Genomic DNA, 72,089 nt, shown 5'->3' on the forward strand with positions numbered 1-72,089 from the left:
CATAGACAGACATTTAGATACACGTTTTATCCATAGCTCTGTATGCTTGTGAGCCACCTCTCTGGAAAAACGTAGACTCTGTTTTAAATCCCATTTTGTTCTTAATTGACATTGAGCAGAATATCGAAATTGCTTCCTGAATTAGAAGCCACTTTAGTATATGAATTTAAAATATATCAAGTGAGCAACTCATTGCCATTGTTTTGTCAGGAACAGGTATGATAATACTTGCAGGGTTAGTACATTATTATTAGTAAATATATTTTCTTCTGTGTTTGTATGAAAATGAAAACATGTCCTCTCCATTTAACCATTTAAAAGAGCTATAAATCTAATTTTTGCATCGATTTTTTTTTTTCCTCCATTGAATGAGCTGGTATCTAGAGTTCTGACTTGCTGCATTCTGTAAAATGATTCCTCCTTCTCTTCCGAGGCATTTGTTTTGCAGAACATAAAGTAAATAGCGAATATAAATCTGATCCCTTTATTCTTTCTGAGTGAGAATATATTCTGCGTTCATAGACAAAAGTGATTAAAAAAAAAGAATTGCTAATATATTTCATTCTGGAAAACTATGAAGCGAAACCTAGGAAATACAAACAAAATAGTAATGTCTTTGAGTTTATTATTTATGCACAGAAAGAAAAAAATATCATATATATATATATATATATAATATATATATATATACATAATTGGCTGATTTGTTACGGGCATATTGTATATTGTTACTTCTGCACTCATATTATGTTGGTTTATACAAATCCTGGAGTTTCTCTTTTGTACAATATTATGATATTACTATTCTTGTTATTTTAGACACATTTCTTTTTTAACTACATATAATAAAAAAACATTTAAATTGGAGGACTAAGAAATCTGGCTTGGTTCGATCTGTTATTGACCTTAAAGTTTTTAAATCACTATTGTAACTTGATTATAAAGATATAAAACTAATGTATGACTTGTTCTTTTAGCCTTGACTGCGTGAGATTAATAACTCATTTTTAAACTTGTAATTTCAGTCTCTGTGGCAAGGGATCATTTCCATGGCAGATTTCCTGTCTTTTGCCCGTGTTTACTTTGGTAAATCACTGACTATAAATGGCTGCGGGTCCAGCTAGTGCTGTTGAAATTCCAATGAAATCAATTCGGTGTTTAGCAGTGTCATTACAATTGTCTTTTGTGGAATATCAGGTCCCTCTAACTCCTGTGAGTGCCATGAGATATTTACCATTCTTATCGTCCTATATTATCATTAAGATTACAAAAATGTAGAGAAGCAGATACAGTAGATTAATCTGGCAATCATTATAAGTGCCACTTGGAAATTTTTAACTTTTTTTGTGCAAGTGTCAACTTCTTGATATTTAAACAGTGATACGGACACTTGTTTAACATGCAAGCTGCGCCGTCTCTTGGCAACGCCATTCTTTTCTAGCCAAATGTTCCTGTTACGAGTCAAATTTATCAAATGAATCAATGTGGAGGTATTTAGCTCATCTCCAAATATTGGTACAATGCCTTGACCCCTTCTGTAGTTTATATAGGCGGCACAGGGTAACATTTGGTATCAGGATTATTTTGAAAGGACAGTGCTGGAAAATTGAATGAAAAAACGGCATTATTCCTTCAAATATTAAATCCATTCCCTGCAGAAATTTTCTGGTAATGATGTTTATATCCTAGCATATAATGGCCAAATAGTGGCCTAAAAGATAATCGTTTCTAATTACTATTTGACTTTTGCTTGTTTGTTTGTTTGTTTAACCGTGCCAGTGATGGCTCAGGGTACTTTATTGGTGACAAGATATTTGCAATACAGGTGAAAATAGGTAAAACATACGTTACACGCAAAAACTCTCACACACACAGTTATACCGTTCGCATTTCGGTGTGTTTACGTACTAAAACTACTTTTCTTCAAAAGAATTTTATAATGTTTTCCAAGTAGCTCGATGTAAACATTGCAACTTTTTCAGCTATGTATAAATATCGTTTTCAATTGCTATATGCTGTCTATATACCTTAATTTGGTATAAAATGACGGTCAACAAATACAAATGTATTATTCCAATGAGTTTGGGATTACTGGATATCATTCCATTTATAGTTATTCTCCAGGGACCAAAACTTAAGTCTTTTCATTTCTCCCGCACAAAGATATATTTTTTTTAATTTCCAGATCTTCCAGGAGCCGGCCACACACTGCAACGTTAGCCTTCTCGCTGCGATTAAGTCGCGGTAATATTTCGCGCGATTTACTGGTTCAGCTAGTGAACTCATTGCTGTGCTTAGCTGGTTAATGCGAAAGTGGGATTAAGGAAATTGGATTTTCCCTCTTTATTTGCTCTTATGCTGAATTCCTATTAATTCGTGCGGGTATTTGTTTATTATTTGAATTTTAGCAGCTATGAAAGTTTTAGCATTGATCTTTTGTTTTGGCGTCCATCATTAACATCATTAATACAAGCTATCAATAACCCTGTCGTTTGCAGCATAGCTTCATCATATTGATCCATTTGGCTATTCATCTCTGCCATGCAAGACATGGAATCATTTTCGCATTACAGTAGCTTGGATTTGCTTTTAATTCATATTTAAAGCTGCAACCAGCCCCGTGGAGCTCTCTGTACAAAGACTAGAGGCGCCTAATTAATAATAAGTCAGAAACTAAGGAAGGCATCAAGAGATAAATTATTAATACAGACATCTATGTCTCTTTCAATAATGCTACTTTAAGGTTTTTAACTTGGTGGGGCCACAATGTAATTGTACCGGCAAGTCTGCACTTTATTTCCTGAGAAGACACCATGTTCAGCAATACACACTCCTCTGTGCAAACTGGGGGCTATGGGGGGCAGATGGACAGCTAGACAGATGATACATAGAAATATATAATACATAGCTAATAGACTGCAGGTAGATGGATGGATACTGTAGTTGTTTGCGGACTGGCTCCATAGTAATGGCCAGGCATCCTACAATAAAGGGATCTGAGATTAACCTCTTCCCTGCCGATGGGGTCCACCCTTGTTGATCCCAGAGAAGTGTAAGGATTCCGGATTGGTATGTAGGTGATGTTAGTGAGCTAATGGGCAGATAGAAGGCAGAGATGCCGCACTCACATCGCTCGAGTGGCTCTTAACAAAAGTCTATTTTCCTCTCTCGCAAACCAGAAAGACACGAGCTCATCTGCAATATCGACCGCCCTGAGAACGCGAGCAGATGCGGTATTTACTAAAAGCCAACAAGTCACCGCTGGGCCTTTCCCTGCTACTATCTATCTGCTTCTGGCGCACACAATCGCTCACACTCGCACGTATGGCACTCTCATACTCACATAGGGGCGTATACTTGGGAAATCCTGAGAGTGTGGAAGTTTGACATAAGTGTGGTTATAGGTGTGAGCGTTACTATGACTTGTGTGATTACAAATGAGACAAAATGGGATATATATGATAAATGAGATTGCGAAGCTATGAGAATGCTATATGATAGTGCAAACAGCGTATGAAAGTGCGACGTATAAGCGCAGCTGTGCAACACTTCCCCTCACACTGGCACTTTCTCTGGCACACTGATTGTATTGTGTTTACAGTCACACTCGTATAGTGACACACTCACTTTCACAACCACACACAAACTCCGATTTTAAACGTTACAGTCATCACAATGATAGACAAAATTATCTGAGCAAATGTATATTTTACTTCATTAGACTCGTACTTGGGCAGGCACACTCACACATTGGAACACACTGACTCTCCCAGTCCCACAGGTGCTCCCAGCCGTACTCCCACTCACCCTTCCTCTCACTCACATCCCCCCCCCTGTCGTTGCTTTCCCCACTTTAAGCTTTTGTAAAGGGGCCTTTACCATCAAAAGCATAATGGACTATATAACATGTAAGTGTGGCTTTGTGCAATAAACATTCTGTTGTAAACGAGTGTGTAAATGATTCCAGGCCTTTGGTTTTATCCCCGTTATTACTGGAATTCTGAAGGGCAGATGTATTGTGTTTTGTAGAGGATCTAGTTTGGGAGAAGGCAGCAAGGGGAAAGAAATTGTGGGTAATGTGCTTGTGTCCAGCTGGCAGCTGCTGCCTTCACGCCTCACCTTTGACATGCTGGGTCTTAGAGAAGAGCAAAGCCCTCCATCCACTGACCAGTGCAAGCTGTCACCTCCAACACATGGACAGCCAGGGAGCCAGGGGGCGTAATCACCCGCCTACTGCCCCAGCAACTCTTTACACTGGCTGCTAATTAGACAGCTAATCAGCCCCCTCCCTTCCTTCCCTTTACAGCAAAAATGTATCAAACCAGCACAGCTTGCAGGGGGCTGTTCTTTCGTTGGTTGTACCAACTGCAATACAAATAACTGAAAGGCAGGTGTGTGGTTGTTTGATAGGGGGGCGGTTGCCTTGCTATACTCAAGTGGAATTACAGGTTTACATATGTTCTTCTATTACGGAATAAGAAACGTAAAGAGTAGACAGGCAGGTGGATAGATACAGAAGTAGTCAGTAGATATATAGACTTTTTAATAATGTTCTGCTAATGTTTGGGTGAGGACAGATGGAGCTACTAGTAGCAGCTACTTGTAGTGGCTACTAAAATAGACAATGTTGATAATTTACTGATTACAGTGTCCGCATGTGTTTTAGCAGAGGCAATTCTCAGTAGTGTCCATGGCAGGGTATTTTTTGGCGTTAAGTAGCTGTGAAAAAATAGCTGCTTTTAGTAGCTCTGTGTGTCTTCACCCTTTAAAAGAGCATTATGAAGAGATTAGATAGATAGATAGATAGATAGATAGATAGATGATAGATAGATAGATAGATAGATAGATAGATAGATGATAGATAGATAGATAGATAGATAGATAGATGATAGATAGATAGATGATAGATAGATAGATGATAAAGAGGAAAAATTGATATACAGTAGACAGATAAAAAAAGGCGGTGAGGCAGACAGAAAATGTGGTGAGCGGAAGTGTATACTTCTAAGTGTGTATATGTTTTAAACTATGAGACTATATATAGATATACAGCTATACAGAAGATGCATATCTCATATTAAATATTTGTGTGTGGGGGGTTGGTACCTGTGTGTGAAATCTAGTATAAGCCCCAACTAAATAACAAGTCATTGACTATTGTAATGGTCACTTGTGCCATACATTGGACCCCCACAAGCAAAGCAATGCTATCTATATGGGCAGGTTATTTTAGCCCTTTGCCCCCACTGCAGCCAAAGAAATACAGTTTGTGGATACGTGAAACTTGGCGATCGTGTCAGCCAGTATTCTTCATCAGAATGAAACAATTCCTCTTGCCCTGAACCCAGCTACAGAAGTGTGCCCTGAACTCCTTTTTGCATGTGATTATCAAATAAAGTCCTTAAGGAGATAACGATTATTCGGCTGAATATATGGTGGTTGCTACATTAACTGTGATTGATTTGGACTGATTTGCTTAAATGTGTTTTCTTCAAGGTTAAATTTAACACGTGTTTTTGTCCATCCGAAGTATGCTTGGCTTTTAGCCATCTAGGTTATCCACCGAGCACCCTCCTACCAGTAATTACATGTACATTAGGCAGCTACATCTCTTTGGAGAAAAAAATAAATAAAACGACATCCATTTTCTAATCAATATTTAGAAAAATATATTTTCACCTCTGCAGCACATGGATAGTCACGTAGTAAGGCTGGGGCAAATATAGTAAATAGTGGGAATAGTTTTCTTCGTTTTATTTCCAGTAACTCAAATCGTCACATCGGATTTATAAAAAAAACAGGCTGCGTTTTATTAGTTTAGATAGATAAATAGATAGTAGATAGGTAGGTAGATAGAAGACAATACTCGATGGCAACAGATGGGTTAAATCCCAGGAAATCAATCTCCCTGGTAGCTCAGCTTGGACAAAACGAAGCGACATTTTGGGTGATGTGTTCTTCTGTTGTGTCAGACAATAGGCACATCTGCCCAGCCTTTCATCAGAAATCCTACACTGGCTTCTCCTAACATCTGCCTGTGGTTGCCATTAGGCAACCCCAAATACACGAAAGTACACATGCGACTTAGTTGGAAAAAATAAAATATATCAGGGGAAGCCAGATTAACTTGCAGGGTCTGGCGTTTAAATTAGGAAGCAGTTGTTCTGAGTACACTGGGACGGAATCCTATCAATGCATGTTATGGAATAATTGTAGAGAAGCCTAAGAGCTGGCATGAAGGAGGCAATGTGGCCTAATTTGTTACACAAAAATCAGTACATTATTACCTCGGTGCCAGGGAGATGATGAGGAATACCCCGCAGTCAATATTAAAATTCAATTTGAGAAGTCTCATTCATTCATAGTGCATAGTCACCAAAGAGGAGGGACCTATAAATGCAATTACTACTCTAAGCGTGTCTACATGTGAATTACTAGGAGGGGGAAGGTTCCTTTATTATACCCACCTTGTGCTATAGGCATATACTATGTAACTGACTTTTCCTCTTTCAATATACCATTCAGTGCTACAAAACATATTCTCCTTCCCTATGGCATTACAAATGCATAAGGTCATCATACAAAACAATGCCAGTAATGTGGTGGATACTATTAGAAACTGTGCTGAAGGAAAGGGTTAACCATTGTTAGGGGTACGATCACTGCACCTTGCTAAATGTCAAGGAATCGCTTACAATAACAAAATCATTGAGCCCCCACAATGGATTCTTCATAGTTGTAAGGTGAAGTGAAAGGCACTGGGATAAAGGAGGACCTGGCTAATGTGCATTGTGCACACTGATCTCTCCCGGCTAGCTAGGTATGAGGCACATGGGAGCCTTCCTCTTTATCTGTTGTTCCCTGGCTGCGATTGCAGGGCAGCGTGATGGTAAATACAAACCCATGCAGTGATGTCACAAGAAGCTGTGTGGAGTTTTACACTCCGGAGCAGTGCGCATGCGCCGTGCAGCCGCGGCAGCTGCAGGGGCAGCTCTGTCACCGTACACATTGGAGCAGTGAGAGACATGGCAAGAGATGGCGAGTGCAACGAGCAGGCTCCAATCGTTGCTGCTGCTGCTGCTGCTCTGACAAAGGGGATCGGGCCTTCCAGTTGCATTTAGACAATACCATCGGCTACATCAGTAGGAATAAGATCTGGGAGCTTGAGCGGGATCCAATGCCCACAAGTGCCGGGACTTTTGCCCAGCAGCACGCCAGATAGATGTGCGCTTTACTCGCCTGTACGTTCCATCATGAACGCTCAGCTGACTATGGACGCGATTGGCGATCTGCACGGGATAAGCCATGAGTCGGTGCCAGGCACAGCTGATCTGATGGGCAGCAGCCCCCACCACAGGGGCTCAGTCACCCACCGGAGCAACCATCTGTCCGCTCACCCCAGGTCCATGGGCATGGCTTCCATTCTCGATGGAGGGGACTATCACCACCACCACCACCACCACCACAGACCCCCCGATCACGCATTAACGGGGCCACTGCACCCCACTATGACCATGGCTTGCGATACCCCTCCCGGGATGAGTATGAGCAGCACATACACCACGCTAACCCCTCTGCAGCCTTTACCCCCAATCTCTACAGTGTCGGACAAATTCCCCCATCACCATCATCACCATCACCCCCACCAGCGGATACCGGGCAATGTCAGTGGCAGCTTCACCCTAATGAGGGACGATAGGGGACTGGCGTCTATGAACAATCTTTACAGCCCCTACCACAAGGAGGTCACCGGCATGGGGCAGAGTCTGTCCCCGCTCTCGGGATCTGGTCTTGGGAGCATCCACGGTGCCCAGCAGGGGCTGCCCCACTATGCCCATCCCAGTGCCGCCATGCCCACCGAGAAAATGCTTACCCCGAATGGCTTTGAAGCCCACCATCCTGCCATGTTGACAAGGCACGGAGAGCAACATCTTACCCCTCCATCAGCTGGCATGGTGCCTATTAATGGGATACCCCATCACCCTCATGCCCATTTAAATGCCCAAAGCCACGGACAGATTCTGGCCTCCACCAGGGATCAAAATCCTCCTTCTGTGACTGGATCACAAATCAACAATGGAAGTAATTCAGGGCAAATGGAAGAAATCAATACCAAAGAAGTCGCTCAGAGAATCACAACCGAGCTAAAGCGCTATAGTATCCCCCAGGCGATCTTTGCCCAGCGGGTTCTGTGCCGCTCTCAAGGGACCCTGTCAGACCTGCTGAGGAACCCCAAGCCTTGGAGCAAGCTCAAGTCCGGCCGCGAAACCTTCCGAAGGATGTGGAAGTGGCTGCAGGAGCCCGAGTTCCAGAGAATGTCAGCTCTTAGGCTTGCAGGTGAGACACTCCTACCTTGCCTCCCCATACATACCCCAAATAATCCCCTACACCCCCAGACATGCACAGGCCCCCAAAATATCCGCACCATCTCTTTTCCAATGCACATTAACCCAAACCCCGGGGTATTATTGTGTTTTCTAGCAATGTCTCTGGCACCTCCCAAATATCTCCCCAACACTAAATATAGAATAACTAAACTTTCAACTGCAGTAAACGGTTGGTTGACTTAATCCCCTTCACTTCAGCCATCAAACATAGATTGCTCCTGCTAAATTCCATGAAAAATGACAGTTGTAATTATTTGTGTCTTGGAGCTGGAATTAGTTTTCTGCTCGCTACACAGTGTGCCAGTTCTCCATACCGATTTACTACATTTATGCAGTTTGATTATTTCTCTTGCCAAGAAGCCGCATTGCCCACAATAGCTTCAGGCCGCCCTTACCCCATGCTCCAGTGGTTGCAATTGCAAAGACTAATGGCAGGGACCCAGACCCACTAGACCTCCATAGCCCCCTTAAACTTGTTTGCCTCCCATTGTCTTTGTCAAACAATTAATATGGATGCATTGATACCTATCAGTCGATAAATCAATAGTTGGTGAGACGTCAGCTGAGAGGAGAGAATTTACCACTTCTCCAGACATCTACCTACAATGTGTTCTACATTTTAGGTATCGATTCAGGCATTTACTATACAGAACAAAAAACTGAATGGTGCCCTAATAGATTGTAGAAGCACAACGGTATCTAGAAGAGAGCTGCCATAGAGCTGTGGGTTTAATTGCAGTAGATTTTGCGTGTTTGTAACCCTTAATTGGCCGTAGTATCCAGCTGCTGATATAGGTGTTGGGTAGTAATGGGCCACATATGGGAAAGTTGGTCAAAGGGGGGTTGTGTCACAGCTTTTCTCCCTAGTGGTACTGGCACTGAGATGTACTATTCCTTGTTTCAGATTTTCTGGGCAATTCTTCTTTCTATCCTCCGTCTGCCAGCTGAGGGTTAATGCCTACATGCTTTGGTGTGTGTGTGAGTAGGTGTCCTGAGTTTGGTGCACAGGGGATGTATATCCCCATTTTTGTATATTTATTTCATTATGGAAATCCATCAGAGTGAGGGTTTGTTAATTAACTGTGGGTCTTCATTAATTCTTCCCTGGAGAATGCCAGGCAGTCAGTTGGATTTGCTGTCAGGTGCACTCATCTGTATTACAGACAAAAAGGGAAGGGCCAAACCTATCCTTCAGGGGGTTTATTGCACTGCCACCTCCCCTTTTTTGTTGTTGGATCTTTCCAGAGAGCTGGCATTTTATGTGTGGGGTGCAGCTATGCTATTGCTGGGGTCCCTGTGCGGGAGAGTTCTTTCATTGAGAGTGCTTTTATGTTGGGCAGGCAGGCACATCTGTACACTATTGTTCTATGACACGTGTGTGCACAGTATGGCAGATATACATGCTTTGGTGTAAAACGAATACAAAATTGCTATCAAGGCTGACCGTAACCATAGCGTTTATTTAATTATTCTTTATTAGTATCTCAGTGTATATGTGCATTGGTAAATAATATGATTGCGCTTAGGTGGGTGCAGAATGAAGTGAGAGTAGGAGAAGGAGAGGAGAGAAAGAAGGGTCGTGAGACTGAAGGAGCGATGAGAGATAAAGCTAATGAGAGAGAAGGAGAGGGACAGGGTGGGGAGGGTGGGGGTGGAGGACTGAGAACACTTTAATATGGCAAAATCAAAGCTGGGGGTGTCATACTGACAGCCCCAAATTCCCTTCCAGGTGACATTTGAGACTTCTTCGATTTGGAGTTTATTTTTACGACAATTTGGGCGACCTGATTCTCAACCCATTTACATGGATCGATAAGGGAAACGACCGCTTGAATGATAATGTGGGATACCCTTCTTGGCGTTATCTAAGCATTAAATCTGCCAATGCAGAGTGCTGATTGGGGGGGGGGGGAGTAAACCAAGTGCATACATATAGAGCGCACAATCCCACCCCTTGTTCAAATGACAGAGAGGCAAATAGCGCGCTGGGGGCGCACACAGGCAGTGCAGCTATGGTGCTGGGACTGGCACATACCCACATACCCGGGGCACCAAACAGCAGCAATGGCCTGTCATAATACAGGTTGGACAATAATATGGGATAGTGGCCTCTTCTGTAGTCTTTTCGTTTGTAGGAAACATACACAAGCTCACCCATACAGATAGAGCCCCTTTTATGAATCCATTCATCAGTCCAACTACAAATAATAGTTTAGTTATATATTGAATTCTATTATTTGATTAAACTGTGGCGTTTAACAGTGTAGGTACACGTGCAAATATATATATGTATGTATATATATATACACACACACACACATACATTATACATACTCAAGTTAAAAGGAAGAGACCAAGAAAGAAAAGTGAAAGTGAGTTTTTACAGGACATCCTGGGAACACTTTTTTCTATTCCCAGGTCAGAATGTGGAGCAGGAATATTGGATAAACTCCTTGCGCATTCAGAGAGGTAACTGCTTAGCACCAAGCACTGTACTTTCCCCTAAGTAACGCTACTCCCCATATGCGACAGTCGCACACTGGGGCAGCGGCAGCCAAATAAGTGGGACTGGGACCCTAATGTGTCACTGCTCTGTTGTTCCAGGTGTAACACTAGCACAAACCAACTCGTTCCCTTTCGGTCTAATTAGAAATATGTCAGGTTGATAACTGTAACAATCATTTGTATTCAGTTCCATTTATGAACAAGTTTATTCAGCAGCAGATTAAATCAAAATAATCACCTGACCGGATATTGATTTTGGGTTTCGACGGACAAGCAAGCTTTTCAGGTGCTAAATATCTATAATTATAATAGCAAGAAGATATTTTATATTTAGAATATATACATTTTATATATGTGATCTAACTATATATATAGAGAGAAAATATATATCAATTATATATTCGTAAAACGTATTCTTATTTGGCAAATAGAGTTGTGGAATGCGGGTTATTTTAAAGAAATAGACCAATATTTTAATATATTTACTTTCACCTTTAATTCCATTCACGTGTATTTCCAGCTATAGTATAATCCCCTTTCCCTGCTGCTGTGTTGCCCAGTTGTGTGTGGAAGTGTGTGCGACACTGCGCTATTAGCAGCACAGACTGCTCAGTAAATCCCGCGCTTTTTTAGTGCTGCAGAGCTACAGGCACTGATTGTACACTGGATGGCAACTCAATAATAACTCTCTTTATTTTACACAAAGTTTTATTGTATAAGTTAATATTTTTTGAATCAAAACTGCGCCCCGAGACTTGCAATATTCCATTTGTCTCTGGATTGTTACGTTCCGACGATCGGGATTTGCTGCTATAATCGTTTGTCGCCGCTGCCCATAGAATCCTTCTATTTTCTTCCCTTTTAGATACACTTTTATTTATATAGATAATATATTTTTTTCGTCCCATGGACATATATATTTTTCGGGCCTGTCTCCTGCACCTGAAGTCTTTAGGCCCCCGTGTATATTGCTTCGATATTACATATATTATTGCAAGAAACCTTTCGGTCTGTATATGTAATGGATTCTAAGCAATTATGGAACATCTACATTTTCGTTTTGTTTTCAAACGTACTCAGTATAAATGAATGGCAAGTTAGTGTAACTATGGTGCATATTAATGTCAGTGCCACAGATACAGCAGGGGCAGAGGGGCTGCTGGGGGCCCTGAGAGCAGACACACATATCCAGCAGGATTTCCCCTAAGGGGAACATGGTAGTCATGCCAAAGCAATGCATTATAGTTCCAAGGCACCACAGGTTACCCTGGCTGTAATATTTCCAGAAAGTTATATGTAAACCATGCAGCAGCAACCTAACTCCTAATAGGAAAAGAGCCATAGTTTAGGACAACCTTATGGGACCTTTATGTCCATGTTTTCTGCAAGAGACAATTATATTTGACACAGCTTCTTTTCCAGGTGGAATGGATATTATTTTATAAATATGTCTTTTAGGCCTTTTACACACATTTACAGTGGAATCACTGGGGCAAGCATACCTCAGTCAGTAAAAACTACTACTACTACTACTACTACTACTGCTGTTACTACTACTACTACTACTACTAATAATAATAATATATGAAATAATATTAGTGATTTGTAATGATTTTTTTGGGCGGTGGGGGTCTGGGTAATGTTTTGCAGATTCTAATGTCAACCCTATTAGCAGATAAAAGTTCTGGATTTGAATTATCCATATATCTACCCTTCTCAGTAATTGTGACACCCCCATGTACCTTATTAAAATAGAAACTGAGCAGAGGATTCTGGGAGCTGAGTACAGAGAATGACAATCTTTGCTTGAACTGGTGGACAATTTATAGATAGGTAGTGTGTGTCTGCCTAGAGGGCAAAAAAAAACTGTATGGTATTAGGATAAATGGCTAGTATAGTTTTATATTGATATTAATTGAATTCTAAATTCTGGCAATTTATAACAAATCCATCCAATATTATTTGCTGTAAAATTTAGCCACAAGTGGCCATTAGCACTTTTCTTTTTAGAGAGACCATAAACTAAAGGGCCAATGAGCAGCTGCTGGAGGGAGTTGTGCTTAATAAGCAGATGGAGTCAGGCTGTCACATATAAAGGGCTGAGGAGGAGAAATCTGCATTTTGTTCTGTAGTTTGTATTTTTATTTGTATCAGGAGCTCTGCTCTGCTCAATTCATTTACCACAAGAGAGATTAAATTAGCCACATTCTGCATCTAGTTATTTATGGCAGAGGTAAGGTAACATCATGTATTCATTCATTATAAATGGGTCCCTTGGGAGATGGGCATGGTGTTATTTCTTTGACTAGGATCAGCTTTAAGAGATGTTAAGTAATAATAATCTCTTGTGATTTGCATTAGAAAAAAATGTCATGTCACAATATGACTCCCCACTTACTGAAATTGTAGTTCAAAGCTACTTAGCAATCTTTTTGACAATTATGGTAGCATTAGATTGAAATAATAACAATTGTAACAATATTATATAAATAAGTCATTTTGCTAATCACGGGTAAAATCATGGTTAACAAAAAAAAAACAAATATAAAACTGTAGAGAGTGCTGGAATATCACAGTGCTATTAATTTTTCTGTTTTTCTGCAATTTTAACTTCCTGATGTAGATTTTGGTGAAAGAATATGTGGTGTAAAGGAATAGCCAAAGCTATAAGGGGGTTTGGGAGTGGTTTTGTTGCTTTTATAGTTATTTGCCAGAACTAGTGGCAAGTACAGAAATACTGCACCTTTAGTAAACCAGTCAGTGACAGTCTACTCCAATAGGCCATGCATGTTAAAAAGATCACTAGTCCAAAATCCACTATCCATCACATTTTACAACTTAATTGTTTTTAGTACAGGAACAAGTATTGGCATGTATTAATCTATTTCCTATTAAAATTACAAGAAAATTGCAGAGGAGAATGCCATTTATGGCCCAGAACTGATAGGCCACACCTCATTCTGGCTTATAGTGATGGGATAATATGGTAATTTAGGAGCTTGTGGCCAACCTACCAATTAGGCAATGGTTGATTAAGTGTTGCCAAAGCTGACCATATAAAGGCAGATATAAACTGCCAATTATGCCCCTTCCAGCCGAATCAGCAGCTTAATGACATATGTATGGGGCCCTTGTTATTGCCGGCCCCTATGGTTATTGCCCTATGTGTGTCTGTAGGCCTGCAGTATGATCTGATCATTGGCCCCAGCATGTGGTAGCCACAGATCTGTTTATTTGGTAAACCTTGTCTGTGTATTGCCATATTTACTAGGTAAGCTAAGCCAGTAATATCTTCACAGAAGCTCAGGAAAATAAAACAAAGGGTAAACTTAATTAGGCAAGCCCAAAAGGAAAATAAAAATGACACACACACACATATATATGTTATTGCCACTACCCCATTCTGGGAGTTTGACAGCCTTGGTCCAAGGGCAGCTAATGGAAAAAGTATGGGGCATCAATAATGAACTGGCCCAAGGCAAGTTGTCTGTCTGTTCCCAGGGACTGGAAAACATTAGCTCTGCAGCAATCTGTAGTATATTCTGCTAAAGTATTATAAACCATCAAGGCTCAACACTGTAATTTAGTGCTATACTGTGCTTCCAACATACAGCTTGCCGTTTAACTAGTATAATAAGTCGTTTTCACCTAGGGACATCATTAGGAATCTACATGTTCTCTGGGACCCATAAATGGAAAGGTATTTTGCCCTCTAGTGCCTTATAGAAGAGCAGTAAGTATTGCTTTTTGAGACCTACAGGAATGGTAAGAAAGGGTACAGCTTATTCCTCAGTTTTATTATAGTGGCTACCAGTTCTTGATAGTATTACATCTTGTGTAACTGGGCCTCAGATTTATGCTCAGCAAGATACAGATTACTGTCACGTCTTGGAGCAAGTAAATCTTCAGAATATGCTTGAAGTGGCTGCCTGGGTTGTACGTTCTGTGCAATTAGTTATTCATATAAAAGGACAGGTCATATTTAAATAATCCATAACAGAAACAAATTAAGTACACAATGTTCAGACAGCTACCAGATACAATACGAGAGCTGGTAAAACATTCAGTCTCTAGGTAAAGGGTAACTGTCCCTGTAATATAACTCAAAAATCACCAACATTTAGTAAATGTATTATGTTCACTTTCCAGATACTTTCTTCTCAGCTCAGTTGTTTTCAGATTGTGCGCCAGAAATAAAAAGTTTTTTTCAACTGCTTTCTATTTATTATTTAGAACTTAAAATACAAGATGACTTTAATGTTCCTTTGTCTGATGTTTCTGGCTAGCAAATCAGTAATCCAGACGCAGAATATAAACTGTTACTATTTGCTCCATTAGTTGATATCTTTCTCAGCAGTATCTGTGGAATGTTAGCAACTATTGTATCAATTATAAAAACTGCCTTTAATGAAACACCGATTATGCTCAGTAGGGACAAAGATAATAAAATGTATCAGCTATATTAAGGCATGAGTGGGTAAACAATGAAATTTAAAAGTTCAATATTAAAAAAACAGTCAAAAATAAAAAATAGAAAGCAACTGAAAAAGTTGGGTTTTTGAGACTTAATCCAAACTATTCTTTTCTAATTATCTTACCCCCAAATTCTTGTGAGCCTATGTGTCAGGTTGCCAGGCCACAACCTTGCCATTTGCCAGGAATAGCCCTCCTTGTGTTATCATTCTCTTGCAAGATGCCAGCTGGAGCAGGGCTGCACTCAATAGATTGTGCGGTGAGAGTCAATAGGGTTGTGATCAGCCAAAAAGATTCATAAAATAAACTCTCTGGAGCAGGGGTCACTCCCTAATAAGGTTAATATAATAATAGGTGCAACACCTGGAGCAAAGTGTGCACCTGCAATTCCATTACTCCTAATAGTTGTAAGGGAAGATACCATTAAACTATGCCGGCACAGGTATGCTCCTGCAATAAGCACAAGAAAGCAAGAGAAAAGTGGTCTAAATCAATCTAGTCTGGAGCCATTTAATGATTTCTAATACTGCAAAATGTGCCAGTATTTACCTTTAGGAGACAGCTAAAACAGGATATTTTACGTCTCTTTAGCGGGTAACAGTGCCAAGATTCTGCAGTGTTTATGCAAATCAAGAAGAATGATCTGTAGTGCAGGCCGTGTGACATTCTAAATGCTTCCTACATATGCATGTGTGTGTTTTAATTTCCTATAATAATATTCTCATCCTCTGCTAGATTGCTTGAATGTTTGCCAACATGTAAAAATAGCTTCTAGGGATACTTTAACTGTGCCTTCCTTCCATGACATGCTTGATGGTTATGGCTAAAACAGTGAGTTTTAAGCACCCATTTTAGTTTCAGAAATTATAGAATCAAAGTAGAAGCCGAATACTATTTCTGGTCAATGGAAAATTGAAATACTGGTGTTAAAAGCCAGGGACAAATATAATCAGACTGAAAAAGTCAAAAAGAGGGACAGTGGAAAGTAGGGAGACCTGTCAGCTATATTTGTACTGTCATTAGTATTGCTTTTATTTGTTTTGACCATCTTTTATTTTTATTTTAGAGCTGCACACCACCAATTACAATGCTGTTAACAAGCCTATAAAATGGTGTATATAAAATTTGATAAAGACTAGCACTCTCCAGTGTGTGAAAAGGGCAAAATCTTTCTGCAACCAAATAGGCCACAACCTGAAGCCTAAGACTAAAGCAACATTGTCTGAATGGCACTTTTCACATATTGGAAGCATTACAGTAACCATTTAAAGTGACATATAGGGGGAGATTTACTAGGAGTCAAGCTATTTAATTTGAGTAGAATGGTGATTTTCCCAAAGTTTATTTTTTTCCATTTGTTCAGCCTTTATTAAGAACTTATTAAAACTTGCAGCCACAACATGTTTGGCTAGAATGTTATCAAAATCAAAAAAAAAGTTTTTTTCTCTGCAGGAAAACAGTTTTATAATGTTAATTATAAAAATGTCTGAGGGGGTCTTACTTGTGCAAGATTATTTCTTCACAGGTTTTTGCATGGCAACAAATGGTCACCAATTTGGTTAATAGCCAAAACAGTCTTTGTAGGTGTGGACTTCCTTAAGCAGAACCTTTGTCTATGCAGGGAGATAAATGTATCACTTGTTGGGGTACTGTTAGTGCTACACGAGCCACATGCCTCTGGGCCAGACCACCTTACTCCCATACATGTTTCCTTTTATAAAATTAAAAGAATCTCAAGAAAGAAAGTTTTATGAGTAAAACATTACTTTTTTTATATACATTATATAAAGGGTAAATAGGAAAACAAGTGCAAGATTGTGTTAATATATGTTTAACTTTTATAGGTTTGTGGCACTTTAAATACACTTTCTATGGTCACTCAGGTGCCCCCCTATGTACATGCACACAGTGGGGATGTGGCCCTGTTGTGACCCTTGCCAAACAGAGATTAGCTTGTGAGCCAGCCATGCTCCAATCTAGTGGTTCCACAGGCAGGATTATTTCTGGTTCTTAATATTAACAACCAGATACTGAAAATATTATCTAATAGAAAATATGGAATTATATTAACCCCTATAAGTATTGGGTCCAAATCCACCTCAAGATGTTGTGGTAAAAGCAGCCCTACCCCTGGCAACACCTAATCAGGAAAGCTCTGCAGTCATGATGTTTTATGCCACAAGTGGTTTTCTTCAAATCATATAAGTAGATCCCATGTCAGAGCTTAGAGTTGGTCAAAATCAGTAAAATTTATTATTTTTCACCTGACAGTGAAGGTATATTCTCTATGTCTGTGTGACACACTATGGATCATCTCATCTATGGGCTGGGACTGCACAGCACACCTCCTCCCAAAATGACACAGTCCTGCCTCTAAAGGGATAAGCCTGTCTCTGTCAGTCACATCTTGCAATCCTTTGTGTCACATGACATTGTGTGCCGAGAGCGCACTACTTGCTCACATGCCTGTGTACACTTGTGCTGAAACACACAGCTTAGTGAGAACTTGTTAATCATTACTTAAGGCAAAAGTAAAACCAAAATCCATTCATTTCCATTGATAATAATAATAATGTAATAAGATATTGGCCCTAAGAGCCTTGCTAAGTGAATTTAAAGTAGTGTAGACTTAATTGTTTGTAGAAATGAGAAATAAGTATCAGAAATACAGGTTATAATGGAAATATACAAAAATAGGTGCAAATGTGCACCAGTACATTCATTCATAAAGTCTGAAGATTGTCTTTACTTTGTGTTAAAGTGTTGAACCGAATGATTTGCTGCCCCCTTTTCTTTGCAGTTGGACCCTATTTATAGATCAATGAAGGCTCCATTCAAAGGATCATGTGCTGGCACATCTGATCAAAATATGGTTGTTGATGGATTTAGTTGGTGAGCCAGTAGCCTTTTGCAAACAGAACACCCACCACTATTATGGGCAAAACCACATATAAAAGAGTTACCAGTTAAAACCATTGTTGTTTCACTTCTCACATGAAGGGTGAAGACACACAGAGCTACATAGTAGCAGCTACATGTCATGGCTACTATACAGCGGAAAATACCCTGCCATAGACAATGGTGAGAATTGCCTCTTCTAAAATACACATACAGACAATTATCAGTAAAAGATCAGCATTGTCTGTTTTAGTAGTTGTGACAAGTAGCTGCTACTAAGTTGCTTTGTGTGTCTTCACCCTAAGGGCTCTGGCACACGGGGAGACTAGTCGCCCGCGTCAAATCTCCCTTGTCGCGGGCGACTAGTCTCCCCGAAATGCCATCCCACCGGCCATCCCACCTCCTCTCAAGGCAACTTCCGCGATTTCGGGGAAATCGTGGCGCCGCGTATGCCATCCCACTGCCGATTTACATTCTCGCCGGTGGGATGGCATTTTGGGGAGACTAGTCACCCGCGACAAGGGAGATTTGTCGCGGGCGACTAGTCTCCCCATGTGCCAGAGCCCTAAGGGAGATCAAATTTTTCTCTTTTCTCTCATGGTGACACTGCAGATTCTAGGATGAGGTAGGAAGCATAGGAATCAGCCTCATTGATGTATTCAATTGAACGAGCAAATTACAAAGATGTTGCTGCACACTTTTTTGTTTTCATCTGGTATTATAGTGGGATTTGGGGCAAAACATGCTGCACTGTTGGTAAAAACATGGCAATTTGCATTGATGTTTTACACTTTGCACTTCATTACTAAATTAGATTTTATGTATATATTTTTTAAATTTAAAGCAAATCATATTTTTTAAAATATAATCCCTATTTATTGGGCATATGATAAGCATAAATGTATATCATCCTTTAAAAGGCAGTTATGGAACTTAGGTCGTAAAATATTAATTCATTTTTGCTAACGCTTGATGATGCGATGATGATAATGAAGATGAAACTAAGTAAATGCAATCCTTCCCAAAAATGTGGAGCTTCCCCTATACTGGCACCCAGGGAGGGGTAACCTAAAGGCCAGATATGGAGTGATTTGAAGAAATGATCTATTCTCTTCTCCTGATGCCCCGGCTGCATTTTTGAATAATTAGATTTTTTTAGTAAGCATTAACAAATGTTGTCCCCAAATGGGAAACTTAAACCAAGAAAAATGAAAAAAACTGTGCCATAGTGAGGCTGCACCTAAAAGTTGGAATTGCAGTAAATGTCAGCAATGCGATTTTTTAAAATAATAATGCCTGCATTCTATTAACAGGTAATTAACAAGCATCAGTGTATACAAATGAGTCTCCATAGAGCAACAGGGCTGCTACACCCGAGATTACATCACCAGCTGAACTTTGGCCCAACACTTAATAAGTGAGTGGAGATATCGCAGAAAGTGACCTCTCCAAAGGTCGCTGAACTATATCTGGTCATTAGCTCACTGTCGGCCCTATGACTAGCAGCCTTAATGAGACATTAAGGAAACTTTGTTAATGAATAAAGAACTTGGTATAGTAAGCTATTGTTTTAAACCCATGAGAAATATTTAATCATGGAGGAGTGACTTGGTTTCAAAACTCAGTACAGATAAGAGGTGACAGGGCTTTCCATTTGCAAATAATGATTCAAATATCACTGATAATGAGATATCATGATACAGACTGGCAATGGATCACTGCTTGTGTTTGTTTGGTGCTCCTATCCATGTACTGTATATTAACCCCTGGGGAGTTTGTGTATGAGTACAGTGAAATGTGGGTCAGTTAGCAAAGCACCCTATCTCTGCAATTAGGGTCACATCTATGCTGAGCATTTTTATTTAACCTGGTTATGCTCTGCAGCAGGAGGGACTTGACCAAAAAACACTACTTAACCAACAGATAGTTAATATCATATTAAGTGGCCTATTAAAGAAACTTACTGAACTGGAATATATATGTCAGTAAATGTTCCCCTTTTACATCTTTTCCCTTGAGCCACCATTTTGTGATGGGCTGTGTGCTCCCTCAGAGAAGATCGCTTGACAGCAAATAACACAGCTCTATTTATAACAGGAAGTAGTGTGGTAAAAGACAGAACTTTCTCCATTCATTGGCTGATGTGTTCTAACATGTATGTGTTCCATTGGTATGAGTGCATCGTGAAAAATATGATCCCAAGGAGCGACCCTTAGTACTTAAAATGATGGACCCAATGGCAGATACTACTAAAAAAGTATATTGTATGAAAATGGTTTATTAAGATGAAGCATGTAATCAGTATATGGAAGTTTTAAGTTTTAAAGAAGTGGGGAGCCAGAGTAAATGAGCAATTTGTCCCATAATTTATTTCCATGGTTTAATTACAGATTTGTGAAACATTGCTCCTTTACATTTGCATTTATTTGTAAGGGCCAATGAAATGTAAGTTGTCTGTCTGTAGACTGACTTTTCAATTGTAAAGGCCTCTTGTCAATCTGTCAATTGTGCTCTGTCATACATAGTAAATGTGGGGAAAGGTGGGAGTATCTGCCTTTGTGCTGAATTGGTGTTTGCTGGTTCGGGATTTACTTTTACCTTCCTCTAGATCAGTGGTTTCCAATCCATGGGGCTGCTCCTCTGGGGTGGGGGGTTGGAGCAATGGCAGTGGGGCTCAGCCAGTTATGGTGAGAACTGGTGAAAATGGCCATTTGTTTTCCTAGATACACCTGAAATCCCAGTCTTAAGTTAAGTCAGGGTTAAATTTGGAGCCATGGGAGCTTTCCTAGATATTCATGGAACTATAAATGAATGATTGTTACTGATATTTTCCTATTCATTTCATATGCGGGGAAGCTAGACCTTTAATAGGGCTTGAACCTAAAAAGTTTGGCACTGGGTCCACTAGTGGAATCCAAATGGTGGATGGATAACTGTTAAAATGAAAGCTGAGATGAAGGCTTATTTACTTTACAAAGTATTTAAATCAGCCCATCCTAAACAGCAATTAAGGTGAGAGTTGCAGTGAATGGTTATTTGTTGAACTAATAATAAATGAAACTATAGCAGAATGATAGTTAAAAGAGTGCTTATATATCTATTGGTATGTTATGAGAGAAGGGACCCTAAACAAATATTGGACCACAAAGGGGGCTTGAAGACTACATTTTTGCTAGAGGGCTACCTATGGTAGAGCTGACCTTTATCTACTTTCATTTTTTGTTCCAAAATGGTTCACTACCTTGTTGTCACCAGTGTCGGACTGGGAACCCAGGGGCCCACCAGAAAACCTTAGACCCTAGGCTGCTTTCCAAACTATTTTTCCTCACCCAACCTCTTCATTCTCCAAGTCTCTTTTATTTACATTGTAGAATCTATTCTCCCATCTATTTCTCCTCTTTGTTCCCATTCAGAAATAGGGAATGACCACGAAGTAGGCCAAATGGTCAGGAGCAGGAGGGCCCACCGACACCTGGGCCCACTGGGATTTTTCCTGGTATCCTGGTGGGCCAGTCCCGACACTGCTGTACACACAAATCTGATTGGGGTGTATGTTACTGAAAATTACTGAGTGATTGTGTCTCTTACTGTGGGTATTTGTAGTTTATCAAATTTGAATATGGAATATAAGTAGCACAAACATTTCAAAAATAAAAATGTAAAGCAGCATTAGGCTGTAAAGCAGACACTTTGAGTTATTTATTTTATAATCCTTAACTTATATAGCACTGACATATTTTGCAGTGCTTTACAGAGATTATACATCATTCACATCAGCCCCTGCCCCAGTGGAACTCACAATCTTAGGTCCCTATCCCATTTACATAACATATCAGTTCAGTCAGTTTATCAGGAGCCAGTTAACTTGCCTGTTAGTGTAAAAACACTTGGTTTAACATCATATCTAGATATAAACAAATCCAAACAACAAACCATGCCTGTGATTTAGAAAAAATATTAGTAAGAGGTATCAATTTTAGGAACCCTCAATGACTTTACTTATTTTAGGTTTTCATACCTTTAATGTGTTGCTATCCTTTTATGAAAGTTAATACTTTATACAGCTTATCAGTGATTCATATGATATCTATATGTGGCACTGAGTGGGGCAGCAGCATTACAGTTAATTCAGTGAAGAAGGAAAGGTATGTTAAACCATCTTGGGAAATTATAATAAACAATGATATAAATTGTGAGAGCCTAGAGAAGGTTTCCATGGTTACCTGGCATCCCTTTGAACAGTGAGCATCCTGCATGTTGAGGACATGACTTTTCAGGTCAACTCTTTGTTTGCCAGACATCTGCAGCATCTTGCTGTAGAAACTATCAGAGCTTCATTTGGAACAAGGGGCCTGACATATTTAAAGGGGAAAAAATAGAGGTAAAACCAGGGGTGTAACAAAGAGGAAGCAGGGGGTTGCAGGGTGCACAGGAGTGAAGGGAGCCCAATGAGGCCCTAATTGATAGCAATTTCTATGTATCTCAGTATAATAGGTACATTTACCAATACTAACCAAGTTAGTTCCAGCTGAAACAACTACATTATATTAAATCTTAAAGGCTGATTATAGTTGGAGTTCCAGTATCCACCTTTAGCTACAATGTCATTATGCTTATTTACAGCAGCACCCGATTCAAAAATAAGTGTATATCTGTAGTGCTTTTCTCCCAATGGATCAACTGCTTTACTGCAATCAAGACAGCCTCCTTTGATTGCATCACTGTAGTATTCTTGATCATATATATAGCTATCATGTTGTGTCCCTTTGTTATGGTGGCCATACACGGGCAGATATAAGCTGAAGATTTGAGTCCTTTAGACTGATTTGGCAGTTTATCTTCCGTGTATGGGGCCCTGGCAGGCCTCCCCAATCAATATGTGGCTGCAAATCAGCCAGGTGTGAATTGGACAAATTTGAATCTCTCTTCAGATGGGAATGACATGGACTCATTGATGCGGTCCTCTGTCTGTAGGCTCTTATACCCATTGTTGTCATTTAATCATTTGGCCCTAATCGAATTAGCCTGATATTGCCCACCTATGGCTCATTTATATCCACAAGTGCAGTTGGTTTTCCCCACTAGTGAGTTGCGTGTAAAACCACTTCCATGATAGGTACCTGTGTTAAAATGCACTCTTTTCACTTCCGTATAGTTGCACTCAGTGCCAGTCAGTCCTTCCTGCCTTCCGTTCCAAATCAGGAGCTGCTGAACCTATTGATGCAGGGTGACCCTGGAGCTACTGGCACTTTCTGACCAGTCGTAGCCCCAGAGTTCCCCTAGCACCCTGCATCAGTAGGCACAGAACTCTTGCGCTGAAAAAATAGGTTGCACACATCACTCACATGCCAAACACCAGAAGTGATGCCAGAGAGACTTTTTCTTTTGGCACAACTGCTTTGTGACAAAGTGCACGTGGAGTGGTGCATTTTGTTGAATCAGCTGCATCTCTGGCAGGCACAACACAGTTGCAATTAAAGAATCACATGTTTGCATCTGTAATGATGCAGGAACTGTGGCAAAAAATATGGTGATTGTGCTTGAAATTGCACTTTGTGTCTAGGTAAGCGAATGCACCTTACATGTAACCAGATAAGAGTGGCTTCCAAAGATGCTGGCAGTTGCCATTGTCAGGGATTATCTAGACAATGTTGCTCTTTGATATGTTCATGCCCTGGACCCTTCATTCTATACTCTGGTTTAGATCAGATCACTTCAAATAAGAGACTTGTGTAATGGCATGACAGTAGGTGATCCATCAGAGCTTATAGTGGAAAAGAAAGAATCATTTTTAGAAAGTTCAGTTTTGCAGAATAACAAACGTACCTTGTGACCACCCAGGGTAAATAAACGTAATTCAGTATTATAGCACATTTCCCATTAATTTAACACTGCAAACTGATTAATGTCTCTGGAAAAATGCACCATTATTTATTTAAAAGTATATTTATCCAAAAGTACATACACCACTTCATGAATGTGGTAATGTCATAATATGCGTTATTTTGCCCCTTTATGTCAGTCATAGCCTTGTATTAGGTACAGTATGTTGCCACTGCAGAGGTAGACACCCCAGAACTAGGGCGGCAAAAATTTAGGGGCGGCATGCCGCCCTGCCACAACAAAATTTAGAAATTTAGCTAAAATACGGAGCAATGGGGACTTCTCCCCACTGCTCCGTATGGAAGTTTAAATGCCCACATGTGCACTCGCGGCAGCGCGGGTTGGGGGGGTTGATTGTTGCTTGCGGGGGGGAAGGCGACGACTTGGAGAGGCCTAGGGGCGCCCGGATATGAAATCCGGCACTGTTTGGGCCTCTGTGTACTTGAAATGCCAGGGCCTAATTTGAATTCCAGTCAGGGCCTATATTGGTAGCCCCTATGTGTACCGGCAGTCTACAGGCTCTGTTTGGTATTACTTGTTTTATATGCAACTAAAACTCAGGAGCTCAAAAAAAAGTACCTGCTTTGAGGCCACTGGGAGCAACATCCAAGGGGTCGGTAAGCAACATGTTGCTCCTGAGCCACTGGTTGGGGATCACTGCCTTAAGGTGGCCATACTCACTACAATTACAATCTTTCCCATGACCACTGGTTGTAGGAAAGATCGTTCGTCCACTCTACTAATGTTAAGAGCTGAATTGTCAGCTATGCAGGTAAAAACAAAGGAATTCTTTATCCCTATCTGACGATTCAGCATTAATGTTATGATGTTATGATGTTCAGTCCTGCCAGATTGACAAGACCACCAATATTCAAGGCTTTTGCCGATATCGGTAGCCTCATCTCCCACCATGCACACACACTAATTATTGTATGGCCACCTTTAGGAGTTACACATAATATAAATTTGTTAATCTGTAAAATCTAATCTGTTCCTAAAGAGTGTCCATAAAACTATGGAGGTGAGCCTAGAGATCAGTGGGCCTATGTTGCAGGGCACACAGAGCTAAGTGTATTCATCTCCTTCGTTTACTGAAGAGCAGCCTCAGCAATATTATGCCAGTGATAAGGAAACAGATAGAAAAGCCATTGCTGAGAAACTCCTCCACCTGTGAAATGGCCTGTTGTCAGTGTCCTTGTAGACGGATTGATTTATAGCCAACTAACGCATTGCCACATTTGCTTTGGGTTAATGTTTATCTATGCCCAGATACTGCAGTGTGAGATATTTTTAAACAACATTTCTTAATAAACCACATTCCTCTGCAGCAGCATAGTCCAATTTTAGCTTTCTGGATGCAGTTAAGCTACAGTTCCCATCACCCCCAGCCAACCACTGGCGAAGCATGTTGATATTTGTAGTTCTGCAGAGGAAATATGAAACAAAGAATCCTTTGCCAGCCTACAAAAATGGACTGTTTTTTCAGCTAGTTACCATCAATGGCTAGCAAGCTGACATTTTCATTGTATGATTCTAAATATTATCTAGCACCATACATAGGATTTTCTTTTTAAAATGACGTGAACATATTTTCATTGCATGTTCTATATGTAGTGTTGAGTCGTTCTGCAAGTTTATATATTTCAAGCCATATTTAGAGATGAGGGGCCCTCTTTTTAAAATAAAAATGGGTGCAAATCAGGGATTTCCAATCTCTGACCCTCCTTTCATGGTTAAACTATAACTCTACATTGGCTGCTGCTGGGCTATATATATATATATATATATTAGAATCCTAATACAATACAATCCATGTCTATGCTTTTACCAGTGATATTTTCTTGCCACAGGGGGCCTTAGGAGGCAGGGCCACAAGGCAAATATCCATCTACCATGTCCCTGTCCAGTGGCAAGACTGGGGTGATAGAGGCTACTGTAGCCAAGTGTCTTTATTAAGTACTGCTTAGCACTGAGGGACTACTAAAAGCCAATGAGAAACTCTGTTACATTGGCATACATAAGTATGGATCTGAATGGGCTCTTGCTAGAGTTGGTGTACAGTTTGCAATGTTTCTGTCATTTGGCTGAATTCCGTAATATGCCTGTAACTCTTCTATGTTGCACTCAACCCATCTTTGCCCTTACATAAGATTCTGCATGACAGATTTCTTTTCTCTTCTACTAAAATTGCACAGATTTTTGGCTCTTGTAGTTGCCATGAACTGCTGTATTCACAAATTTTTACTAATATTTATAGCACATTTCTGTACGTACATGTGAACTGTTCTTCTTAAATACATATTTAAAGGACATGTAAACCCCACACACAAAAATGTAATCAGTGAACAGCCTCTTTGAAATCTTTCAATACCTTCCACTCTGGTTGTCCAGAGGTTAATAGTAAGGCTGCAGCATCCCCTTAATCACTTAGATTTCCTTCTCCTCCTGTAACCCACTCGCCCCCCCTCCCTCGGGAATTTGCTTTAACTTCTGGCTTGTGGGCATGCTCAGTTGTTCTAAGATCAGATTACTATACACGCCCCCCGTCTAGCAGCCAGTGAAGAGATAGCATTGCTGGTTCCCATAGAAACTCAGGTCTAGCTGTCTGCTTCAATTCTTTTCTCCTAACCGCCTCTCCTGAGCTCAGCTCAAACAAAGTAGAACTTTTATCAGAGACAGTTCTGCCTGTGTGAGCCTGTATTCTTGATGAAATGTATGCTGAATAAGGGTCTGTGTGTGTATGCTGTTTGCAGATTTAAATGTATCTGATTATGTATCAGAGGAAAAATGGCCACCGGGTGAAAGCTGCTATTTGCTTTAGGAAAATGTGATGGTGCTGGCAAACAGAGGGGATATATGCCGTACAAATGATGCCATTTAGGTGGGGGAGACATGCCCAACTGATATACATTGTAGGCAAATGTAGGCTTTACATGTCCTTTAACACATAGCAAACCAAATGAACTCTATGTATGACTGTAACATCTTAATCTTCTTAATCTACCCCAGGCATGCACAATCTCTGCTTCTGTCACTCTTTTTAAATTTCCTGCATCACGGGGTGTTGAGAGTGCAGTCTAAGAAGGGCTGGAGGGCTAAAGATTGGACACTGCCCATAGGCCCCTTGCTGGCTTGATAATATTATACATGTTGATAAACACACAAATGAGATATTGTATTTGCTAGATATTTTGAATCTACATTATGGAGAGCTTTCCAGCTATTTCTGAACTACAGCTCTCTGCAGCATCATTACTATAGCCAAAGAATTTATAGTTGGAGATAAACAATAGCTGCAGATTGTCAGGTTTAATATTTTTACATATATTTTTCCCTCAGATTGAGGCCCCAACCTTCCTTCATTGTAGGGGTCTCTAATCTCAAATTCCAGCCCTCTAATCTTTTTTAACATGCATTATAGATCAATATTTTACTGCACAATGTTCCAGATTAATGGGTAAAGCTGCTGTATTTGATTTACTTTATACTCAGCACATTTTATACTACAGCAAAGCCAACCCCAACCCCCGTACAATTCTGCAAAGTCACCTGCAGCACATTGCTAGTCCTCTCTTTCATTTGCATCTATACAGGGTTATAGTATAGCAATGTGCTGATTTAGCTCTATAAGACCAATGCTATGTAAAGTACCATATCTTATTTCTAATCTTTATTTTTGTGTATTTCAGGAATTTAGTGCAAAAAAAATGCCCAAATTTGTATTCTTGTTTTTTTTTTAATTGAATGTGTACAGCCTGTGCCGTTAATTGTAATAAGTATCTGGAAAATGCATTAACTGACTTGCTTATCTGAGGTGGAAATTACTATTATTTAAATTATTTAATGTCTTTGCTGAACTAGCTTTGGTACCAGCCGATCCGGTATTTCAGCACTCTGGACAGTTGCCTGCAGACTCCCTGGTTAAAATCGGCTATCCATCACAAAGCACCCAGTCTAATCACATGTGTGAGTATATATACATACTACATTTCTTGAGGCAATATTCCAGAGACATTGTTTTAATCATACAGAAGTAAAGTGTCCCTGTAATAAATGGTATGATAACTAAAGGAAAACCATGCCACTTCTTTTGGGTGGCTTAAACCAAAAATGTATAAATCAACAGTCATCTCAAACCCACTCAGTATCAGCTGTAACAAACACTCTATGTGCTGCCTACAGCCATGGTGTTATGCCATGTTCATGAGTAATGTGGTGTTTTGATTATATCTGTCTCAGAACAAATTGCTCAGAGTTGAAACACATTAAAATATACATAAATATATTGCATATAGAGATGATGATGATAGATAGATAGATAGACAGACAGACAGACAGACAGACAGACAGACAGACAGACAGACAGACAGACAGACAGATAGATAGATAGATAGATAGATAGATAGATAGATAGATAAAAGAAAGAAAGATAAATAGTTATATATATAAATAAATATGCTAGATATATTACATGGATAAAAAAGAATTACATGGATAAATAGCTATTTATATAGAGATAGAAAAATTGGTAGTAAATAGAAAAAGAAAGAAAGAAAAATATTTCTTGACATATTTTGTTGACATTTTGACTATGAGTTTAAATATTCTTATGCAAAAAAATAATTGTTTCTAACAATCATAATTTGTCAGCATTTCTTGCAGGTCATCATCAGTCAGAAAATTGCACAGTTGTAATGTGTTATTTCATTGCAGGACACTCTTTCAGATTCAGCCTGTGTTTGGAAATACTGCCTTTAACTAACCTCCTCCTTGTCAGTCTGTTACTAATTAATAGTATGGGCTATTCCCTTCAGATGTATATAATTAGTTTCTATTAGAATTCAAGCAAATTAATATGAATTATGACCACAATTAATACAATTATCGGCACATTTTACCATCTTATCTATTCTGTTTTAAATGTCTGTCCCAAAATTATTTTTTTCTATGCATAATGAAAGAAAATGTGATTCCAAGCCACTTTCAAATATACAATCATTAAACATATGTATGGATTTAAAAGTTATCTGTAAATTGCAGTTAAAAGCAGCTTCTTTCTGTTCTTTGCTATTGCCTTCCCAATTTGCCAGAGTGCCAGAAACTACGTATCCAAAATCCTCTTTCCTCCAGCCAAAACTTCCAATTCCCACAATGCCTCTCACACTTCTGTTATCAAAATTGTCTTTGCAATGTTTGAACTATTCCGCTTAATGTTGAAATCACAGTCAGAAGATAAACATTCTAAAATGGTAAAAAAAGAGAAAACGGGATGATAAAAGGCTGGAGGGAAGAGCAGAAATTCCAAGAAATAAACGATCAAGATATTTTTTTTAGCTTGTTTTCTATTTATTAAATGGTCCTATCGGCTCCTTTTTTTTTTTTAAATACCTTTTTTTTAAATACCTGCATGGGGTCAGAACCAGTAGAGCTTATACAAAGTATATGAACTCATATAATATAACATGGTGCCACACTGTAATTTTGATCTATACATATCTATCTAATATACTTCACAAACACAGACAACCCAAGCTCCAGCTGGCTAAACAGATCCCACATACTGCCAGTACAAATGTCCTATTCAAACTATTATATTTATAGTGTAGTATATTTATTTAATATCTCTATAGGATAGTATATTTTTACTATAAGAGTGATTACTATACTGTAATTCCACAGCATAACTTGCCTATTATGTATGTGTTTAAAATTTGAGCTTTCAACCAGCAGATAGTAATTACGGCTGAATAAAAAATACTGCACAACTCATATATTCTACAAAACAATGCACCTCCTTCAGTAAATACAAGGATATGATATGGCACCTTAGATTTCTTTGGTATGAATATAAGAATGACAGAAGTCTTGCATATTTATAAAATAATAGGACACCAAGGGGAACATATATTTTTTTACTGCATTCTATTTTACTGTAGGTACATCATGACTTTTATAAAGAAAGCTCGGTAATCAAAGGACCCTGAGCTGAAAAGCAGTGCAATAGCACGACCTATTGGTTCACTGGCAAACTCTACTGAAATAAAGCACTGAGAACACCTAACATAATGAAACTATTGACAAAGTGAAAAAATCGTTCAGCTAGAGAACCTAATTGTTGCAATTAGTGGTTCTCTTAATGCACACAGGCAAATTAAGATTCAGTTGCAGTAATTACACACTAATTACTCATGCCACATTCACAGGGCAAACCTGCACACCCATAGCCAGGATGATGCTAACTAGTACTTCAGATAATGCAAACTACATTTTTTTATTTTACTCAGTTTGCAAATGGAGGAATATTTTTGTTAATATACACAAAATGACAAATCATATATTGGCTAAACTGTAATACATTTATGTAGTTAATATTAAAAGTAGTGTATTTTTAATATATTTTGTGACGTTTAAAACCACAACACATCCTGAAAAGCTTTTACCAGAACATTGTCCATGTTTACTTCATACCCACAAAGAGCAATGAGCAATCCTAAAAAAAAAACTTTCTGAAATCCAAAAAACACACTTCTTGGCATCACTAGCACTAGCAGTGGGCAAATTTGCACTTGGGTAGTGCAAACCGATGTCAACCAAGTGGTGATTAGATTTTTGTTTATCTAGCTGCAAGTGAAAGAATAAAAAGAAAAAATTGATTGGTTGCCATGGGTTACTGGCCTAGTGCAAATGAGCCCCACTGTGTTGCTGAGTTCCAGAGCTTAAAAACAGGACTCTGATGATAGTGTTCTGATTAACTCACATTTCTGCTTGGATCAGCATTCTAAAGGTAGAATGGTAACCCTTATGATTCCAGAGTAGTCCACTCCAGTGAGGATCAAGTTGCTGCTATTAATGTGGTGGCTATGGCTATGAACCAAAGAGGACCTAATTAATAAGCATTTCTAATATATATTGGTAGAACAGGTCAGCCTCTGGACATTTTAGGAGCCCTTAAATGAATTTGCTGTGGGGCCCAGTAACATCTAGTTAAGTCACTATAACACAATCCCGGCTGCACTTGCAAGACACTAGGGTTAACTGTTTTAGACTTAATTCTTCTAGATACTGTATATCATGACCTGGATGAATGAGAATCTTATAGACTAGGGTTAACTGATACACTAGTGTGAACCCTGGAACCACAATGTGTTGAATTATTTTGGCCACATACAACATTATGCACTTTATCCCCATGCTTTTTCTGCTTGAACTGTTTTAAGATGTATAATGTTTTAGTCTGCTGTCTTCATCATTCTCTCTCTTTCTTTCTTTCTTTCTCTCTCTCTCCAGCTCTCTCATCTCTCATCTCTTTACATCATCCCTCCCTCTGTCTATCAGTGCTCTGTTCATCATTGTCATAACTATAGCTTCATCTTCTGTACATGTAGATTATAGGCTCATAATTGGTAAGAATATATGAGGACATTTAAAAAGGTTCTGTTCTACTACCCATCATTATGGTTTTAGGTGAGCAAGTTGGTTGAAAGTTGTGTAATGCGAAAGTTGGAGGAAAAATCAATAGGAAAGTAAGCAGACGGCGCCATATATACATAGCCAGCTGCTAGCCAAGCAGAGAAGGAAGCAATCAGACGCATTCAGAACTTGGCACATCAACATGTCTATAGAACAACAGGGTAGTTCTATTATCAGCCCGACAATGTAGATTGAAGAGATTTCTAACAATCATTAGCCTTCTCCTGATAATGTCAGGATGGTTTATGTGCACAGCCAACAGGGCTAAACAGATGTACCTGAACTTATGTGCAATAATCAATATATTTATAGAGAGGGAAGTAAGGAAATTGTCAATTCAACAAACTGCTTTGGATCAATTCCTAATAATTGTCTCTATCAATACAGTTTGATATAATTGATATTTATAGGTTTTATGGGCTAATTCACACTGACAGTCAGGAGTGTAACAGTATATGCAGAATGTGATATAACGCATATATGAGCTCTAGAGTGCTGCCTACTGTGGGGCCCAGTAACCTGTAGTATGACAAAGCGGTCAATCTTTCTGTAGTTCGGAGGCTCCTATAAAAGTTGGAAGTAGCTCATTTTCAATATTCTTTCTTGGGAAATTTAGCACCCATTGTTACGTGACGTAGTAGTATACCTTCCTAGTATGTTATTAGAACTAGAGTTCCACCCAAATACAAGTTTATATAATAGGAGTTAAGCTTGTTACACTTGGGCCACTTTGTGGACAGAATATTGAAAAAGACCATATAGATCAATGCAAGTGCCCCCCCTAAAAACACATGCACTCATGCAGCTCTATCAGTTCAGCCTCCCTGGGCAAAATAATATTTTCCTGACCCCAATTAACAATTATATTAATTAAATAACCTGACTGCCTTTATGCCCTTATGTTTATGGTGAAATATTCTTTCCACCAGTCTCAGTTCATGATTTCTTGTCACCAGCCTGTCCCATTGAAGAACAGTCTGTTAGACACATTTACATACTGATGTGGAGTTAACAGCTTATTTTAATTAACCACTTAACAAATGGTAGGGTAAGATGGCTGCTTCTGTTCAGTAGCCACAAACACATGGGGTAAATTGGCAATTACCAGCCATACCATATGTGTTTGTTTGAGGTCAGTTATAGCTGGAACTTGCAGTGACATTTATTTAACTCAGTTATTGATATGGAGAAGCCACTGTAAGCAAACGTTTATAAATATCTGAACTTTGGGCTTGTAAGATAAACACATTACTTTTTCTTCAAGTAAGCTTCCTATCACTTTAAGAGTGCAGATAACGTCAGTAATTGTAGAAACAAGCCTAAAATAAAACCAGTGGTATGGCTATTATTACATAGGTATTATTGCTGTCAAATATTGATTTTTTTCTAAATTATTTTTCTCAAAGATAAGTTTGCAGACACACAGTCTTCCTGAACCATTGCATATTGTACATAGCCTTTGTGTTAATGTTATAGAGCAATAGCATCAGACAAAACTCTGATAATAGATAGGTGTTGTTCCCAAGTGCTACTAGCAATACAATATGTGAGGCGCCTCCTTATCACAGAAGAGATAGGTCACCGTGTGCTCATTAACTTAGTAACATTTACAAGAATTTTACCTAACAGATAAAAGTAGAATAGGGCATTATTTGAACCTGTGGAAGTTGACTTTGCTCCATGTTTAGTACTCTATAGGCTATAATCCTAGTCATTTTCCCGCGCTGACTGTGGAATTTGAAAGCCAGACATACCAATATTATTATTATATACACTATTAGGTTATTTGCTTGGTCTCAACAAATTTATTTTTGTTCAGTAATAATTTCCACAATAAAAGGCAGGCAATGTTTTATCTGTGAATACTGCACAATAACTGCATCCTGTACACTGCTGGGTGTTTTAAAAGGGATCCCATAGTATAGTGTGGGTGTGCCGAGTAAATGGAAAAGGTCAATTTACCTTAATTTTGAAATAAAGTGTAAGGGATAGCTTTATTAAATACCGAACCAGGGAAGCCAGAGGGATTCATTTCCTTATAGGAAAGTATTAAGTGAAAGGACCCACTTATCAAAGCATGTTGTGTGTTGATTAATGTTCAAAGCAGATACACCCCAGTCTGTGCTATGGGCCTCTCTAACACCCATCTGAATCACCAAGCCCCAGAAAAAGAATGAGTATTGTGTGGAGGCTTAATGATTCAATAAAAATAATTTTGTTATTATCAGTTAATAAATAATGATGCTATTAACATAGAATTTAAAAACTGAAGTAGCCTTGATCATTTTTTTTTTTTAAATCATATTATATTATGATTTTGATTTTAGTAGTATATTTATCACTAGTCATAATAGCATATCAGCTTGCATCTATTAAAAAACAAAAACCTATTTAGATTAATGGGCAAAATTTTATCCACCTTTATAACCATATACTGTAGCCTATGATTAAGGGTTCTTCCCAAAACACGTCAGGCTGTTTGCATCACAGTAGCCACACATGCTTTTATTTCTAATGGAATATAGGGGTGCGGCTTTTTCTCTTTTTTATGACTTTTTTAACAAGTCAAATACAAAATAGCCATGCATGTTATATCTAATACACACAGTGAGAAATGATCAAAACTGATTTTAAGGCAGTTTAGTGATGTATAAAAACCAGACCTTGCTTTAGCATATCCAAACTAAGGGGCTGATTTACTAACCCACGAATCCGACCCGAATTGGAAAAGTTCCGACTTGAAAACGAACATTTTGCGACTTTTTCGTATGTTTTGCGATTTTTTTCGGATTCTGTACGAATTTTTCGTTACCAATACGATTTTTGCGTAAAAACGCGAGTTTTTCGTATCCATTACGAAAGTTGCGTAAAAAGTTGCGCATTTTGCGTAGCGTTAAAACTTACACGAAAAGTTGCGCATTTTTCGCGTAAGTTTTAACGCTACGCAAAATGCGCAACTTTTTACGCAACTTTCGTAAAGGATAGGAAAACTCGCGTTTTTACGCAAAAATCGTATTGGATCCGAAAAATTCGTAAAGAATCCGAAAAAATCGCAAAACATACGAAAAAATCGCAAAGTACCGATCATTACGAAAAAAACGCAATCGGACTCCATTCGACCCGTTCGTGGGTAAGTAAATCAGCCCCTAAATGTTGCCTCCTTTTCTGAAATAAAATACCAGCCTTCCAATATATTTTATCTGATGTCCATATTAATAGCAACAAAAATCAGCCACCCTAGCCTAGGCTAGACTAAACAGTGAAAGTTATTGATCCATCGCTTTTGGTTACTGCATCCACTTCCTGAATTTTTCCTTGCAAGGCTATTTTTTTATACAAAAGCAGAATGGAGAAACCTTTATAGAATTAAGTGACATTATAGTAGGAACAAGAAAGATAATCACAGACAGCACCTAATTTGATCTAAAACAGCAAATAGCTGTAATCTTATGAGATAACATACCCCCAGGATCAGAATTAGCAAATCATTTTTGATGCTGTCATCTTTTATTATACACACAAGAGGTATGGGATCCGGAAACCTGTTATCCAGAAACCTCAGACTTACGGGAAGGCCATCTCCCATAGACTCCATTTAAATCAAATAATTTAGATTAATAATGTTTTCCTTTTTCTCTGTAATATTAAAAAAGTACCTTGATATAGGTTTTTTTTTAGCAGGCTTAAGGTATATGACAAAATGCAGGAATTACAAACTAATATATTACACAACATAATTTTAGCTATTTTTAAGGTACTTTATTATGTACATTTAAACATTGTCTTTAAAATTTAAACTTAGCAGTGACATATACAGCATAGTATATATATATATATATATATATATATATATATACATTTTTATTACAAAATACCTATTTCAGGCAGCATTTTTAACCAACAGAACTTCATTATTTCTAATTGTTCCAGATTAGTTATATCCAAGTGATATAACAAACAGTCATTGTTAATTAAAGAAGCACCAACATATTCTTCTTCACATATTAAAAATGCCTAACCTTGTTACCTCCACATTTAGCTGACATAAAAGTTTTAGTGGAGGTGATGCTCATGTTAAGTGGGAATGCAAAATAGGGTGGCTACATTCGAAGGCAGACACTCTTATATTTTTCTAGCTATAAAACATGAAAGAGTGTGAAATTGCAGCTCAGTTTGGGTGCCAAAAAAAAATTGTGCCAGATGGCACTTTACATATGTTAATATAGGGTCCCATCATTTTATTTTATTTTTTTCTACCAGAAATGTATCTTTTTTTACAAAGTACTGTAGAGATGGCACTCTCTAGAAATCTAGAGGCATTGGGCTTCAGCCAGGAGCAGGCCCATAGGCCCCGCTGTTGATCTGATTAAGTAAACCATATAGGTTCCACTCAAGCCAGTCCGACACTATGTTCAACTGCACCCGGTGCTACAATATGCACCTAGTCAGCAAAAAGTTGACTACCAACCAGATATGTTTAACTGGATATTGTTTAATGCAATGACTCCACCCCCTTGGAACCTGGAAATTGTTTTAATTTGTCATATAGTACTTATTAGAAAAAACACTAATGGTCATGCATCACAACAAGAAACTTTGTTGAAGTCCTACTTTTGTAATGTAAAACCTTTGCGTGTGCAATTATTGTTATGCAATTTAACACACTTGCCAATATATACATTTATTCTTTATTTTTAGCATGCAAACGGAAAGAACAAGAACATGGAAAAGACAGAGGGAACACACCAAAAAAGCCAAGGTTGGTCTTCACAGATGTCCAACGCAGAACTCTCCATGCAATATTTAAAGAAAATAAGCGTCCATCCAAAGAGTTACAAATCACCATTTCCCAGCAGCTAGGCCTGGAGCTCAGCACAGTCAGTAATTTTTTCATGAATGCTCGCAGGAGGAGTCTTGATAAGTGGCAGGATGAGGGAAACTCTGGGTCTGGCAACACATCATCTTCATCAAGCACTTGTACCAAAGCATGAAGGGAAACACACAAACCCCAGAAACTGAAACCTCGGTGGAAAAGCTTTAATACAAAGACCAGGACCTCAGCTTAGTAGGTTTATACTTTAGAACTATTTGAAACCAAAATAATTTATAAGTCCAAAGAAACCAAAGACTCATTTCTCCTGGTGACTTTTATTCTTAAGACATTTTTTCAGGAGAACGACTTGCAAAAAAAAAATGGAGTCAAAATAACGAAATCAATCCCACTGACCTTACACCTTCACCTGTCATCCTCATTATTCCCACAGTATTTTGTTGTCTGGTGGTTTGGAAAATCGTGATCTCTTGTCATTGAATGGACATCTTATAGGGGTCTTCATTCTCACCACCCATTTCCATGCAGGTGTAGGGAAGATCAGAGGTTAATACAAACCCTTGGTAAGGAACATGGTCAAAACGTGTCTACAGAATGGGATATGGGTTGACCAACAAGTCGTCTGAGTTTATTGGAACTGAGTGTAAATGACTCTCACTGTTTGAACCAAGTAGTTCCACCGTATGGCGGTAAAGTTCAAACTGTTGAACAGCACCTAAACATGTGCATTCTCTCTGTTTGTTAAGGGTTGATTAGATACTAGAAATTAAGCCTTTCCTACCATAGAAGCATACCAAAGAAAAAGTATTTCACTAGGAGTTTACTCTACGCATTCTAACATTTCAGCAATGTTTTACAGTAAACACAGTACATAAAATATAGTTATAAATAATTTACATTTCTTACAAAAAAAAAGTGCATTATGTGCAAAAGGCATATTTGTACTTTAAATAGAATTATTTTAAAAATAGCACAAAATTCTAGTTTATGTGGTTTCGTACCACACTTACCATTTTACAATTTTTTAAACAGTTTTGCATTCAAGCACGGATTCTAGAAATTCAGGAAACAAGGCCCTACAAGAAAAAAAAAGAATCTGTACTTGGTGAATCACTAATTTATACATTTCAAATTGCTACTGTTATGCCTGGATATTGCAGGTTATATCTTTATTCATTGTTCCTTGACTCGCTTGCCATTTGCTATGACTAAAAGCAGTGGTTGGTTGTACAGATTTGCAGAGGAACATCCTATAAATGCTGTTCAAGCCAATGCTGAAGCACCATTGAAATAACAGAGAAATATTTAACCCCCCTGTCTTATATTAGAGTCTTGGCTTGTTTCCAAACTGAACAAGTGGCCAAACATAGCAACCTCTATTTGAAATGATTTTAAATTAAGTTTATTACAATAAATATCAATAAATATAGATGACTTTTTCTGCAGTCCCAAGGGCTGTACAGTATATTTTATACAATAACTTGCATCACATTTTATTTGTTTTAATGAATAAACGAATAAGTATTAATAGAGGGCACAATCAGTTCATAATATCCCAATAAGATTTTTTACAAGATCATGCAGGCTGCAATTATATCCTATAATCTGTTATGAGACAACAACCCCATATTCCTGGAAATAGTTCTGAATAATATCATACTTATTTCTGATCAATACAATATACGATAACAGTATTTTACTATTAATACATTTCATACAAAATAAATGTAAATATAACAATCTGTACTACTTCAGATACAAAATTCTGCATAGTATCTCTTCCAAATCAAACATGATCTTGTTTTAGAACAAACAAACTAAACCGAATAGTAAATCAATTTAATATGCTGTATATTCTTATTCTGCAATTCACCTTGGAATTTACCATGCTATGTGGTATTTTCAATGCATTTTATCCATAACTTGAACTTCTAAAATTTTGAGCAATGCTAAACCTTAGTATGGATATTCTATTATTTATACAGGGCACTGAAATTATTTACAAATACATACAGTCTTTGCAGGTTTATTTAACAATGTTGTTTTGTTGTGTAGACGAACTCCAGTATATCCCAAAGATAATATATATATTGCACAAGAAAAAACCTACTATATTTTAGCAAAATAACCATATTTCCCATTGTTTTTCTCTTTTATTTACTCTCCTGTATATTTTTTATGTAGTGTTTGGAATGTTTTGAAGTACAACCACCCAAATAATTGCTTATACCAAAGAACACAATCCTAAGAGCAATGACCTTGGAGTATGGACACATTTTGAGACACTTTTCACCATATGCATAATCAGATAACTAATCCATAATCTTTGTCACAAGGAGCACACCGTCTTTCTTTAAATAAGCCATTCTTCTAATAAACTAGCATCTACTCATGGATATAGTAAAGTGTTTAGATCTCAGGGCTTCAGATTGTAGAGTTTCCATACATTAATGGTGATTGTTGTATGCTTTATAATGGTCATTTTACTCATGACCGTACATGGATCCGATTTTTGTTGTATCTTTTTTATCTGTTCATTTGTTTGACAATGGCTCTTTTCTTGCTGGTACTGCAAGCCCTTGATATACCAAAGAACCCTTTCACATTTCCTCTCAGTTGAGGTGGAAAGGCAGTCGTATTACTACACAGAATTGAAGGGAGGAAAAAGAAAAGAAAACTATGCATTTAACAAACAAAGAGAAAGCACGGAGGCAGTTTTGTCTAACTGACGTTTATGGTGTGTTCAAATCCTGGAACAGAAGCCAGTCGGAATTCTTTGTGCTGGCCTTCTGCTCTATTGTGGTGTGGTTAGCTTTACAATACATTTGGTAACTATTTCCTAAGACTATGACAAAGAAGCAAAGAGATAGCTGCTTCCACAAAATGTAAAAAAATGTAAAGATCTACTATTTATAGTGTGAACCAAAGACGCTACCTCACTCGATTTCCATTTCGTGATTTTAATCACATTGATGATACCAAAGAATACCAAAGATTTTTCTTGCACGGCCTTCGTCTGCCAAAGGCACTCTGCGACCTTCCCCTGACTCCTGACCCACAACCCCTGACCTTCATGATATATATATATATATATATATATCACCTTTCTTTTTTTCCAGATATATTATAATTAACCCCTTCAGGGTCAGAGGTGCTTACAAACACCCCTGGGACTGATGGAGTCAATAGCAAAGAGACCAGATGGCTTCACATGATCAAGGTCTGGCCTCATCAATTTCCCTTGCTGGTGGTGCCCGAACAAAACCTATTATGCTGGGCATAGCTGATGTCACATAACAACCACAAACTGCATTTTTTTAAATTAAACTGGGAAGACTTTTATTTTTACAAGGCCTGATGAGGTCCTATAACCCATTAGTAGAAATAATGGCCACATCTGTAAGGTCTGCAAGATAATTAGAGATTTAAGACCAAGACATCAGATTCCAGCAGCCTGCCCGTGGTCATCTGCTGCCTTCTGGACAACCTAGAATTGTACGCAACAAACCATTAATAATGTTTGAAAATAAACAAAGCTTTAGGCAAATATGTTGCAAACATTGTAAACTCATAGGACGAGTGCCTTGCTTAAACCAAAGTGTTAAACCGCCGTTGACCTCTTCTATCTCACCTTATACTCTTTGAATACCTCAGCCTCTTCGAAAGGCCACTGATTAAATAATAGTACTAATAATGGAATAATTCTTCACCGTGGTGCTTTTGCATTGCAACCATGCAAATAACCTTTCTTTGATACCAAAGGCATTTCTTTTTCACTCTAGCTGATGAACCAAAGTCTTAGTGTGTCCCAGCTTTTGGCAGCATCCGTTCTCTCCACCTGACCATTTTGCCCTGAGTACCTGTTGCCTGGATGTAGGCCGTGCAGTTTCTCTTACCAATTTCTCCAAATACCTCATAGTATAAGAAATCTTTAGGATTACATTGTATAGAAAGTCTATGTGATAACACAAACATACTAGTTTGATAACTGTTAACCTTCATACAAAAGTTTTATCATTATTTATTTTGTAGGCTTTTTTTTCCGTTGGTAGAGCCTCTCTTAAAAGAATTTTTTTTTCCTGTAAGATAGGGAAGGGGTTGGGTCAGGACAGGTTGCAAAAGTGAATGCAATGAAGTTGAAATGGCTTTGATTTTTTTTATTTTAAGACAACGACACTTTGTGTTTGATATTCAGCGTTCTTTTCACAGGGTACAAACAACGAAAGATGTTTCTAGATGTAATAATAAGTCCTTGTTTCTGTTCTTTCTAAATGTTCTGTGAGCTTTTATTTCTGTTATTTTTTTCCTGTTTTATTTAATCTCTGCTTAATTTATGACTGTAGTTGAAAAATGCCTGTAAATAGTCGATTTGAAAACAACCAAAGTTCATGTTACAATCTCTTTTCTTATTGGTTCATTTGCTAAGATGTACTGAGGGAGAGTTGCATTTCTCTTGATTGTGCAGGGTGTATAAAGATGAATCTTAGCAGACACCTTGATGTGTGTTTAAAAACACTGCCAGATCCCCATACCTTGTATTTGCCAAATGTATGGATCAAGGTATTGTAATCAAAGAAAAAAAAGTCATTTGTATTTATGTATAGTTTCAGTTTGTTGTGTTTTGTTAATTTATTCCAGAGGGATTACTTTGTGGGTTTAACCCACAAATCCAAAGAAGTTTCCAAGCATTGTTAAATGTTAATCAAGCACTGGCATTGTCAAAGGCATTTCTTTTTTTTTTTTTTAACTGCTTCATTTGTGTAAATATTTGTGTATAATTTTTGCCGTACGCACGGGTATAGAATGATGAGTCGTCACACGTTGGAGACAAACTTGTATTTGGAAATCTCTCTACTTTATAAATAAATGGTCATTGTAAATTGAATTTGTGGTTTACAGAGGTGGGTGGACAAACAATGTCACTGGACCATTGTATTTGGTTACCTGGTATACAATAAAAGCCACCAAGGGCAGCTGGACTGCTACCTGTCGCAAACATTGTGTACTTCGGTGACAAAAATGAAATACAATTCTTACTCTTTAAATAACTGGGATAGGATTATGCACACAAGCACATTTGTACCTGCCTCTAGGGTGCAACTTTGTTTAACCACCATCTACCATAGAGCAAGGAAAGTAAATTAGGAATACGCCAATGCTAAACCTGAATATGATGATCTGAGTTCAGCATTCTCATACCTGTGAGTTCACATATTTAGTAATCTCTACATCAACCTTCAGATGGTGATTAAACTGGTCGCAACTTGGAATCAGATACTAAGTTTTTAGGTGTTTTATTCGACACCTTTATGGATTAAATGTCTGAACATGTTTTTCATTTTGGTATGATTACTGTAAAATTGTAATGCTGAAACAAAAAAAATGTCACCACTTCTTCTGTCATGATGTACACTGATTTCCTGTGCTACAGCGTCACGTGTTTGTTTCTGTTCTGCCACCATACTTCATGCCCTACGTTCATTTGCAGTGACAATGATGTCAGGAAATTAAATAAACTGCATCCATGTATCTCAGTGCTTATCCAATCATTACTGGATTGATTGGCAATCCAATGCTATATACTATTTAGGTTTATTTCAAAAGAATTGGGTGACACAGTTATGGAACAGATTTCATTTAATACTCTAGTTGTTGCATTCCATGTGAAATTTGATGCGGGAGCGATTTAACTACATACCTTTAGTGACAAAAAAAACTGTATATGGCTCAGATCTAAGTATAAGGACATTTCATAAATAATTCATTCTAGATTCACTAGACTTGCATTTCAATGCATGCATTTCATAAATACATTTAGGACAATTCCATTTTGATAGTCTACTGGTTGGTTAGATTATTTTTCCTTTCCTTTAACTAATGGAAGAAATGGAATTGCCCAAAGAAGTCTGATCCATTCATTTGGCACATATTTCTATTTATTTCAGCAGTCCTGTGGAAATGATCTATCATTGTTGTGATATATTCAACAACAACCAATGCCACCCATTACTTCTATGTGGACAAACAAATTATTATACCTGTGCACAGAAAATTGTGACACAAAGAGAAAAAATTGTATGCACCCAATGGCCTACTACATGGCTTTTTAGGGGTAGAAACAAAAGCATTTTGTGCTCAAGGGAACGCTGGCCACAACCCATAACTGACCTATAACACTGAAACATTTTCATATTGAACCAACACTCCATCTTGTTTACATTCCACTATCTACATACCTAATTAGACTCAAAACAAAGCTTTGCTCTATAACAGGACTGTCCAACTAGAGGCCTGTGGGCCGGATGTGGCATTCCAAGGGATTTTTATGGCCTTGCTTAAAGGCTCCATAGACTTCACTGCATGACCTCATTATTTTAACTTAATCCGACCCTCGAACATGTTATATGGGAAATAATAATTCCACTACATATAATAAAATGGACAGCAAACCTCTATAACATTGGGGGTTTCCAAAAGTCAACCCATTTTAATATCAGCGTATGTCAAAAATATTTGCCAGCCCAAGATAAAAAAACTGTACACTACTCATTATTATGCTGCCATAATATATATATATATATAAATAGATCCAATAATCTAATTTGTATTTTTTAATAGGCAGAGCATGTTAAGGGGTTAAACAACAGATGCTGTAGGGAGACGCAATGTTCTCCTTTGTTTTGGTTATTGCCAGTGAGGCTGTTGTTAAACTGTACCTTAATAATTATGCTGATTCGGTGTGATTTCAGGGTCAATCCCATTGGTGATCCTTATAGTAATAAATGTATTACATAGTATGTAATATATTCCATGCTAGTATGGTAAATTCCTTGCAATTTTCTGACTGAATTGGGAAACCATCACACTCATGATTCATTTCATTAAAACTCAACTCGAAATCTAGTTTTGAAATATTTATATGTATGTTCCACTTTGTAAATACAGGTGTTTACAAAATTTGATGGGCAACATGGCTAGGAAATCTTTGGTCAACCGATATAGCCAATGGGATCATTGTTTGTACAATGGGTGGAGACACCACATACAGGGCTTTAATGGATACAGTCACAGTCCTGTAAAAAGTGAAATAGTGAAAAAAGTGAAATAATGTGCATTTTTTACAGTTGCATTTTATTCCTATACTTTTTCTTTGACAGTTGATATGTTGGGTTAATTGCATCCAATAAACAGACAAATAATATCCAAGGTTCCATAGTTATGATCAGCAAATCATCATCCAGATTCGTAACAAACTCCCTGCAGTCTGGATCCATAATCTTTCAGGAGGTCTAAGCTCTGCAGTGAAGTTTGACTGAGAGAGAAAGCCAATAATAGATCTCCACATTTAGAAATGTTCTCTTATACTACTGCACTGGCAATAGTTCTAGGTGCATACATTTTTATCTCCAAAACAATCTAGACTTCCACGGATACAAATATAAATGTGTGTTTGGCATTACTAGCTGTTCATTAAAATACAATACACAGGAGACACTGGCAGATATCCTGTAAGTTCCTTAAACTCAATCTATAAAGCATAGTGGCAACTCCCTTCCGTGTAAGACTAATATCACACTTGGGGGCTGATTTACTTACCCACGAACGGGTCGAATGGAGTCCGATTGCGTTTTTTTCGTAATGATCGGTACTTTGCGATTTTTTCGTATGTTTTGCGATTTTTTCGGATTCTTTACGAATTTTTCGGATCCAATACGATTTTTGCGTAAAAACGCGAGTTTTCCTATCCATTACGAAAGTTGCGTAAAAAGTTGCGCATTTTGCGTAGCGTTAAAACTTACGCGAAAAGTTGCGCATTTTTCGTAGCGTTAAGTTTTAACGCTACGAAAAATGCGCAACTTTTCGCGTAAGTTTTAACGCTACGAAAAATGCGCAACTTTTTACGCAACTTTGGTAATGGATACGAAAAACTCGCGTTTTTACGCAAAAATCGTATTGGTAACGAAAAATTCGTACAGAATCCGAAAAAATCGCAAAACATACGAAAAAGTCGCAAAATGTTCGTTTTCAAGTCGGAACTTTTCCAATTCGGGTCGGATTCGTGGGTTAGTAAATCAGCCCCTTGGTGTCATGTTATGGTTACTTTTTTAATGGGAAGTCACAAGAACAAAACACTGAGATTTATCCCATCATAGCTAATGAGAATTCCCATAATTAAAAGGTGAGAAGTCCCCCCAAAACAGAAAGGAATGCTTTCAGGCTGTGTGCTTTGCTCATGGTGATTTCCTATTCTGCCCCAAATGTTGGCTACAAAACTACACGTGAAATAAGGCAAACAACTGAATACTCGTTCTGTCCCAAGAAACATAATTATCCTACATTTTCAATATTTTATTTCCATGCCTAAGTTAGCTTTGTTTGAGAAAAGGTCGTTGAAGACAATCATGCTGAGAAGGAGCAGAGATTCCCAACCTGACTCTCCAGCTTTTCCAGGAAACCAGCTCCCATCATCATTAGCTATCAACTGGATGATGAGGGTTTAGTTCTACAATTAAATATAGTCCTAAAAGCCTGAATTTGCTTGGTGAAGAGTCAGATACTTATTCCAATAGACTGGCAGAGGAAGATCTTGCATTGTAAGTAAAAACCCTTTGGCGTCAGAAAGAGCTAATTCTACTGCTCGCTGGCATTATAAGTGGCGATAATATTTAACTGAAAGTACAAACTTGGGGGCTTTTGTATTCCATATTTTTAATTTTTCCTAGAGAGGTGAAAGAATTGTTATATGTTATGTTTGCATATACATTTTTAGTATATGTGGATTGTACCTCCTCCCAGTACTTCTCTTATATTAGTCCTTTCCTGAGTCCATAGGATCTTATGTACTTTTGTGTGTAGCTTCTAAATGCAGTAGGCATTCTTCAGGTTTGTTTTCCTGTGCCGCATCCAAATGTAATTTAGTTTTCTTTCTGTTTCTTTTTTGCTTCCATCCTGTTCCTACAATATGCCGTGCAATATCATCTGCTGTGTTTTCTTAGAAAAAAAAAAAAGAAAATGAATGAAAAAAAAAGACAAGTAAAGATGTCCTTATGTTTTTTCAGTGTTAAAATGTTCTGCATTTATGTAGTCATGAAACTGTAGTAAATAAATTGTTGGATTTTCCAGCACTTTAAATTTCAAACATTTCTTGTTCTGTATCTCCTAATGGATGTTTTCTGGAATTCTTTTGTTTTGTTGTTTTTTTCTTGCTTTTGGTTATTTTTACAAACAGCAAAGAATGAAAATATTTGGCGGCTTTTTGATATTAATACAGCTTTGAACAGAATGCATTTTGAAATAAAGTGTTGATTGTTTCATGATAGACACATGATGCTTAATGTTATATTTATTCAGACACCATTCACAAGATATTTAATGTAAAATGCATGTAAGTGCAAGGGTTACAGCGGGCACAGAACCAATCCTTGTGGCAAATGTTATTGGCCCTGGACCTTCTTTTCACTGAGTTTTCATTGAGAAAGAACACAAAACACTTCTGCAGATATTTGGAAATACTTATTGTGCAATTCAGGGGGAAAATACATTTGGTGCCAAAATTAGACTGAGTAAATTCCCTGTTTATGTTATGTGCTTCCAGTGATTTTTTTGCAACACCAGATCCTGAAGGGTTTCTGAGAGTTCACTTGCTCAGGCTTGTGGTCCTTCGACAAAGGGGCTACAATTCCCTCTCTTTTGTCCATATTATCTATCTCGCCCATATCTAATATCTAATTAGCCCACTGGGTGGAAAACATAAGATTTAGATAAACACTAGTCTAAACAATCGTTGCACATACTTGTTCAGTTTAAGTTGCTGTTATGAATAAATCCAGATAGGGGGCTATGATGATTTTTAATATTTCTGAGTCTGCATATGCCCACGATGTTACACGAGGCAACCCAAGTGCTCAAGAACAGGCAAGATCACTAAGAATGCGAGTAGGAGAATAGGAACTGCCAGCTAAACCCAACATTTGAAAAGTAAGAATATAGACAGGTATAGGAAGTAGTGGCATATGGCATAGGAGCCAAAACAGCTGCAGGTGCAGAAGATGCCAGAAACCTGCACAGCAACAATGAGAGTGTATAAACTGAACAGCAGCCAGGCAGAATCAGGCAGAATTTTCCATGTAGGAGGGATAAAGGCTCAAACTCAGGTACAAACAGTGGTAGGCAGAGACACCTGCATGGGTGATTGGGCAACAGACACACAGTCCACAGTCCAAAAACAGACAGAAAAACAAATTTGCTTTTTATAATATTAAATGAAACAAACAGGCACTCTTCTCCCCTTTGTGTTTAGGAGATGCCCTCAGTTACTGAGCTGCCACAAGAGCATAAAGTCTTACAACAGTGTCTACAGGTGCAGGGAAGAGCAATAAATATACATAGCTTGAAGAAGTTGGAGTTTAGAACATACCAGATAAGTGATCTACCAACATGGAAAAACAAGGGAATGCTCACTAATAGTGATGAACAAGTCTGTCCCTTTTCGCTTCACCAAAAAAATATTCGCAAAAATGGGGAAAACTTTGCAAAACTGTGAAAAACTGTGAAAAATTTGTGAAAAGCACCTACCGTACGACTTTGTTGGACACAACTGCTATGTATTTGACACGACTGCAAGTTTTTTTGATGCAACTGTAACTTTTTCCGCACTCAGAGAATTTTTTTTGCGGCAAATTTTTGCGGCTGTTTTGTGAAAACGGAAATGCAATTTAGTGTAATAAATCCAGAAGTTGGCAAAATGCCTTCCTTACCTAAAGGAGAGGCAAAACTGACACAAATTATTATCAGAGTGAGGGCAAGTACCAGTAACACAGAGCAGGCTGCATGTAACATGTGTTGCACATAATCAGCGCAGTTTATCTCACAAAATGTTACTCGCAAAGTGACACCATTTATTACAATAGAAAGAGGTGTGCCATGTTAAATTGTACTGAGCTGAATTCTCTTGCCTGCTCCATCTGTAACTTGATTAATTCAGCACCATAGGGCTCATTTACCACTGCCCCAGGCACAAGCGCAAGCATACAAAGGGGAGCAAAATTACACCCCTTAGGGCCATGCAATTAACAGTTGTGCCTTAGGCAATGATCTGCGCAGGTCTGTTCAGATTAATTATGCATGTTAGGGATTATATACAATGGTCCCAAACACAAGTTCAAGAATAAAAACAGGAGCAAAATTGTACAGTTTGTAGTTACTTTGTGTCTGTTGGGCTTAAATAACTACATAGTTAAAGGGGTAGTTCACCTTTTAGTTATCCTTTAGTATGTTGCAAAATGGCCAATGATTAGCAACTTTTCAATTATTCTTCATTTTTTATTATATTTGATTTGCCTTCCTCTTCTGACACTTTCAAGCTTCAAATGGGGGTCACTGACCCCAGCAGCCCATACACTATTGCTGTATGAGGCTACAATCATTGCTTTTTTTATTACTTATCTTTCTGTCCAGGTGCTCTCCAATTCATATTCTAGCCTCTCATTCAAACCACTTCCTGGCTGCTAGGTTAAATTGAACCCTAGATAGCTGCTGAAATTCCAAACTGGAGAGCTGTTGAACAAAAAGCTATAACAAATCATAAAAAAATGAAAATGAAAAATGAAGACCAATTGCAATTTTTTTTTCAGAATATCATCCTCTACATCAGTGATCCCCAACCAGTGGCTCAGGAGCAACAAGTTGCTCACCAACTCCTTGGATGTTGCTCCCAGTGGCCTCAAAGCAGGTGCTTCTTTTTGAATTTCTGGCTTTTGGGTAAGTTTTGGTTGCATAAAATCCAGGTGTACTGCCAAACAGAGCCTCATGTAGGCTGTCCCTGGAACATTTTTCATGCTTTTGTTGCTCTCCAACTCTTTTTACATTTGAATGTGGCTCACGGGTACAAAAAGGTTAGGGATCCCTGCTGTACATCATATTAAAAGTTCAAACATAAACAACCCCTTTAATTTGAGAATTATTTTTTTTTTATAATTCTTTATTTTGCAATTTGTCAGGTATGGGGAAGGGATACAGAAGGCAAAAGGGATGGGTAGGGGGGGTAGGGAACATTGCATATGGTAGTCTTGACATTTCTTATACATTTACAATTTCAGGCAAGCTGTCATCAAGTTATTTCTACATTTTCAGGTAAATATTCGTTTAACTAAACCTTATAAACATTAGTTAATTTGAGAATTATTAATTAAAAAGGCAGTACATAAATACACACTTAAACAGACCTATCTATACAATCGAAACTATATATACCAATATCTATACCAACTAACTGTGACTTTAAGATCATTATAGCCTAAGATATTATGCTTGTTTCAGAAATTATCCAAACCATTGTTAAAGGCATTAATGGAATCTGCCATCAGAACATTACCAGCAGGGTATACCGCAACCTCATTGCCCTCACTGTGAAGAACCCATATGCTGTTCAGTTCCTCAAGTCTACAAGGCTGGCCTCTGGTGCATTGATCCTTTCTATAGATATAAGTCTACAGGTTAATGGATCACAGACAGTTCTAATTCTGGGGAATATTGTGTAAAAAACGTATTTAAAGGTATAAAGCTGTGCAAAGATTTTATACATATGGAAAGACAAGCGAAATTTTGTGGTGTTAAACAGGTGTAGAGTGCTGACACTTTTTTCCACAGCTTTTTACACCAGAATCTCTTTGCCACCTCAGCATTATCTGTTTGACTGCAATGATTTATTCCAGCTTTGATATGGTATAGAAAAAATGGTATAAATGATAGTGCTATTGTGGTGTAAAAATGAAATACACACCTTTAGAAATACTTCCACAGGGTCTTTATAATGGATTATCTGCATGATAGTGATGCATGGATTGAATTCACGTGTAAGGACACAAGGGAATCTTTATAGCTATGCTTTTTATTTCACACCAATTTTTACACCTTTTTATATAAATCATTTAGGCAGCATCATAAATATGCCACTTAGTTCAGTAACACACAGACACTAGCTGATAAATCTAGTATTAAATGTCCATTGTGGTACAAAACTGTTACTATACAGTCTGAGGGGTAGGCTGGTTTTAGGCAAGGGGAGATGGGTTTTCAGGTTCGAATAGCAACCCATGGCCATATGTTATATGTAAATTATTATATACTAACAGATAAATACGTGTATTTCTTAGACATCTTAAGTAATCACATAAGCAGTGTCCTGTGCGTGGTCTTAAAGTGGGTACTGAACCATTCCCTAAGCCAAACAGACATTCTTAGTTGTCACCCAAACTATTGAAAACTACTGTTTTTTAATTTCTTTAGCCACTTATTACCCTCCTATTCATGTCTGTAACTTACTTACCCCATTAGATTGAAAGCTCTATAGGGCAGGGAAGTATTTTCTCGTGTGTCTCTTAACACTTAGGGGCACATTTACTAACCCACGAACGGGCCGAATGCGTCCGATTGCGTTTTTTTCGTAATGATTGGTATTTTGCGATTTTTTCGGGAAATTATCGCGACTTTTTCGTTACTAATACGATTTGTGCGAAAAAACGCGAGTTTTTCGTAGCCATTCCGAAAGTTGAGCAAAATCTGGCGATTTTTCGTAGCGTTAAAACTTGCGCAAAAAGTTGCGATTTTTCCGTAGCGTTAAAACTTGCGCGAAACGTCGCACCTTTTAAGTTTTAACGCTTCGAAAAAATCGCCAGATTTTGCGCAACTTTCGGAATGGCTATGAAAAACTCGCGTTTTTCGCGCAAATCGTATTGGTAACGAAAAAGTCGCGACAATTTCCGAAAAGTCGTAAAGACGCCGAAAAAATCGCAAAAAATACGAAAAAGTCGCAAAATGTTCGTTTTCAAATCGGAATTTTTCCAATTCGGTTCAGATTCGTGTCTTAGTAAATGTGCCCCTTAGGCTAATTTCACATTCAGCATTTTCCCCACTTGTAGAAAAATGCTGCCCGAGAAATTAGCCCTATACAGTCCTATACGTTTAGTTATTGACAGGGCAGATTTTTGGCAAAAAATGCATTTAAGTTGTTACATTTTTTCATTTTTTGTTATTGTATTTTTTCCCATTTATTAAAGGACACGGAGAGTTAATACGTTTATAATACATACCCACCAATGATTATTTCAATTGTAGGATAGGTTTATAATTCTTGCTTGTTTCAGAAGGAAGCTAAATATAAGATGTGTACCTTTCACATAGTTTATAAAGCTAACAGTGCTCTGCAGTGCATGGTAAACTAAGAAAAAACATTTTTTGGAATTGTACAAAGTACCCGCCTCTGCTTGTATAGGAGAAACCTTCTGCTATTACTGAAATCTTTCTCTCTCTATAGGGACATTCAGGTAGTAGGAGGCAAAATAAACTGACAAATAATACAATATCTTTGGGAAAAGGACACTCAGAATCTCTAGCTGAACTCCTCAGTTCCTCCAACTGGGTCGGCAAATGAAAAACACAACTAATCAGTGCCAAAGGCTGCCATAGACTGACACGACTCACTTTAATATCAACCCTTTACCCCAATCCCCTCTTCCCTTTCATTTGAAGTCTATCCACTTCTTATATTTTTTACCTTTATAATCCAAGTTGTAGTCATTATCAGACCTTATGGAATTCCCTTTGGCAACTTTTATGCCTGGTTTTCTTTTCTTCCTATACATCCCCCCATCATCCTTGGTGATTTTTTCAATGTTGTTATTAAGAAGTCCACATAAGTTGCATTCACCATTTCTAACAGGTGAAACCTAACAGGAGGTTTCCAACTTCCATTGTTTCATCTAAAAAGGGTTACTGTGCTAGGTTTTTAGAGTATGCAGGAAGCTTTCCCTCCGTATTTTCCTTCCCTTTTCTATTTGTTATGAACAGATTGGCTGTGTTTGCCTTTCGGTTTATTTTTGGAAAGAAAGGACATTGAGGGTAAAGTATATACATACAAACCGTACAAACCAATCAGCTGATACCATCTACTGAAATGCTGCTTGAAAAAACAGCTGATTCGTTGCTATGGGTTACTAGAACTAGAGCAAACTTTGCTAGGATTATATTACCTACATACTTGGATCGTTATGGGACTTTCAGTACAGTATTATTATTATTATACTTTATTATACTAAGCATATTTTACAAATACATTTCCAAACCCTTTATTTGACGTAAAGATCTCTGTTCATCTTCTACCTACAATATTTAATATGTTAAAAATACATTTTGCAAAATGCAGATATGACCTTTATTGTAATGAGCTCCTCGGATTAAGGTTACGGGAAGCCCTGGGCCAAGTATAGATTGGGTGCTTCCAATTACTCTAGCCACACAATTGTCACATTTCCCACTGAGCGCATTAATCTTGTCTAATTGCATGTCCAATCCTGTGGCTTTATAATGCATGTCCCTCTTATCAAGAACAATGTGAAATAGGCACAGGAAGCACTGTGATACAATAATATATCTGAAAACCACAAGAATTTTATTGGGTAAGAAATAAAATATATACAAAAATAAACCTAACATTTAATCAAATAACTGAAAGGTAGAGCTATACTCGGACAAGGAAATTAACTTCTGAGTGTACAAGGATAAAGAAACTATGCATGTTCTACATAGTTCTGACTATTGGCTGGAATAATTGCAGTAGAATTGTATGCAAAGTCAAATATTATATCATTTTAGGTCATCTATACACGTATTCACGTATGTTTTGCATATAACAAATCCAGTTTGCAGTATGTACATGCTTATTACCAGCTGGCAGTGATATTAGTAGCATGTACTTTTGCTCAGATTTCCCCTCAGGTCTCTGGGGGAATGGAAGATTATTTGGATAATGGCATGTGTATGATGTCATTGCTGATGCAATACAGTGCATTTGGACATGTATGGGATAGTTTATCCAGAAACCCATTATCCAGAAAGTTCCAAATTACGTAAATGCCATCTCCCATAGACTCCATTATAAGCAAATAATTCTCCTTTTTCTCTGTAATAATAAAACAGTACCTTGTATTCAACCCCAGCTAAGATACAGTTAATCCTTATTGGAGGCAAAACAATCCTATTGGGTTTAATTACTTTTTAGATCCAAATTACAGAAAGAACCCTTTTCCAGAAAAGCCCAGATCCCAAGCATTCTGGTCAAAAGGTCCCATGCCTGTATTGCCCAGTTATAGCTGACAGACCATGTATCGAAACACAGGCAGCGTAATAACAGGCGCTAGATTTATACCAGATTCCATATACTGCAATGGGACACGGAGCAAATTTTGCGCCATTATTACCTCTCCTGTCAAGTGTTTGGTATGACTTTCCTTGCAGAGTTATTTCTCAGCAAAGCCTGGCAAGAATCCGAAGCTTTTTTCAGGCATTGTTTCCCTTGAGTCGTGGGATGAGATTTTATAGTTTCTTGTCAAAGCAATTAATATGCAGCTACATAAGGTTACCTTTTAAGATTAACTTGTGCCCGAATGATTTACTGTACATAAAAACAGAAAGCAAACCTTATTTTAAAATACAGTATATTTCCCCTTGAAAATGTATAATCCAAACTTCAAACTGCTACATTTAGGGGCTGATTTACTAATCGACAAATCCGAATCCTGAATGGGAAAAAAAACGGATTGGAAACGAAGATTTTGCGACTTTTTTGTATTTTTTGAGATTTTTTCGTCGCCGTTGCGACTTTTTCTTAGCCGTTACGACTTGAGCAAATTGTCGCGACTTTTTTGTAGCCGTTACGACTTGCACGAATTGTCGCGACTTTTTCGTATTGAGCGCTCGTAAACGGCGGCCAAACCTTTCCGTCTTGATTTTTTTTCCGCATGATTTTGGAAGCCTCTCATAGGACTCAATGGCACTCTGCAGCTCCAACCTGGCCCAAGGAAAGCCTCCCATAGGGCTCAATGGCACTCTGCAGCTCCAACCCGGCCCAAGGAAAGTCTCCCATAGGGCTCAATGGCACTCTGCAGCTCCATCCTGGCCCAAGGAAAGTCTCCCATAGGGCTCAATGGCACTCTGCAGCTCCAACCCGGCCCAAGGAAAGTCTCCCATAGGGCTCAATGGCACCCTGCAGCTCCAACCTGGCCCAAGGAAAGTCTCCCATAGGGCTCAATGGCACTCTGCAGCTCCAACCTGGCCCAAGGAAAGTCTCCCATAGGGCTCAATGGCACTCTGCAGCTCCAACCCGGCCCAAGGAAAGCCTCCCATAGGAATCAATGGCACTCTGCAGCTCCAACCTGGCTCAAGGAAAGTCTCCTATAGGGCTCAATGGCACTCTGCAGCTCCAACCTGGCCCAAGGAAAGTCACGATACTGAAGCTTGAATGAATCCGAAACTTTCGTACTCGGCACGACGGCTACGAAAAAGTCACGACAATTCGCGCAAGTCGTAACGCTACAAAAAAGTCACAACAATTTACAAAAAAGTTGTAACGGCTACGAAAAAGTTTACGAAAAAATCACAAAATACCGATCATTACGAAAAAAACGCATTCGGACGCTTTTCGGACGTTTGTGGATTAGTAAATGTGCTGCTAGTTGTAAGCATGGAGTGGGAGAGAGCAGGTGCTTCGGGCTGCTGCCCCAGAGTCGCTGCTTCAAACAGCAATAGATATGTGTAGCGCTTATTCATTACCAGGAATACACTCATGCTCTCAAAGGGGTAGTTCATCTGTAAATTAACTTTTAGTATGATGCACGCTCTGATATTCTGGGATAATCTGCAAAGTTGCTTCATTTTTTTAGTATTTTTTTTTAATTGTTTAGCTTTTTCTACAGCAGATCTTTAGTTTGAAATTTTAGGAGCTATCTGGTTGCTACCCTAGCAACCACACAGTTGTTTAAATAAAAGAGTAGAAGCTGAATATGGCAGGGCATGAATAGAATGATAAGTATTTAAATATAGCAATAAAATTGTAGCCTCACAGAGCAATAGGTTTTTGGCTGCTGGGGTCACTGACCCCCATTTGAAAGATGGAAAAATAAGGTAAATATTTTTAAAAAAAAATCATAAAGACCCTATGCTGTGTGTGGAAATCTGAGATCAATAGCAAAATGAATATTAAATGTAATTGGCTGTGTTACTGCATTTTACCCAGTATATGTGCCACAACAAATAAATATATGCATACATAAATAATACATTTTTCTGCTCCAAAATGATGTCTTGGCAGAGCTATTGCCAGAAGAGTCACATGGGAAGTTGTTCGATACACTTTTCGGGCTTGCCATAAATAACCAGAATTTTATTTTTTTTGGTGGCCCTAGTGCTCTTCCATAGGTCACAGACAGAGGAACAAGGGAAAGATTCCTCTGATCCCCTACAAGCATGAAAAAAATAATCAGGAAAAAAAAGTAATAGTGTGCCATTAAGGCCCAGGAGCAACTCCTTTTAGCAGTTCATTTAAAGACTGTCCACTATCAGGATATACAAGGCAGAATCCATGCAAAACAGCCATGTGGTGTTGCCATTTATTTAAATAGAGGTATATGAACATCAACAAAAACCTGAACCTGTTTAATATTACAAATACCCAGCCCAGCTTTGCTCATCGCTCTCCTTAATAGGTTCATGTCACCATGTTGAACATTTTAGTTGAATTCAGAACCAAGAAAAATAATGGAAATAGAGCCATTTTCTTCTCACTCTTCTTTCTTAATAAATGGTTAATCTGGTTAATATGGCTAAACAGACCTCAGATTCCATTTCACAAACTAGAACATGATTAAGGATAAAGAAGGGTAAAAGGATAGTGTACCCAGTAACAAGTAAGCTGACCTGTAAAGATCTATTTTTATTTCACCTACAGGCTTGGGCCAAAAGGTCATTAGCGCATTATGGGCATGGTGATGGAGACAAACAGTCCTACTTTCTAGGCAGATAGGAAATGCAAACACATATAGACCCAGGGTCTGTTGTTTTACTGTATATTGTGTCTCTGTTTTTATTTAGAAAAGAGCAAAGAGTTTGCTGGTAATATTAACCACTGACCTGCCTGGTATTAACAGATAATACCAGTAACAAGATATTAAAATGTGTCCTTCACCAAAATGCATATACTGTATATACTCGGGTATAAGCCTAGTTTTTCAGCACCCAAAATGCGCTCAAAAAGTCACCCTCGGCTTATACTGGAGTCGGGTGCCATGGGTCCCTCTAAGCTAGTACCCTTTGTCCTTTGTGTGCAAATTTATCTTCATCTACCATCCTCACCTGTCCCATTCTGCACTAGACATTTCACTTTATATTCTATATAAACTATATATAGTTTTGAAGGATTTTAACTCTTTGTGTTTTAACTTGGTTGCTGAGTACTCTTAAGGTATCATTGTTGATAAAACAATTGTTTTTGTTGACCCTCCACTTACAGAGGTAGTTTACAGTTTTTATTTGAAATAAATATTTAAAAACATATATCCCACTGATGCCTCATTTAATGTAATGTTATTGGTATTTATTTTGATGAAACTTAGCAGTAGCTGCTGCATTTCCCACCCTAGGCTTATACTCGAGTCAATACGTTTTTCAAGTTTTCTTAGGTAAAATTAGGTACCTGGGCTTATATTCGGATCGGCTTATACTCGAGTATATAAAACGGGCAGAGTTGTATTAGATTCTGTATGGGATGCTCACATCTCTTATTTCCCTGTAGCTCTGTTATATGGGTAGATGTTATAAGTTTGGCAAGCAAACCAGACAATGGTGGTACCGCTAATGTAGACCTTGCTCTGTTGCCCTGTGGAATGTCCCCCAGGGACTTGGCTTGCATGCTGATGGGAGGAAAACTTAGACAACTGACAATTGTATCTCCTGTATTGATCAGTATTACATGTTATTTGTAAGTATGACATTAAACTTACTGGTGTACAGTGCTGAGAAATATATTGACACAAAAATAATTCTCATCATTGTTCTAGCGCAGCAAAAAAGTCAAAGGGTTGGAGCCACATTGTTACCTGCACTAAATGCCATCCTGGGTGTGTAGAGTTATAACCAGTTGTTCCTGTGTCCCCCAAGGTAGATGTGAGACCAAATTGCTTTGATATCAATGGTACTGATTTGGAGTGTGGAAGAAAGTAAAAGCTTTCAACCCAGCTGTAAATTAGATTTCAGCTTAACTGCTTGTCTTATTAAATATTAAAGCAGCTAGCTGCAATATTAGAAGTGCTTATCTGTGCCAACTGACTGTTATATTCTTGGAACATTTATTAATTATTGCTAATGTATTTACAAACCTTCCTAAACAGAATTCCTCTGCAGAAATGTCATTGATTGCAATGTTTTTTTTTTTCTGTTTGTTTTTGTAACCTCTTTATCAGCCTTCCCAGACAAGTACCAGTAGAACGTGGGTCACACTGGACTCTTTTACCGAGAATGGGCCTTTGCTAAGTGGAAGAGGAAGGTGAGGGTGTTGTGCAACTACACCTCTCTTGTTGCTATACAGAAAAATTAAGATAGAGGGCACTAGAGGTTCTTGCAAACAAAGCAAAAAAGGTTTTATTTAACATTAAAGGAGTTTACTAACAATACAAATGTTACATACAAAAATCCAATGTAGAGCGTAATACTAACCTCCGACCTATCTCTCTGCTCCCATTCATCTCCAAACTGCTTGAGCGCCTAGTATACAACTGACTGACGCTATTCCTCTCTGACAATAACCTCCTGGATCCCCTACAATCTGGTTTTAGACAACAACACTCCACCGAAACTGCTCTAACCCGACTAACAAATGACCTCCTTTCGGCTAAAGCCAAAAAACACTACTCGCTACTAATACTTATCGATCTCTCTGCTGCTTTTGACACTGTGGATCACCCTCTTCTCCTCCAGACTCTCCGCTCTCTTGGCCTTCGTGACACTGCCTTATCCTGGTTTGCATCTTATCTCTCAGATCGATCCTTCAGTGTCTCTTACAATGGGGAATCAACTTCTCCCCTGCCTCTTTCTGTCGGGGTACCCCAAGGCTCTGTCCTGGGCCCCTTACTATTTTCTTTCTATACCTCCTCACTTGGCAAATTAATCAGTTCTTTTGGCTTTCAGTACCACCTCTATGCTGACGATACTCAGATCTATCTTTCCTCTCCTGATCTCAACCCAGAGCTTCTAACTCGCGTCTCTTCCTGCCTGTCCGCTATCTCCACTTGGATGTCCCAACGTTACCTCAAATTAAACCTCTCTAAAACTGAACTGGTTCTCTTTCCCCCATCCAACGCCCACATTGTTCCCGAGGTATCTATACAGGTTAACAATTCTACCATCACCCCATCTTCCCAGGCCCGGTGCCTTGGGGTTATCCTTGATTCTGCCCTGTCCTTCACTCCTCATATCAAATCATGTCACTTTCACCTAAGAAATATCTCCAAAATCCGATCATTTATCACCCAAGATGCTGCCAAAATTCTTATTCACTCTCTTATAATATCTCGCCTGGACTACTGTAACTCCCTATTAACTGGCCTTCCCCTCCAAAGACTGTCCCCTCTCCAGTCCATAATGAATATTGCTGCCAGGCTCATACACCTCTCCAACCGCTCCTCCTCTGCCGTGCCGCTCTGCCAATCTCTGCACTGGCTTCCCCTACCATCCAGGATAAAATTCAAACTAATGACTCTCACATTTAAAGCAGTCCATAACTCTGCCCCACCCTACATCTCTGAACTCATCTCTAGGTACCATCCAACCCGCTTGTTACGCTCCTCTACTGACCTGCTCTTCAACTCCTCTCTCATTCCCTCCTCACATGCTCATATTCAAGACTTTGCAAGGGCTGCCCCCCTTCTCTGGAATTCGCTCCCACAAACTGTCAGACTTTCTCCCAATGTCTCTGCCTTCAAGAGATCTCTAAAAACACATTTATTTAGAGAAGCTTACCCTAATCTAGTTTAGCAATACCCTGTGCCACACCTCTCTCAACTCTGGTCATGCCCATTCCCATACCTTGTGTCTCAACCCTTCTCCTTGTAGATTGTAAGCTCTTTTGGGCAGGGCCCTCTTCACCTCTTGTATCGGTTATTGATTGCTTTATATATTACTCTGTATGTCCAATGTATGAAACCCACTTATTGTACAGCGCTGCGGAATATGTTGGCGCTTTATAAATAAATGTTAATGTAATGTAATGTAAATCCAAAGGGGCTAATTCATTGGTCCCCTACATCTTAATTTCAAATGTAACAACTGATTTAAAATTTGAGTATGTGGGGGTAAAAAGAAAAAGAAGCCATTTTCCATTATGATACAAAATTGCTCAGAGCACTCTTCTAAGCACTTTTGCAATTTACACTAATCCTGTACGGAGAAATAACAGTTGACTCTTCTCGACTCTTAGCAAAATGTTTTTCTCATTAAAATTAATTTTCAGCCAACCAGAGGGCCCAAAAGAATTAATTATACGTTTAAAAACTGCTAATATCTTGAAAACTAAAAAATAAATTATTATGTTATTGAATTTTGTAAAATAATAATAATGTAATTTGTAAAACTGCTTATAAGAGAGCTCTGAGCAATTTTACATTTGTTTTTAGGATTTTAATTTACTTTATCTTGCACCGTAAGTGTAATTCATGACTTCTTTTCTCAGTCGACTGAATTTGGAGCAGACTTGGAAATTTTTGGTCCATGGGAGAAATTGTTTCTTTTACTGGAGATCACTTTCTGAAAGGGAAAAATCAGTGTTGGAATTGGGCAGATGCTTAGATTCTGCAAAAAAAAAACAGGTGCGAAAAGTTTAAATTGTTGGTAAAAAAATTCAGACTATATGGGAAAGCTGTTGTATATGTGAAACTAATTTGACTAAAATGTAAAAGAAAACCTCAGAATTTTACCTGGAAAAATGATAAATCAGCACCCCATGTTTGTATCAATCGAAGGAACAATATCATAAAAATAAAATGAATGAGAGAAGCTTTGGAAATAGGTAATCCACATTAATATACACTTTCTGGTTTTATTTGACCTACAGACACAGTAATTGATAGGTTACTAGTATTTCATGTCTCACTGGGCTGCTGGGAATTAGTGCATTTAATAACATAGGAGAGGCCTTGTTTGTTGTCACTATTTTTGTTTTTCACTTTTGCCAGAATGATAAAGCCCAGTCCTTTTGTAGACTTAAATGAGGCTCTAGGCTTTCAGTCTCACAGATGACAGCATTTGAGCCATATCTAATCCATATATCTTTGCTAAGGTAATGCAGCGTGGCTTTCTGTTTGTTACCAGGCCCTACCAATGATCTCAACATGTTTATTTTAATCCTTGACACTGAAACATTATTCCCAGTCAAACATGTAGTACATTTCCTTTCAATTTTCTGTGTGAAAATAAACTGTAAATTCTAAGAAGTATCCAAGTGTTATGACAGTGGCTGCAATTTGTGGGATGTTCTCTAGTGGACTAGAAGCCTTGCACTATATATCATCAGCCAAGATAGTTCAATTTTCTCCTGGTCTACCCTAGATTCTTTATACGGTTTTTAATGTTTTCCTAAAGGACAAAGGTTCTTAACACAATGATGTATATCACAGAGTAAAGAGACAGCCTTGGCTTTTACTTGTTTCCAGGTCTAATGGCTTGGAACAGAATCTTTTTGTCATGATCATGGCCATGTGTGTTTCATATGCCATCTTAATTTATTTGTGTGGCTACCACTAACTGTTTGCTGCAAAGAGTTTAGGCAGCCTCCAATCAGCAAACTGACAGCCAACCTGATTTAGCAGTAAAGGATTATATTAAAAACATATAGGTAAAGAAATGTTATATGGAATCTCTAAAACAATACACCGAGGGGAGAGGGGCGCATTGAAAACTTCTCATGAATTTTAAGCATCTAATGTATCAGAGGAAGAAAGAAATCTGCTACACAGAGGGGACAAATGTTTGTCCTGGGTCATGCCATGAATACCAAAGATGCTCCCGTTACAGATGAAATGTTGCTTATGAGACAGAAAGAGCATCAGGGGGATACATCTGTTAAAAGAAAAAGCAACATAGTGATTGGGTTCAAGTAAATGTGAATGTGTACAACCCTACAAGGCACAAAGGGAAGCTAAAATTCACACGCTAGCAATTATAGGACAACTTTCTTTGCTGCAAGTAGGAACATTTCATAAGTCCATGAAACTATTGTATAGTCTTACTATAAAACCAGCACCCCCAGATGTACAGACTAAAACAACTGCTTTTCATTAGTAAGAGAAATTCAAATATATTGAAAGTATATATTTTTCTATTATCAAGTATTATCTTCATGACGTTAGCACGCACACAACAGAAAACTATAAAAGAATAAAGACAAATTAAAGAAATTACATAAAGGTAAAGCTTCAATTTCTTTATGGAAGAAACCCCTAAAAGTAAATATTATTTCTATCACATTCTGCATAGTTTATTTACTAAAAGTTGCAACTATCAATTGTAGTAACATTAACCCAGACACATGAAAATGTCCTACATCCACATGTCCCAATTATACATGGAAAGTTCTCTGACCAAGCCTTGACCCCTAATATACTTATACGGATGGATCCTAATTGCTGTTCCTGAAGGCCTTGCCACCCCGAACCTTTAACAATCAGGCCATAGATTCCAAGGATAAAGTGCCATCTGCACTGGGAAAAATTCTGCCAAACATGCCAAGGGAACCTCTGATTCCATCTCTTTCATGCAACAGTGGCGTATATATGTATATAATATAGAATGCTACTGCTATATGCAGCATTATCAGAACTTTCAGCACCTCCTATTTCTTCTGGAGTTAGCCTATTTTGGCTCCTCTCCCCCAATCTCCCATCGCCCCATGGCATTCTTCTGGTTTTTGCACATTCTCTCTAAGTTTTGCTTGATTTCTGAACACATGCACAGTAAGCATTTGAAGATGTCATAGTAAGCCATTGTGCATGCGTGGGTATCATTTAGTGGCTTCAATAAGGCATTTATACATGTGATTCCCCCGAGAAAAGAGCATCAGAGGTTGACACTCTGCACTATTCATTTTTATAATGCAGTGAATATCATTGCAATTGATAAAATGTGATCCTCTGGCCTGTAGAAGGTTTGTAAACAAATGATGGGGACAATCACTGATGATGGGTAAGTTCTGCAGGGCCACCTAAGTCCAGGTCCAGATTTAAAATAGGCCTTGGTATTGCAAATATAGAGTTTCCCAAGCAGCCTGCACCAGCCCAATAAATAGTGACTGTCTACTGGACTGGCCCAAGGTAAGACAGCCCAAGGTAAGTGAGATTTTGGGACTTTTATTACAAGGTCATATTAAATAATACAGAAACATCACATAAAAGAGCACAGAACTGTCACATCAGTGTTGGTTCCCCAAGGTGTTCTGGTGCTGGCATTCCAACCTGTCCCAAAACCTATCCTGAGCCTGTTCCAGTGATGATGCCTTTTCTGTTGTATCTCTGGAATCACCTTATATGTTACCTACTGTTCATTCATAAATGTGCAATGGTCCTGGACCGATGGTAGATTGTAATATTATACTTTAACCAGCATCGCCTGCTAATAACAAAGCCCAGTTTGTAGATACAGCCCAGGCAATGCTTGATCCCACCTAAACTTTTCATTGGGTTTAAATCAAGGGTATCATTTTAAGCACAGAGTAAAATGATGTGTTCATTTTCAGTTTCTCTTTCCTCCATTTTGTTGCTTTCTGACACCTAACTTATAAAGAATAAAGACAATGGAAATGGAAAGACCTGCCTGGAAAATATATATATTCTTCCAAAAATGCAGCTTTTTTCCTGACATTGCAGTGGCAGTCCGCTGAAATTGTGCCTGATGCATCAAAATGAACACAACTGGGCCTGCATAAAAACAACCCACTGTGTGTACCCTGAAATCTTTAGGGTGGGGGAAGCTCCAGGGTTGCCCAGTATAAACAGAAGAGGCAGAATAGACACAACGAACATTACTTGCACAATACCAGCAAGTAGCATTAATATGTGCAATATCTGTGTCCATTTTATAGTGACCACACTTGCACATTAATTTGTAAATGAGGCTCATTATGTTCCTATGTTTAACATTACCACATTAAAGGCTGTTGTTCACAAATTTGTACACAAGATGGAGCTACATTTGTAAAGTTCACATAGTAATATGGATAGCATGCGTAGGATAAAATGTTGCTAGTATCCTAAAGGTCCCCATACACGGCCCGATTTCAGTCACTTAGACAGATTCGGCAGCTAATCGGCCCGTGTATGGGGACTACTGACGGGCCTGCCTGACCGATATCTAGCCTGAAATCGGGCAGGTTAGAAAATCTAGTTGGATTGGGGACCACATCGGCTCGTTGAGCTGTACAGAGATAAACATCTACTGTTAGTAACTGGATTTATGTGCCTTTTTGGAGTTATTACTCTCCATTTCTTGACAGATCAGAACTCTTTTGTAAATGTGATTCAGCACTATATGTGCAGTTTAATGGTATCAAATAATTAGTAGTGGTTTATTGGAGACTTGATACTAAGGTCCCTGATTTCATATCAATATGGCATATTGTTTAAATCTGATTAGGACTCAGATATGGAAGCATTTTTTGGTAACAGTACTTGTACAACAGTTGAGACTTAAGTGGCAACAATCTAGTCTTTTGAATTAAGTAGAAAATAAAATAATCCTTCAGGGTTTATGGATTAGGATGTTTCTTAAATGAAATCTTAGATAGGGTACATCCAGTGAGTTTCTTGATAAATGGGGAGAGACGTTTAGTGAGACATGATTTAAATTGATGGAGTTAATGATAACTGAAAGTGGTAATAGACTGGCGTTTTCTTGAAAACATTTCACCGCTCATTCAAGCGGCTTCTTCAGTTCAACTGAGTGGTAAGGAATTCCCTGGCATTTAAACCCTTGAGGGTAGTACAGTCACAGACATCCAATCACAGTGGTTCCATTGAACTTATTCAGTTAGGTGTTGGCTGGAACTCACAGGTGTGAAAAAAGTATGATCCAGTCACAATTGTACCATGATTGTCATTGAGGCAGGTGTTAATCTTTAAAAGTACATGATTGGAAGTGTGAATTGTTGTGAAACTGCCAGGGTAAGTATGTCAACGCGGCATTGTATGTTGATGACAAGCACTGTTGCAGGCCCCCTCCTCTGTTCAGGGATGTTTTTTCCAGTTTAGCACAAATAGCTTCCTTCATGCCTCTTTCAGACCATCTGTCTTCTTGGTTTCAAAATATGCACATTGCTATCCTCAAAGGAGTGTACCTTTTCCTTTAGATGTAGATAGACTGCTGGGTCTTGTTTTAGGAGTTTGCCCTCCTATGTTGGGCCATTCTCTTACAGAGCAGTTGTTTGGTCTCCCCAATGTATAGATCTGAGCACTCTTCACTACACTGGACTGCATAGACCACATTACTTTTCATACTTGTGTATTGCAGCAAACCATTGATTACATGCATGAGAGAGAATCGAAAAGGAAAAGGTGAAAAATTATATAGTGTATTTTTCTGTTAATGCAAACAAAATAATAGTATTATTATATAATAATTGTGCTTATATAGAGTGCTAGTACTCAATTTACCACTGACACTTAATGCTGTAGATCATAAACGTCTGAGAGCTGTAGTTATACAACACCTCTATGACAAATTTAATAAAGTGCTACAGTTTACTAAAATGTTATTACTTTTCATGTGTTTTGATGTTGGGTCTTTTGGGTGCACCAGCTTCTGTCTCAGGGTGTTTGCTATGAATGCAGTTGGATGACTATGTTGTTTATTGTCGTGCAACCATAATTGTGTTTTGATAAAAGCCCACAAGTTTTCAGAGTTCCTTTGAGATGTTTGTAGTCCTTTTTCTTAGTCTCGGCATTGGTTGCCATAGTTTTAGCCCAATAGTATAAAGTTCCTATAACCCATAGTACGTTGAATGATGAGAAATTAACTTAAATTTTAGGAGATAAAGTATGCCTTTTCCTATATCATCCTTTAAAAGAGGCAGGGAAGTGGGGTCCAACTGGCGGCCTGGGGCCCCCGTGCGGCCTCTCACCTGTCTGGCTGCTGTGACTGTTTACCTTTGTGTAAGCTTTAAATGGTATCAGTAATGCGATTAACTGCTCCCCTATATTGTTCACACCTCAGAATCATGCTGTAAGCTCCTGTATTATTTTCACCTTTTAAACCCTGCATTGTTCACAACTCAGGCTCAAAAGCACTCACATTGTTCTCCTGTTCACCCCTCAGATTGTAGGAGCAGTGCCAGCATTATGTCACTGTATGTACTGTCTGCCCTATGCTGCCTGTATGGGCCATACTCTGCCTGCCCTATGCTGCCTGTGTGTGCCATACTCTGCCTGCCCTATGCTGCCTGTGTGTGCCATACTCTGCCTGCCCTATGCTGCCAGTGTGTACCATACTCTGCCTGCTCTATGCTGCCTGTGTGCCATACTCTGTCTGTCAAACTCTAAACTGATACATGGGTCTTTGCCCAGTAACAGCTACTGTCTGCTGTTATTGCCTGACTCAAGCTCTGCCCTTGTATTTGCAATTGCTTATTAGACAGATTACCAGGCCAGAACATGCAAAACTTCTGAATCTAACTTTGTTAAAGAAGAAGGAAAGGCTAAGTCACTTGGGGGTGCCAAAATGTTAGGCACCCCCAAGTGACTTAGATCGCTTACCTTCTACCCGAGGCTGGTGCCCCTGTATGGAGAAAACAGCACCAGCCTGGGGTAGCAGCGATCGCTTCCTCCTTCCTCTCTCGCTGCGCGCGCATGTGCAGTAGAGTGAAAAGCCGAACTTTAACAAAGAAGTCAAAATTGACAAAATTGTCCAGCACTATCTCTAGATATAGAAGAGAGGGTAATAGTATTTCTTTACAATGTGAAAATACTGCTTTTGTTTTTTTAATACACAGTACACATAATCAAAGGCTGTATTTAATTTAAAGGAACAATGCCAATTTATGGACAAACTTTATTTACCCTTAAATAAAATTAAAAGCTCCAAAGACCACATGCACTGTTATTTCATTTTTATTGTATTTTGTAATGTACTAAATTCAGAGTTAAATGCAACCATCTAATAATAAAAACTGTGATTGGCTAATGTATAACGCAGCAATATCTGTTCTGACCAATGGCCTTGAAATCTAGTTCTAGTAATGTTAAAGAATCCACACACACTTCTTTATGCAGTCTGGGAGCTTGCCCCTTTTATTCTGACCCCTCGTGCATCACAAGAAGGCAAAGTAAAAGGGGCAAACTCCCTGACTTCACAAAGGAGTGTGAGTGTGGCTCCTTTAATATTACTATAGCCTCATTGTGAACCTTGCCTGGGTTAAAAGGAAGCTAGCACCATTAGTGCAGTAGGCAAAGACGGTGGGTGTGTGGCATATAACTGTATTGGACTTGAAACCTAGTTGCCAGTTCCATGGCAGGGAGGAGACTATGCATAAGAAAAATACAATTGCAGGCTGCTAGGGGAACCCTTTGTTAAGTGAGACTTTACTTCAAAACTAAAGGCAGGAGTTGATAACTGCTGACACCTACTGTTTATGTGCAGAACTGCAACCATCCTATATCATGCAAATGCTTAAAGGAGAAAGAAAGGTAAAAAATACAGCCATAAGCACTCACAGAGTCCTCTCTCAAAAGAAACAGGATTTTGTGTCTCCTTTTTTGGAACATGTTCTTCGGTATCAGACTTCCTCTCCTTAAGGGCTCCAGGTTTTAGGCACCAGTCTTCTCAGTTCTCTCCTCTCTCCCCTCCCATAACAATGCATAAGAACTCACTCCTCTTGGTGGCACTAATGTGGCGAATCTATTGGCAGTAAAATGCCAAAATGACTTTCCTTCTTCTTTAAAAAGGCTAACTTTCAGAATAAACCATACACACAGGTATACAAAAGAGAGAGGACTGATCAATAATTGATCAATTCACATTCCCTGGTTCCCTGTTTCACTAGTCATTTAGCATTAGAGATGTAGCGAACCTCACAAAAAAAGTTCGCGAACCCGTTTGCGAACTTCCGCCAAAAAGTGCGAACTTTTGCGAACTTTGCGAACCCCATAGACTTCAATGGGAAGGCAAACTTTAAAACCAAGAAAAGCCATTTCTGGCCAGAAAACTGATTTTAAAGTTGTTTAAAGGGTGCCACGACCTGGGCAGGGGGGATCAAGGGCAAAAATTTCTCTGAAAAATACGTTGTTGACACAGTGTTGCGTTTTGTGCTGGAAAGGGCAGAAATCACACTACATTTCTAAACTTGTGTAATAAACTGCTTTATAACGTCTGGCATCTACATAAATTACAGTAGCAAAGTAAAAAAACACAAATAAAAACAAATGATGTGAATGTGTGGTTGGTGCTTAGTGCACTACTATGAGCAGCACACCTGTCTCCAACACACACAGACGGAGCTGCAGTACACAATGAAAAGAAGAGTAACAGTAATCAGAAAATAAAAGCAGTCCTTACAAGGACTATTGGGTTACAGCAGGACAGCTGCCCCCAGCAGCTACATACAGAGCAGTAGAAAGTAGATTACTAGTCAGCAAAGCTACCTAAACTGTCCCTCAAACCCCTGCACAGCTCTCTCCCTATGCTAACTCATCAAGCACACACAGGCAGAATGTAAAATGGCTGCTGGGCTTCGGTTTATATATGGAAGGGAGTGGTCCGGGGGTGGTCCAGGAGGGAGAGCTGCCTGATTGGCTGCCATGTATCTGCTGGCTCTGAGGTGAGAGGTCATAATTTGGCTCCAGCTAAGGCGAACCCAAAATTGCGAACTTCGCTAAAAGTTCGCGAACTTGCGAAATTGCGAACACCCGATTTTCGTGCGAATTAGTTCTCCGGCGAACAGTTCGCTACATCTCTATTTAGCATCTGTGCAAGTGCATACACTTTCAAAAACAGGGGTTTTTAGCTACAGAGTTATGATCATTCCCTTTGACAAGCCACCATACCACATTAAGGTAAATTCCATATGGTGGTCATAACTATTTACTTCTGGCCATATTTTCAATGGACTGGAACCTCCATGCATGGCACCAGTTCTTGGCATAAGTGTCTCCTAATTTGTAAATTTTATGATCATAACTTTGTAAAAAGTCCTGTTTACATGCACTTGAATAAATACTGAATTACTAGTGAAACAGGGAACCAGGAAATGTGCATTGATTAAATACCTCTGTTTGTAGCTTACTTGGCCAGTTCATTTGCACTTCCATTGTACTTAAATATTTTATTAATATATATTTTCTGAGCTCTCAGCCAAAAGCTACTTATTTAATTAAGTTTGAGGAACATTGTATCTTTTTTAGCACTCAGTGGAGGAGATCAAATGATAATGATGGACTTTTTAGTAAGAATCTGTGGGCTAAAATCGGGACTGTACCGCAAAAATCGGGACAGTTGGTAGGTATGTGGTACTGGAATCTGCTCAGGTTTGATTTGCAGGAAAGTGAAGCAGGTCCAGGCCCAAGTTATTAGGTAGCAATCGATGTGCATCCTGCAGCACTTGAGCTAGGAGTGTCCCTAAATCTAATCCCTGCCTCTGGTCCCAACAGTAATACTTCTGCATTGTAGCTCTGATCTTGACATCATAATAATTCTAATATACTTATGTACAGGCTACTGGAATAGATGCCACAGCAGGAGTGTCACAAAGAGAACTGTGAAACTCCTAACCATACCTCCGGGGAATATGTTTACTGTGTTGTTATTATTATGTTGCTGTTGTTTTCTGATGTTTGCTAGTTAGTATTGTGTGTGTATTTCTTATTATATTGAGTTTATTGCAGGCAGCTAGTTTAAGCAGGAGGAAGAGGAGGAGTTGGTGCAGGGGCTGCAGCCTTGATAAGGAGAGAAACAGGCGGGGAGTCTTTGCTTCGTGGGACACAATTACATAATTCAAAGAGTGACCTAGAGAACGCTTGTGTTCATGTTATTCATGTAGGTAAAGAGGTTCTGCTTTCATTTGACCCTGTTACATAATGGTTTTTTAAAAGGGTTCTTTACCAAAAAACTATTTTTTTTTAATGAAAAAGAATGTCATTATTTCAAAATACATCAGTTGCACATTTTCAGTTGTTTTAAAGTTACTTGTAAATGTCATTGCAATAGAAAGCAGCATTTGTCCCTATAAATATACATTTTCCCCTAAAAAAAAGTACATTTTTGATCACTATGCAAAGGATGCACTTCCTGTTTAAATGTCTTTTCTGATCATGTCATACATTGTTATAGCGTTCTGCACATTAAAGGAGACGTATAGAATAAGTGAAATACTCCCCCAGTCTTGTAGGCAATAATGAATAATATATTTTGGTGATTTCACTTTGGACTTAAAATTAATATTATCTTTAATAAAGACCAATTTATTGGAGTTCCCTATAGAGGGATGACGGATGTGTGTGTCCTAACGGTGAAATATACAAATTCAGATATTAAAGCATTCATCTTTGTAGACAAAACATATGCAAAGTAATCACAAATGAGATATTGGGCACTCTGGGAACCCTCAAGCAGGCCAACAAAAATGTAATTAAAAGTTGAAAAAAACTTTAGTGAAAATCATCTCTCAGAGCCTTACACGTTTCGTGTCTGCCTGACACTTAGGGTATATTTATCATGCTGTATAAAAAGTGGAGTGAAGCATTACCGGTGATGTTGCCCAGGGCAACCAATCGGCAATTAGAATTCAATAGTTAAAAAACCAAAACAAAGCATCTGATTGGCTGCTATAAGCAACATCACCAGTAATGTTTTACTCCACTTTTTACACAGCATGATAAATACGCCCCTTAATCATAGGCTTTTGTTCTAACGGTCCCAGCCAGAAGCACAGTAGGAGGGGCATAGCCAATCACAGCCCTGCAGTCACACAAGCAAAGACAGGCTTCAGTTTCCTATCTGGCCTGCATTGTTGCTGATTAAATCTTACTGACATAAATACATTATAGCCACAATCCCTGACAAATCAAGCATAGCACACATAACACGGAGGTGGGAAACATGGAGTGTGGCTTTGAACCTTATTTCACCCACTCACACAATGAATATCCTGGGTGCTAGTGATTCTTAAAACAACAGTTACAATTTAATAACTTTTATAGACATAGTAACATAGTAAGTTGGGTTGAAAAAAGACATACGTCCATCACGTTCAACCATAATGCCTATATATAACCTGCCTAACTACTAGTTGATCCAGAGGAAGGCAAAAAAACCCCATCTGAAGCCTCTCTAATTTGCCGCAGAGGGGAAAAAATTCCTTATTGACTCCAAGATGGCAATTGGACCAGTCCCTGGATCAACTAGTACTAAGAGCTATCTCCCATAACCCTGTATTCCCTCACTTGTACTGAGAGCTATCTCCCATAACCCTGTATTCCCTCACTTGTACTGAGAGCTATCTCCCATAACCCTGTATTCCCTCACTTGTACTGAGAGCTATCTCCCATAACCCTGTATTCCCTCACTTGTACTGAGAGCTATCCCCCCTACCCCTGTATTCCCTCACTTGTACTGAGAGCTATCTCCCATACCCCTGTATTCCCTCACTTGTACTGAGAGCTATCTCCCATAACCCTGTATTCCCTCACTTGTACTGAGAGCTATCCCCCCTACCCCTGTATTCCCTCACTTGTACTGAGAGCTATCCCCCCTACCCCTGTATTCCCTCACTTGTACTGAGAGCTATCCCCCCTACCCCTGTATTCCCTCACTTGTACTGAGAGCTATCCCCCCTACCCCTGTATTCCCTCACTTGTACTGAGAGCTATCTCCCATACCCCTGTATTCCCTCACTTGTACTGAGAGCTATCTCCCATACCCCTGTATTCCCTCACTTGTACTGAGAGCTATCTCCCATACCCCTGTATTCCCTCACTTGTACTAAGAGCTATCTCCCCTACCCCTGTATTCCCTCACTTGTACTGAGAGCTATCTCCCATAACCCTGTATTCCCTCACTTGTACTGAGAGCTATCCCCCCTACCCCTGTATTCCCTCACTTGTACTGAGAGCTATCTCCCATACCCCTGTATTCCCTCACTTGTACTGAGAGCTATCTCCCATAACCCTGTATTCCCTCACTTGTACTGAGAGCTATCCCCCCTACCCCTGTATTCCCTCACTTGTACTGAGAGCTATCCCCCCTACCCCTGTATTCCCTCACTTGTACTGAGAGCTATCTCCCATAACCCTGTATTCCCTCACCTGTATTGAGAGCTATCTCCCATTCCCCTGTATTCCCTCACTTGTACTGAGAGCTATCTCCCCTACCCCTGTATTCCCTCACTTGTACTGAGAGCTATCTCCCATACCCCTGTATTCCCTCACTTGTACTGAGAGCTATCTCCCATAACCCTGTATTCCCTCACTAGTACTGAGAGCTATCCCCCCTACCCCTGTATTCCCTCACTTGTACTGAGAGCTATCTCCCCTACCCCTGTATTCCCTCACTTGTACTGAGAGCTATCTCCCATAACCCTATATTCCCTCACTAGTACTGAGAGCTATCCCCCCTACCCCTGTATTCCCTCACTTGTACTGAGAGCTATCTCCCCTACCCCTGTATTCCCTCACTTGTACTGAGAGCTATCTCCCATAACCCTGTATTCCCTCACTTGTACTGAGAGCTATCCCCCCTACCCCTGTATTCCCTCACTTGTACTGAGAGCTATCTCCCATACCCCTGTATTCCCTCACTTGTACTGAGAGCTATCTCCCATAACCCTGTATTCCCTCACTTGTACTGAGAGCTATCTCCCATACCCCTGTATTCCCTCACTTGTACTGAGAGCTATCTCCCATAACCCTGTATTCCCTCACTTGTACTGAGAGCTATCTCCCATAACCCTGTATTCCCTCACTTGTACTGAGAGCTATCCCCCCTACCCCTGTATTCCCTCACTTGTACTGAGAGCTATCCCCCCTACCCCTGTATTCCCTCACTTGTACTGAGAGCTATCTCCCATAACCCTGTATTCCCTCACCTGTACTGAGAGCTATCTCCCATAACCCTGTATTCCCTCACCTGTACTGAGAGCTATCTCCCATACCCCTGTATTCCCTCACTTGTACTGAGAGCTATCTCCCCTACCCCTGTATTCCCTCACTTGTACTGAGAGCTATCTCCCATACCCCTGTATTCCCTCACTTGTACTGAGAGCTATCTCCCATAACCCTGTATTCCCTCACTAGTACTGAGAGCTATCCCCCCTACCCCTGTATTCCCTCACTTGTACTGAGAGCTATCTCCCCTACCCCTGTATTCCCTCACTTGTACTGAGAGCTATCTCCCATAACCCTGTATTCCCTCACTAGTACTGAGAGCTATCCCCCCTACCCCTGTATTCCCCTTACTTGTGCTGAGAGCTATCTCCCCTACCCCTGTATTCCCTCACTTGTACTGAGAGCTATCTCCCATAACCCTGTATTCCCTCACTTGTACTGAGAGCTATCTCCCATACCCCTGTATTCCCTCACTTGTACTGAGAGCTATCTCCCATAACCCTGTATTCCCTCATTTGTACTGAGAGCTATCCCCCCTACCCCTGTATTCCCTCACTTGTACTGAGAGCTATCTCCCCTACCCCTGTATTCCCTCACTTGTACTGAGAGCTATCTCCCCTACCCCTGTATTCCCTCACTTGTACTGAGAGCTATCTCCCATAACCCTGTATTCCCTCACTA

General features: G+C 38.8%; 1 protein-coding gene across 2 annotated transcripts; it reads left to right on the forward strand.

The window, feature by feature from the left end:
- The first annotated feature begins 6,764 nt into the window (after positions 1-6,764).
- Positions 6,765-41,976, forward strand: onecut1 (one cut homeobox 1). 2 transcript variants are annotated; one of them, NM_001100260.1, is given in 3 exon segments: positions 7,038-8,337; positions 28,008-28,112; positions 36,315-36,810. In NM_001100260.1, coding segments are annotated over 3 exon segments (1,482 nt in total). In that variant the 5' UTR covers positions 7,038-7,253; the 3' UTR covers positions 36,608-36,810.
- The last annotated feature ends 30,113 nt before the right edge of the window (positions 41,977-72,089 follow it).

This window comes from Xenopus tropicalis, chromosome 3, assembly GCF_000004195.4.
Source record: "Xenopus tropicalis strain Nigerian chromosome 3, UCB_Xtro_10.0, whole genome shotgun sequence".
In the NCBI taxonomy this organism is placed as follows: domain Eukaryota; kingdom Metazoa; phylum Chordata; class Amphibia; order Anura; family Pipidae; genus Xenopus; species Xenopus tropicalis.

Coding starts and splice junctions, on each gene's coding strand:
- onecut1 (XM_018091900.2), top strand. CDS start 7,254: ATGAACGCTCAGCTGACTATGGACGCGATTGGCGATCTGCACGGGATA. Junction 8,338..36,314: donor GTCAGCTCTTAGGCTTGCAG/GTGAGACACTCC, acceptor CTTTATTTTTAG/CATGCAAACGGAAAGAACAA.